The 72,089-nt window shown below is 44.5% G+C and overlaps 1 protein-coding gene and 1 long non-coding RNA gene across 3 annotated transcripts in view; one reads left to right on the top strand and one right to left on the bottom strand.

Moving 5' to 3' along the window:
• The first annotated feature begins 14,070 nt into the window (after positions 1-14,070).
• On the top strand, positions 14,071-42,599 carry LOC143927199 (uncharacterized). The gene is made up of 2 exons (XR_013262252.1): positions 14,071-14,261; positions 41,303-42,599. It is a non-coding gene; the product is annotated as an uncharacterized LOC143927199 (long non-coding RNA).
• Positions 42,600-47,743: 5,144 nt separating this feature from the next.
• LOC143927198 (uncharacterized) overlaps positions 47,744-72,089 on the bottom strand; it is an 81,717-nt gene continuing 57,371 nt past the window's right edge. For both annotated transcript variants that reach the window (XM_077451175.1, XM_077451176.1), the window contains exons 5-7: positions 66,167-66,354; positions 56,834-57,004; positions 47,744-48,084 (exon numbers count right to left, since the gene is read on the bottom strand). In XM_077451175.1, the coding sequence (XP_077307301.1) occupies positions 47,963-48,084; positions 56,834-57,004; positions 66,167-66,354 (481 nt within the window). In that variant the 3' untranslated portion in view covers positions 47,744-47,962. The remainder of the gene's footprint in view (positions 48,085-56,833; positions 57,005-66,166; positions 66,355-72,089) is intronic.

The raw sequence follows: 72,089 nt of genomic DNA, 5'->3' as shown, positions 1-72,089 counted from the left end.
TCAAATGCAGCCACTGTGCCCATCAATTGCCGCCACTATGCCCATCAATTCTCGCTGCTGTGCCCATCAATTGCCACTGCTGTGCCTATCAATTGCTCCCATTGTGCCCCATCAAACGCAGCCACTGTGCCATATCAATTGCTGCCAGTGTGCTCCATAAAATGCAGCCACCGTGCCCATCAATTGCCGCCACTGTGCCGATCAAACGCAGCCACTGTGCCCATCAATTGCCGCTACTGTGCCTATCGATTGCTCCCACTGTGCCCATCAGTTGCCGCCATTGTGCCCATCAATTGCTCCCACTGTGCCCATCAAACGCACCCACTGTGCCATCAAATGCAGCCAGTGTGCCCCATAAAATGCAGCCACTGTGCCCATCAATTGCCGCCACTGTGCCATAAAAATGCAGCCACTATGCCCATCAAATGCAGCCACTGTGTCCATCAATTGCTCCCACTGTGCCCCATCAAACGAAGCCACTGTGCCAAATCAAACTCTGCCAGTGTGCGCCTCGCCGGCCCACCGCCTGCACTTACCTGTCTTGGCGGGACAGTTCCTCAATGTTTTCTTCTGTCCTCTCTTCCCATCCTCTGCTATGATTGGATGCCTGGCATCCAATCACAGTGCCTGTCGTTTCAGCCAATCAGGTGACGGGTAACAGATCCAAGCACCTGAGTGGTGGAGAGGGGGTTTAGTGTTAGGATCTATCTATCTATTGGTGATAGAGGAGGTGGCGGCGCCTGTGCGCCCTTAATGCAGGGACTGCCACTGCTGTAATCATTGGAGCAACTGTTGATTTCTTTGGGCTGTTCTAGATCTCAGGGGTTGCAGGTTTGGTTGCTTCCCCTTGCATTCTGGAGGCTTCCAAAGCATAGAGGGCTGAGAGAGTCAAAAGGGAATATTTACTGTGCTAGAGCCAGTCCCCAGGGAGCTGTGCCCAGTAGGTGGCTGGGGGGGACATAAATAGCCTGGGGTCTGGAGTAGACATGTGCAGAAGGGAAAAATTAGTTTTGTTTTGTTTCGGATAGATTGTTTAGGTTAGTAATTAGACATGGGCCAAACGCTCTCCCCCCCCCCCCCCCCCTGTTCGGATCAGATTGGCAGCAGAACTCCCGAACAGGGGAAATGTTCTAACCTGAATGATTAACCCCATTGAAGTCTATGAGAGCCTAACAGGACAAATCTAAAGTGCCCATTTTGAAGGCTTTTATACAAGTAACTGGCCATACAAGGGGGTATAGGGGCCTAGGCACTGCCCTGGGGGACATGTATCAATAAAACATTTCATTTAAAATAAAAAACATCCTGGGATCCCCCCCCCCCCCCCCCAGTCCATACCAGGCCGAATGGATTTTAGGGGGACCACGCCAAAAAAAAAAAAAATGGTGTGGTCCCCCCCAAAAATCCATACCCGACCCTTATCCAAGCATGCAACCTGGCAGGTCAGGAAAGGGAGCGCCCCCATGGGGGGGGAGGGGCTGTAGATGTTGCAGCAAATGCAGATGAAGAAACTTGTGGAGTGGGGGAAGAATCTGCGATGACCCACAGAATCTGCGATGACAAATTATGTGACCCCCCCCCCCCCCAGGCATGTGGTACCTAAATTACTGGAAGATCTACCTTGCTTGATAACTGCAGACTTCTAAGTTATATGGAAACATCTGTTTCCCGGTCCATCCTGTAAATAATGAACCTGGAAGTGACGTGTCACTCCCTGGCTACTATAGCTCAAGGTGCAGCTAATCAAGCACAATTTGTGCTTGATTAGCTCCAGTGGAGGACAGGAGAGACATTGGGAGTCTAAAAGACTCATGGTATGCTATTACCTAGGGGGCTAGGGTATTATTTTGGGGTTCACAGCAGTCACTTCCAGGCTATTGTAGCTCGGGATGCAGCTAACCAAGCACACACTATGCTTGATTAGCTGCAGTGGAGAGCAGGGGAGATATTGGGAGTCTAATAGACTCTTGATGTTTCAATACAGAGCACCTCTCACCTGCCCATTGCTATCACCTAGTGGGCAAGGGTACCAATTCCGGGTTCACAGCAGTAATTCCTCGACAACTGTAGCGCAGGGTGCAGCTAACCAAGCACAATCTGTGCTTGATTAGCTGCAGTGGAGGGCAGGGGAAACATTGGGAGTTTAATAGACTTTTGATGTCTCCATAAAGAGGACCTCTTGCCTGCTCAAAGCTATTAACTAGGGGGCAAGGGTATTATTTCGGGGGTTCACAGCAGTCACTTCCAGGCTACTGTAGCTCAGGATGCATATAACCAAGGGGGCAAGGGTACCAATTTCGGGTTCACAGCAGTAATTCCTCGACAACTGTAGCGCAGGGTGCAGCTAACCAAGCACAATCTGTGCTTGATTAGCTGCAGTTGAGGACAGGGGAGATATTGGGCGTCTAATAGACTCTTGATGTCTCCATAAAGAGGACCTCTCACCTGCCCAATGCTATCACCTAGGGAGCAAGAGTACCACTTCCGGGTTCACAGAAGTATTTCCTTGACAACTGTAGCTCAGGATGCAGCTAACCAAGCATGAACTGTGCCTGATTAGCTGCAGGGGAGACATTGGGAGTCTAAAAGACTCCTGATGTCTCTATAAAGAGGACCTCTCACCTGCCCAATGCTATCACCTAGAGGGCAAGGCTACCACATCCGGGTTCACAGAAGTAATTCCTTGACAACTGTAGCTCAGGATGCAGCTAACCAAGCACAATCTGTGCTTGATTAGCTGCAGTGGAGGGCAGGGGAAACATTGGGAGTTTAATGGACTTTTGATGTCTCCATAAAGAGGACCTCTTGCCTGCCCTATGCTATTACCTAGGGGACTAGGGTATTATTTTGGGGTTCACAACAGTCATTTCCAGGCTACTGTAGCTTGGGATGCATCTAACCAAGCACACGCTGTGCTTGATTAGCTGCGGTGGTGGACAGGGGAGATATTGGGAGTCTAATAGACTCTTGATGTCTCCATAAAGAGGACCTCTCACCTGCCCAATGCTATCACCTAGGGGTCAAGGGTACCACTTCCGGGTTCACAGAAACCATTCCCGACAAATTGCAGCTCAGGATGCAGCTAACCAAGCACAATTTGTGCTTGATTAGCTGCAGTGGAGGGCTGGGGAGACATTTTGACATTTTTTGAAGTCTCCATAAAGAGGACCCATCACCTGCCCAATGCTGTCACCTGGGGGGGGGGGGGGGGGAGGTTAATTAATTATTAAATAATTATAAATAAATAAACATTTTGTAACAGTTACTTTTTTTTCCCCATCATTGGTGTTTCACATTGTATTGTATTGTATTCTTTTGTATATTATCTCGCTTCATATGACAGGTCATGCAGGATAACCCCGCTCACCATGGCGTCTGAGAACACGTCTAGCTGCACCAATGGAAGGCCAGCAAGAACGCTCTCCTACGTCACACACTTCCTGGTGTTTTTAGCACGCCGAGGTGTGCGCACACAGATCAGTTTGCAAGGGGAACTGTCCATAGACAATGCATAGGAGCTGCAGGACTTTGCCTCATGCTGGTGCGTGCGCAGACATGTTGGAGAATGAACGTAGCCACCCTCCAACAGAAAGTCAAATCACAGCAGCAAAAAAAAAAAAAAAAAAAAGAAGGAATTTGTAGATTCGGAAGAGGCTGAGGGAAATAGAAGGGGCGTTTCTGAGTTATGGACATGCATGTGCATAGAATTTGTCTTTTTTTTAAACCAACGTTTAGCGTTGCTTTATGTGAATTACACCGATCGAGCTCTAGCAAGCTTGTTGAATCCGGGTAATGGAGCGCCATCTGCTGGATCAAAAGAAGAATGCAGCAGATTTGGACGTTATACCTGTATACCAGTGGTCAGTGCCGGGACAAGGCCATCCAGAGTCCTGGGCAAACACGCCAAACTGTGTATGAGCATTATGTGTCATCAAAATTCCCCCCCCCCCCCCCAAAAAAAAAAAAAAAAAAAAAAAAAACTGAACACTAATCTTTTTCACCCCCCTCAGTATAAATTCCCCCTCCTTCCAGTGCAAATCTGTTCCCCTGCTGAAATCCCCCCTCCCAGCACAAATCTTACCCCCCCCCCCAAAAAAAATCACTCCTCCTAGCACATATTATCTACCCCTAAAATTGCCCCTCCCAATAACCCCACTGCAAATCCCTCCTTCCAGCACAAAGCGCCCCAATCATCCCTCCTAGCACAAATCATCTCCCCCCCATTCCTCCCCATAAATTTTAGCATACCCCCCAAATTTCCCCTCCTAGAACAATACTTACTCCCTGTTGCCCCCCAAATCCCCCTTTCCAACACAAATCCCCCCCCCACCTCACATGATACCACAGTGCTCAGGGCAGCTGACCCTCCTGCCCACCCCTTGACCCAGCCCTGCCAGTGGTCATCAACCCCTGTCCTCAGGGCCCACTAACAGGCCAGGTTTGCAAGATAACTGAAATACATCACAGGTGATATAATTTGCTGCTCAGTGATTGCAGCATTCTAATCTGCATCTCCCCCAAGGTAATACATAAAACCCGGCCTGTTAGTGGGCCCCCGAGGACAGGGGTTGATGACCAATGCTGTATACATATACTGTACAGGGCCATCTTTAAGGCAGGGCAAAAGGGGTAGCTGACCTGGGCCCTGTCATTGTGGTGGGGCCCAAAGCAGCTGCCTCATACTTGCCAACTATCCCAGTTTAAATTCCCTCATCCCTTGAAGTTTTAGTCCTGTGCTGTGTCCTGATATCTCAGTGTGAAGTGCTGCTACTAATGCTGCCCAGCTCTGCCTTATTGTTGTGTACAGATGACTCACCTGCAGACCCTGTGTTTACATGTAAATACTGGCATTCATATGTAAATAGCGGTGGCCGGTGGCATTGATATGTAAATAAAGGTGGCATTTATATGTATATCATGCCCCCCTGCAGTGAAAAGATGATGTGCTGTAACCTCCAGCAACCAATCAGTGAGCAGTAATACTGTACAGTAATCTTTAGCAACCAATGAACAAGCAGAAACCATTTGCTGTAACCTCTAGCAACTAATCAGTGAGCCGTAATGTGTGCTGTAACTTTAAGCAACCAGTCAGTGAGCGGTAATGATATGCTGTAACCTCTGGCAACCAATCGCAATTGCTGCCTCATCTGATACAGTAAACTGATTTTAAGTCTAGCTGCTATTTATTGTATGTCTCAGAGCAGGTGGAGAGTGAAAATTGCATGGGGGGGGCCCAAGAAAATTTTTGCCCGGGGTCCAATCAACATTAAAGACGGCCCTGATACTGTACACCAGTGGTTCTCAACCTCAGTCCTCAAGTACCCCCAACAGCCCATGTTTTCGGGTTTTCCTTTATCTTGAACAGGTGCTTTAGAGTCAATGGCTTGGTATTTTGGACAGCTATTTTCATCTAAGGGAAATTCCGAAAACATGGCCTGTTGGGGGTACTTGAGGACCGAGGTTGAGAACCACAGCTGTACGGTGCATTCGGAATGTATTCACAACAGCGCTTCACTTTTCCCACATTTTGATATGTTACAGCCTTATTCCAAAATGGATTAAATGTATTATTTTCCTAAAAACGACAATCCCCCCCATAATGACAACGTGAAAGAAGCTCGTTTGAAACTTTTCAACTTTATTACAAATAAAAAAAAGGAATAAATCTCCTGTACAGAAGTATCACAGCCTTTGCTCGATACTTTGGTGGAGCACCTTTGGCACCAATTACAGCCTCAAGTCTTGTTGAGTATTATGTATGATGAGTATGATGTATGATGAGTATGATGTTCTCTTCTTTTTCTTTGTTTCTATATGTATATTACACTTTGGGTATATATTAGAACTGCTGCATCACACATTTTCGTTAAGTACACACTGTAGCGCAGATTTCCTCTCCTTTTTTTCTCTGTCCTTTTCCAATTAATAATCTTGCGGCTTCAGTAGATAGGTTCAGTCCTACACTATGGATATCTTTGAATTTAGAAATAAGAGGGTGATAGACACGGCTGGGGTATTTGACTCCACACCCATATCTGCTGGTTCAGATATTAAAGGTGTATTCACCAGACTAAAAAATCTCACTACCTCTGAATTACATGCCCAGTGGGACATTGCTTTCTTTGAGACATACCTCAGAGAGGGCATGGTCCCCAGGAGTCTCAGGTGGGAGCTGAGCCCACACAGGGATGAGTCCGACATGGAAGGGTGGCAAAAGTTTTTTAATGATTCTGGGTTTTGTCTTTTACGTTTTCTAGCTCAAAAAAAGAGCAAGAAATTAGCCCGCCTTGATGAAGAAATCAAACTAATCAAGGAATCACTAGTCCCTCTGAACACCACTGAAGAGTATAAGGAGTGTTCTAAGAACCTCCTCAAAACTCTTGAGAAAGAGGAGAAAGAGCAAAAGCTCAAAAAGAAAAAGAAATTCATTAGGGACAAGGAGGACTACCAATCTGGGGTTATCTTTCTATGGCAGAAGAAATTAGCCATGGAAAGGGAACAGATGGATACTCTTCCTCCCAATGCTCCTAATAATACTCAGAGGGGTCCTCCCGAGGCAGTCCCAAGGGACAACATAGTACATTATCCCACAGAATGGGTACAGGGTGTTAGAGTCACACCGAGTAATCAGGCCCATCTGGGCACAGGTCCATGGCAGACACGAGGTAATACCTCTTTGTCTCTGGCATCCCCAAGACCACAGTGGGCTTCCCCGGGGAGGGGACCCGTAAATGGGAGATACAATAATAAAAACAAGAAAAAGAACAATAAGGGCCCTTATCAGGGTGGCCACCAGAGACCTACCCTAACTCAAGGACCTGGCAGTTACCCAGTATGGGACTCCATCCAAGGGTTTGACCAAGAGAGGTCGGTTTACTCCAATAGGAGAAATCAACCTTGGGAGGCTCCGACTCAAAACCGTTTCTTCCCGCTGGCAGACTTTGAAGCCCCATACATGGGGAGCCAGAGAGAGGATAATCTCCAGCAAGCACCATACCCGATTAGATCACGGGGGGTAGATCAAAGTGCTGTGTTTAGGCCCTCCCAACCCAGTCATGACTCCATCAATAACCACGGGTGGGATTTTCCCAGGGACCACAGAGGCCTGAAAAGGCCTATAGAACCAAGAGGGGAGTCAGAGGGGGGAAGGCGGATACAAGCAGCTAAAATGAAAAAGGCACTAGGGGAGGGTATTTTTAACCTTAGCACCCAGGCACTTTCTGACTCCGAAAAACGGCTTTTGGATAAGGGTCTGAAATTTGCTCCACCAAGATGTCTGAGCAAATTTCAGACCTACATGGACATACACAAATTTGTACGCAGATTAAATATCAAGCGGTATATGTTGGGTAACCCCATTCAGGAGAATAATAGGTCGAGTCTGGTCTTTCAACATTCCGGCCTTGCCAATGCATCCCTTTTCAATCCCCCAGGGACACTGGCTCCTAGTATCAAAGTCTTTAGGGATCTAGTACTTAAGGATTTGGATGGGATGAAAATAAAAAAATGTAAACTTCGGGGTGACCTGCAGAAGGGTTTGGATTCCCTCTGCAACAATAAGTCCCTTGTCATCAGACCTGCAGATAAAGGGGGTGGCATTGCTATCCTGGACAGGTGCGACTATCTCAAAGAGTTGCATCGCATTACTGATGACAGGGAGACTTACTCCCTGCTTAGCAGGGATCCAGTGACGAAATACAAAAAGGAATTAACAGGGATTGTAGATGAGGGTTTCCGTAGAGGGATCCTTACGGACAAGGAAAAATCTTTCCTTGTACCTATGGCCCCCAGAACCCCAGTTATCTATTATCTCCCGAAGCTACATAAGAGTACTACCTGCCCCCCTGGTCGACCTATTGTCAGTGGCATAGATTCAGTGACGTCCAGGGTGGGCAGGTATATAGACTTTTTTCTTCAGCCGCTTGTGAAGAAAATCCCATCATACGTGAGGGATACCAAGCAAATCCTGAACATGTTAAACACCTACAAACCAACCCCAGGCTTATGGCTCGTGACAGCCGACGTCACATCTCTTTACACCATTATTCCCCATGAACTGGGATTTGAAGCCGCCAGGGTTTATTTGGAGCGAGACTCTGGTCTAACACAGATCCAGATTGATTTCATTTTGGCCCTTTTAGATTTTGCAGCCAAGCACAATTACTTCTGGTTCGATAACCAGTTTTATCATCAAGACAAAGGGGTTGCCATGGGGGCCAAATATGACCCCAGTTTGGCTAACTTATTTATGGCCAAATGGGAGGAGGATGTCATTGATTCTCCCAGACGACCGGAGATAGTGCTGTGGGCACGTTATATTGATGACGTCCTCCTCCTTTGGGATGGTGACGAACACGAACTCCATGCCTTTATGGAAGGGCTAAATAACAACACGAGAGGCATCAAATTTAGCTATGAAGCCAGCCAGGAAGGTGTCAACTTTCTAGATCTAAACATCAAGGTTAACAGTGAGAGTTTTGTCACCTCCACCTTCTTTAAGTCTACAGATAGGAATTCCTATATTCCTATGGGCAGCTGTCACTTGGACTCCTGGTTAAGGTCGGTCCCTTTGGGACAGTACCTACGTATCAGGAGAAACTGTTCTGATACCAACAAGTTTGATGAGCAAGCTAAGTTACTATCCCAGCGGTTTGCAGAGAAAGGCTACGCAGCGGACTTGTTGACCGAGGCTTATACAAAAGCACGGGAGAGAGACAGATCTGCCTTGCTGGCAGACAGGGAGCGTGAGATTGATGCGAATCAGTCCTTACTACCCTTCGTCACTACCTTCTCGATGCAACACCAGAAGGTTAAACAGCTTATCCGCAGACACTGGCATATTTTGACCAGTGACCAAACTCTTGGTACTATCCTACCGGAAGTCCCCAGAGTGATCTTTAAAGGAGTCTCTTCACTAGGTAATATGATTGCCCCTAGCGTACAGAACCCCCCTGTTAAAGACAGATGTTTCTTTCAGAACCTTAAAGGGTACTATAGATGTAGGAATTGTCAGGTGTGTTCCTATAATAAGAACAAAAATTCTAAAATCCTTGAGTTCGTCTCCACCAGTACCCAGAGAAGGTACACAGTGGAGCCGTTCATTACATGCTCGTCAGAAGCAGTGGTTTATCTCATCCAATGTCCTTGTGGGCTTCAGTACGTGGGGAGAACTAAGAGAGCCCTCAAGGTCAGATTGAATGAGCATATCGCCAACATTAAATGGGGTTTTGACAAACATCCCCTTTCTAGACACTATGACGAGAAACATGGAAGGGATCCGTCTAACACCTTGTACATGGGGATTGATAAGTACAAACCCCACTGGAGGGGGGGAGCTCTGGTCAGAGAGATCTCACGGTTGGAGATGTCTTGGATCCATAGACTAAAAACTTACACCCCTTACGGTATGAATACAGATACAGACGTTAATGCATTTATTAATAATGCTTAGCGTGTTGTTTCTGTCAGTGTTCTAGGTATAGACGCTAAACAGATATGACTTTTCCATCAGACATCGTGGGATCTGGATATCTGTGGATTTCCCTACCTTAATTTAGCGTCTGATGGTGGTTCTTGCAAGCTCCCATTTTTCTATTCTAAGAGAGAAATATCTTATATCTCTTAATACATTGAGTTCCATAATATACAGTTGTGTATGTCCCTTTCACTTTTTGTTGTGGGTGAACTTTGTAGCTGATTCAATACCGCTATTTTATTATTACGAAGTGTTTAACCACATAATGAGTCAGATATGCATTATAAAGTGCCTTGCATGTTTTATCCATTTTGACTATTAATTGTCCGGTAATAAAATTTTTAATTTTGTGGTTGGACCAGCCCCCTCCTCACCTGTCTTAATTTAGTTCTATTTGAGGTATATACATCTTCCTCCTATATATATCTTCCTCCTTTGGGATAAGTAGGAAGATTTATTTGCTATGGAGGCCCGGAGCTATTACTACGCTTTATTGAAAGTGAGACGTGGCACCAGAGGAAGCGCACACACTTCCATGTAAGGGGTGATGTGCGCCGCTCATTCGCCTGCTACGTACGGCGCGGTGTCATCCGCTCGTTACGCCCATCACATTGAAAGCGAGACATGGTATCAGATGGAGCGCACACACTTCCTTGTAGTGGGTGGTGTGCGCCGCCCATCCGCTCGCTACGCACGTCGTGTTGTCATCCGATCGTGATCCACGACGTGACGTCATCCGCTCGTTACGTACGGCGTGTTGTCACGCCGTCGTAAGGAGCGCCTTTTTCAGACGTAAACAGAGAGGGGCGGGTGATTGCATGGATCACTTCCGCCGCCCTGGCCCCCTGATCTTGCATGTTATTGGACATGGGAGCATCACTTCCGCCGTCTTGGCCCTTTGACCTCGCATTCTATTGGATATGGGAGTGAGGCTTGGCCCTTTGACCCCGGAAGTGAAAGAGGCTCTCAGACAGCGGAGGAGGTGGCTTGTTCCAACATTCACTATTTAATGGAGGCAATATGGCGTGTCACCCATACCCCAGACGACGTGAATTTTTCACGAAACGCGTTGGGTGGCGTGACACGCTTACTTGCCTCATGTGAACCGGTACTAGAAGGGATATTGATTGGTGTTCGCGATCGGCCGACGCTTGCCCAGTTTGATGATATGCCCGATGTTCTTTCATGTTTGTAAGTGCATCTCTTGTTTTTTACATTCGTTTTAATAAATGATTTTACACTATTTGGAGCGCTTTTTTTCCTCCCTATGGTGAACCCTCCTTGACTCTACAATGCCATACATCTGAGTCCCGCTTCAAACAGCGTCTTCCCATGCTGGACGGTTTATGACTGGTGTATCTCCTAACCTGCCTTACGGTAGTGTTCCATTTGGAGGGCTCAAGTTTGATCCATCTGCAGACCCATTTTGTGATTAAGCGCTCCCTACCGGGACATCTGGTAAGGGGCTATTATTACTTGTCTGGTGGAGGTGCACCTGGTTTTTCTTCACGCTGATTGAAAAGCTTTAGGATTGAATAGATCCTTTCCACACAGGGTGTCTCTCCATTTGGACTGTTTATGGACTTTATGTTATCACATATAGTTTTAGAACCGTTTGAGTTTACTTTATATGCCTTTTTTTCTTTGAATTGCACATGTTTTTTCCTTTTTGGTTCATAGCCTATGAGGGAACATATATGTTCACTGTATACAATTATAAGTAATGTCTTATGGTTTATTCAGTCATAAGTTTGGTGTGTTAGAGTTATAGATCACAAGATACACCTGTTTAAGGTAGATTGGTTTAAATCCTAATAGAAATTTTGGGGATTGCGCAGTTCTCTTCTTTTTCTTTGTTTCTATATGTATATTACACTTTGGGTATATATTAGAACTGCTGCATCACACATTTTCGTTAAGTACACACTGTAGCGCAGATTTCCTCTCCTTTTTTTCTATGATGTATGATGAGTATGATGTATGATGAGTATGATGTATGATGAGTATGATGCTACAAGCTTGGCACACCTATTTTTGGGCAGTTTCTCCCATTCTTCTTTGCAGGACCTCCATCAGGTTGGATGGGGAGCGTCGGTGCACAGACATTTTCAACTCTCTCCAGAGATGTTCAATCTGGTTCAAGTCCGGGCTCTGGCTGGGCCACTCAAGAACATTCACAGAGTTGTCCCGTAGCCACTCCGTTATTATCTTGGCTGTGTGTTTAGGGTCGCTGTCCTCTGGGAGGAAGAACCTTCGCCCCAATCTGAGGTCCAGAGCGCTCTGGAGCAGGTTTTCATCAAGGATGTGTCTGTACATTTCTGCATTCATCTTTCCCTCAATCCTGACTAGTCTCCTAGTTGCTGCTGCTGAAATATATCCCCACAGCATGATGCTGCCACCACCATACGTCACTGTAGGGATGATATTGGCCAGGTGATGAGCGGTGCCTGGTTTCCTCCAGACATGGATCCTGCCATTCAGCCCAAAGAATTCAATCTTTGTATCATCAGACCAGAGAATTTTGTTTCTCATGGTCTGAGAGTCCTTCAGGTGTCTTTTGGCAAACTCAAAGTTGGTTGTCATGTGCCTTCTACTGAGGAGCTCTGGCCACTCTACCATACAGGCCTGATTGGTGGACAGCTGCAGAGATGGTTTTTCTTCTGGAAGCTTCACCTCTCTCCAAAAAGAAAAGTTGGAGCTCTGTCAGAGTGACCATCGGGATCTTGATGACCTCCCTGACTAAGACCCTTCTCACCCGATTGCTCAGTTTGACCGGGTGGCCTACTCTAGGAAGAGTCCTGGTGGTTCCAAACTTCTTCCATATAGGGATGATGGAGGCCACTGTGCTCATTGGGACCTTCAATGGTTCAGAAATGTTTCTGTGCCCTTCCCCAGATCTGTGCCTCCATACAATCTTGTCTTGGAGGTCTACAGACAATTCCTTGGATTTCATGGCTTGGTTTGTGCTCTGACACGCACTGTTACCTGTGGGACCTTATACAGCATCTCACAAAAGTGAGTACACCCCTCACATTTTTGTAAATCTTTTCTTCTATCTTTTCATGTGACAACACTGAAGAAATGACACTTGTCTACAATGTAAAGTAGTGAGTGTACAGCTTGTATAACAGTGTCAATTTGCTGTCCCCTCAAAATAACTCAACACACAGCCATTAATGTCTAAACTGCTGGCAGCAAAAGTGAGTACACCCCTAAGTCACTGCATTGGATGGTGAGGAGTCACTGCTGAGGAGGTGGGGGAGAATGAGAAGTCATTGCTCTGACTTACGGGTGTAAATTTCTGCTTGGGCTACTGAGCTCTGTTAACTTCATTATCTTTTTTTTTCCTACAGAAAAGTGGCCAGGAATGGGCAGATTTAATCTGTTGCCCAGTGATCTGCCAATCTTTTCACTGAGTGATCTGGTAGTGATAGGGTTGATCTGTTGCTCAGCTGAATGGGGTTAATGTTTTGTTTACTAATCTGGCAGTGATGGGGTTAATCCTGTTGTTTAGTGATCCGGCAGTGATGAGGTTACTCCATTGCTCAGTGATCTGGCAGTGACGGGGTTAATCCATTGCTCGGTGATCCGGCAGTGATGGGGTTAATCTGTTGCTCAGGGATCCGGCATTGATGGGGTTAATCTGTTGCTCAGGGATCCGGCAGTGATGGGGTTAATCTGTTGCTCAGGGATCCGGCAGTGATGGGGTTAATCTGTTGCTCAGGGATCCGGCATTGATGGGGTTAATCTGTTGCTCAGGGATCCGGCATTGATGGGGTTAATCTGTTGCTCAGGGATCCGGCAGTGATGGGGTTAATCTGTTGCTCAGGGATCCGGCAGTGATGGGGTTAATCCGTTTCTCAGGGATCCAGCAGTGATGGGGTTAATTTGTTGCTCAGTGATCCGGCAGTGACGAGGGCAATCTGTTGCTCAGTTTACGGCAGTGACGGTGTTAATCCGTTGCTCAGGGATCCGGCAGTGACGGTATTAATCCATTGCTCAGTGATCTGGCAGTGACGGTGTTAATCCGTTGCTCAGGGATCCGGCAGTGACGGTGTTAATCCGTTGCTCAGTGATCCGGCAGTGATGGGGTTAATCCGTTGCTCAGGGATCCGGCAGTGACGGTGTTAATCCGTTGCTCAGTGATCCGGCAGTGATGGGGTTAATCCGTTGCTCAGGGATCCAGCAGTGACGGTATTAATCCATTGCTCAGTGATCTGGCAGTGACGGTGTTAATCCGTTGCTCAGTGATCCGGCAGTGATGGGGTTAATCCGTTGCTCAGGGATCCGGCAGTGACGGTGTTAATCCGTTGCTCAGTGATCCGGCAGTGATGGGGTTAATCCGTTGCTCAGGGATCCGGCAGTGACGGTGTTAATCCGTTGCTCAGTGATCCGGCAGTGATGGGGTTAATCCGTTGCTCAGGGATCCAGCAGTGACGGTATTAATCCATTGCTCAGTGATCTGGCAGTGACGGTGTTAATCCGTTGCTCAGTGATCCGGCAGTGATGGGGTTAATCCGTTGCTCAGGGATCCGGCAGTGACGGTGTTAATCCATTGCTCAGTGATCCGGCAGTGATGGGGTTAATCCGTTGCTCAGGGATCCGGCAGTGACGGTGTTAATCGGTGATCCGGCATCATGCTGTCATGAAGATGCCAAACCCGGATCTCCCAGCTCTATATAAGAGTCTTCTCCTCCGGGATCGGGGACAGTGGTAGAGAAGATGTGTGGGTCTGCGCTCCCGCTCCTCCTCCTCCTCCTCCTGTGCTCTGCGGGGGTCCCGGCAGGTGAGTCTGATGACAGGATATGGTATACGTGTCATAGAGATGTAATACGGGGGCCCCATTATCAGTGCGGAGGGCCCCTCGCCCTATACATGGTGGGTGAGGACGAGTCTGCAATTCTCAGCCAACGAAACCAGAATCTCAGAGAAACCTGAAAAACTGCCCCAACCAGTGCGGGGAGAGCGCTGATCCGCCCCGCGTTATTTCCTGGAACTTTGGGACGCGCCGCTTGTGCTGGTGGGAATTGGTAACCTCTAATTTAACCACCTCAATACCGGGCGCTTTCACCCCCTTCGTGCCCAGGCCAATTTTCAGCTTTCATCGCTGTCACACTTTGAATGACAATTACTCAGTCACTGGCACCCATATGATTTTTTTTTCACACACATAGAACTTTATTTTGGTGGTATTTAATCACCACTGGGGGGGTTTTCTTTTTTTGCTAAAGAAAAAAAAAAAAAAATAATAATAATAATTTGGAAAAAATAAAAAGTGAATCATTTTTCTCCTTCACTAATGTAAACTGATGAAGAGGTACTGGTGAGGAGGCACCAATGGGCACTGGTATGTGGCACTAATAGGTAGCACTAATAGGCACTGATAGGCGACACTAATGGGCACTGATAGGCAGCACTAATAGGCACTGATAGGCGACACTAATGGGCACTGATAGGCAGCACTAATGGGCACTGATAGGCGACACTAATGGGCACTGATAGGCGACACTAATGGGCACTGATAGGCGACACTAATGGGCACTGATAGGCGACACTAATGGGCACTGATAGGCGACACTAATGGGCACTGATAGGCGACACTAATGGGTACTGATAGGCAGCACTAATGGGCACTGATAGGCGACACTAATGGGCCCTGATAGGCAGCACTAATGGGCACTGATAGGCAGCACTAATGGGCACTGATAGGCGACACTAATGGGCACTGATAGGCGACACTAATGGGCACTGATAGGCGACACTAATGGGCACTGATAGGCAGCACTAGTGGGCACTGATAGGCAGCACTAATGGACACTGATAGGCGACACTAATGGGCACTGATAGGTGACACTAATGGGCACTGATAGGCAGCACTAATGGGCACTGATAGGCGACACTAATGGGCCCTGATAGGCAGCACTAATGGGCACTGATAGGCAGCACTAATGGGCACTGATAGGCGACACTAATGGGCACTGATAGGCGACACTAATGGGCACTGATAGGCGACACTAATGGGCACTGATAGGCAGCACTAGTGGGCACTGATAGGCGACACTAATGGGCACTGATAGGCGACACTAATAGGCAGCACTAGTGGGCACTGATAGGCAGCACTAGTGGGCACTGATAGGCGACACTAGTGGGCACTGATAGGCGACACTAATGGGCACTGATAGGCGACACTAATGGGCACTGATAGACAGCACTAATGGGCACTGATAGGCGACACTAATGGGCACTGATAGGCAGCACTAATGGGCACTGATAGGCGACACTAATGGGCACTGTTAGGCGACACTAATGGGCACTGATAGGCAGCACTAGTGGGCACTGATAGGCGACACTAATGGGCACTGATAGGCGGCACTAATGGGCACTGATAGGCGACACTAATGGGCACTGATAGGCGACACTAATAGGCAGCACTAGTGGGCACTGATAGGCAGCACTAGTGGGCACTGATAGGCAGCACTAGTGGGCACTGATAGGCGACACTAGTGGGCACTGATAGGTGACACTAATGGGCACTGATAGGCGACACTAATGGGCACTGATAGGCAGCACTAGTGGGCACTGATAGGCGACACTAGTGGGCACTGATAGGCGACACTAATGGGCACTGATAGGCGACACTAATAGGCACTGATAGACAGCACTAATGGGCACTGATAGGCGACACTAATGGGCCCTGATAGGCAGCACTAATGGGCACTGATAGGTGACACTAATGGGCACTGTTAGGCGACACTAATGGGCACTGATAGGCAGCACTAGTGGGCACTGATAGGCGACACTAATGGGCACTGATAGGCGGCACTAATGGGCACTGATAGGCGACACTAATGGGCACTGATAGGCGACACTAATGGGCACTGATAGGCGACACTAATGGGCACTGATAGGCGGCACTAATGGGCACTGATAGGCGACATTAATGGGCACTGATAGGCAGCACTAATGGGCACTGATAGGCGACACTAATGGGCACTGATAGGCGACACTAATGGGCACTTATAGGCTACACTAATGGGCACTGATAGGCGACACTAATGGGCACTGATAGGCGACACTAATGGGCACTGATAGGCGACACTAATGGGCACTGATAGGCAGCACTAATGGGCACTGATAGGCGACACTAATGGGCACTGATAGGCGACACTAATGGGCACTGATAGGCAGCACTAGTGGGCACTGATAGGCAGCACTAGTGGGCATTGATAGGCAGCACTAGTGGGCACTGATAGGCGACACTAGTGGGCACTGATAGGCGACACTAATGGGCACTGATAGGCAGCACTAATGTGCACTGATAGGCAGCACTAATGGGCACTGATAGGCAGCACTAGTGGGCACTGATAGGCGACACTAATGTGCACTGATAGGCAGCACTAATGTGCACTGATAGGCAGCACTAATGTGCACTGATGAAACGGCACTGATATACAGCATTGATGGGCACTGATAGGCAACACTGATGGGCAGTGTTGGGGCTGCATCCATAATCAGGAAGGACATCTATGGACACCCTCCCGGAACGAGAGAGAGCTGCACTGTAGCTGTCTTTCGGCTATAGCACGGTAATGAAGTGGTTAAAGTAGGCAAAACTTTTCGGGAAAGTTATATCCCGTCTGGGTGTTTTTTTTTTTTGTTTTTTTTCTGCCACTTGGCTCCCCATTGGGGGGATTTCCCTTCACTTCCTTTCTCATAGCCACAACAGGAAGTGAGGGGAGATCCCTCCAAAGTGAAGGAATTTCTGGTTATCACCAGAACTAGTGTTCCTATTGGAAGATCTCCCCTGTATTCCTGTTCTGGTGACAACAACCTAAAATTTGGGATTTTCTTTCACTCTCGGTAAAAAACGGTAACACAGTACGTAGATAGAGAGTAAATCTCCCTAACGGGGGGGGGGGGGGGGTCACAGAGAGCAACAATTACCTGAAAGAAGGGGTTCCAATCCCACTCCAATCTGTCCAAAAAAAAAAAGATTTTGCCTCTAGTTATGCCCCCGTTCACACGGTCGGATTTTACGATGGAAAATGTTCGATGAGAGCTTTTTGTCCGTGTGTAGGGAGTCCAATCCGGTGGTGCCGCCGGGTTTTCATAGAGCTGACAGAGAGTCTCTGTGGTCTAGGAGACTGGAAGGCATTACGTCACTTCCGGGTTGTGGCGGGTGTAAAAACTGACATTTTTTTTTTTTTGATCACGTGATTTCCAGGGTAGAGCAGAGATCTGGGGTCTTATAAAGAGGACCTGTCATGCCTTATTTGTATTACAGGGGATGTTTACATTTCTTGTGATAGGAATAAAATTGAAAATCAAAAATAAATTCATTAATTTAAGGAACAATGTAAGAAATAAAAAAAAAAAAGCAAATTTAATAAAATAAATAATAATCAAAAATCAATTCATTAATTTAAGGAGCAATGTAAGAAATAAAAAAAGCAAATTTAATAAAATAAATAATAATCAAAAATAAATTCATTAATTTAAGGAACATTGTAAGAAATAAAAAAAAAAAGCTAATTTAATCAAATAAATAATAATCAAAAATCAATTCATTAATTTAAGGAACAATGTAAGAAATAAAAAAAAAAGCTAATTTAATAAAATAAATAATAATCAAAAATAAATTCATTAATTTAAGGAACAATGTAAAAAAAAAAAAAAAAAAAAAAGCTAATTTAATAAAATAAAGAATAATCAAAAATAAATTCATTAATTTAAGGAACAATGTAAGAAATAAAAAAAAAAAGCAAATTTAATAAAATAAATAATAATCAAAAATAAATTCATTAATTTAAGGAACAATGTAAGAAATAAAAAAAAAAGCAAATTTAATAAAATAAATAATAATCAAAAATAAATTCATTAATTTAAGGAACAATGTAAGAAATAAAAAAAAAAAGCTAATTTAATAAAATAAATAATAATCAAAAATAAATTCATTAATTTAAGGAACAATGTAAGAAATAAAAAAAAGCAAATTTAATAAAATAAATAATAATCAAAAATAAATTCATTAATTTAAGAAACAATGTAAGAAATAAAAAAAAAGCAAATTTAATAAAAAAAATAATATTTAAAAATAAATTCATTAATTTAAGGAACAATGTAAGAAATAAAAAAAGCAAAATTAATAAAATAAATAATAATCGAAAATAAATTCATTAATTTAAGGAACAATGTAAGAAATAAAAAAAGCAAATTTAATAAAATAAATAATAATCAAAAATAAATTCATTAATTTAAGGAACAATGTAAGAAATAAAAAAAAGCTAATTTAATAAAATAAATAATAATCAAAAATCAATTCATTAATTTAAGGAACAATGTAAGAAATAAAAAAAGCTAATTTAATAAAATAAATAATAATCAAAAATCAATTCATTAATTTAAGGAACAATGTAAGAAATAAAAAAAAAGCTAATTTAATAAAATAAATAATAATCAAAAATCAATTCATTAATTTAAGGAACAATGTAAGAAATAAAATAAAAAAGCAAATTTAATAAAATAAATAATAATCAAAAATAAATTCATTAATTTAAGGAACAATGTAAGAAATAAAAAAAAAGCTAATTTAATAAAATAAATAATAATCAAAAATAAATTCATTAATTTAAGGAACAATGTAAGAAATAAAAAAAGCTAATTTAATAAAATAAATAATAATCAAAAATAAATTCATTAATTTAAGGAACAATGTAAGAAATAAAAAAAAAAAAGCACATTTAATAAAATAAATAATAATCAAAAATAAATTCATTAATTTAAGGAACAATGTAAGAAATAAAAAAAAAGCTAATTTAATAAAATAAATAATAATCAAAAATAAAGTCATTAATTTAAGGAACAATGTAAGAAATAAAAAAAAAGCTAATTTAATAAAATAAATAATAATCAAAAATCAATTCATTAATTTAAGGAACAATGTAAGAAATAAAAAAAAAGCAAATTTAATAAAATAAATAATAATCAAAAATAAATTCATTAATTTAAGGAACAATGTAAGAAATAAAAAAAAAAAGCAAATTTAATAAAATAAATAATAATCAAAAATAAATTCATTAATTTAAGGAACAATGTAAGAAAAAAAAAAAAAGCTAATTTAATAAAATAAATAATAATCAAAAATAAATTCATTAATTTAAGGAACAATGTAAGAAATAAAAAAAAAGCTAATTTAATAAAATAAATAATAATCAAAAATAAATTCATAAATTTAAGGAATAATGTAAGAAATAAATAAAAAAGGTAATTTAATAAAATAAATAATAATCAAAAATCAATTCATTAATTTAAGGAACAATGTAAGAAATAAAAAAAAAGCTAATTTAATAAAATAAATAATAATCAAAAATAAATTCATTAATTTAAGGAACAATGTAAGAAATAAAAAAAGCTAATTTACTAAAATAAATAATAATCAAAAATAAATTCATTAATTTAAGGAACAATGTAAGAAATAAAAAAAGCTAATTTACTAAAATAAATAATAATCAAAAATAAATTCATTAATTTAAGGAACAATGTAAGAAATAAAAAAAAAGCAAATTTAATAAAATAAATAATAATCAAAAAATAAATTCATTAATTTAAGGAACAATGTAAGAAATAAAAAAAAAGCAAATTTAATAAAATAAATAATAATTAAAAATAAATTCATTAATTTAAGGAACAATGTAAGAAATAAAAAAAAAAGCAAATTTAATAAAATAAATAATAATCAAAAATAAATTCATTAATTTAAGGAACAATGTAAGAAATAAAAAAAGCAAATTTAATAAAATAAATAATAATCAAAAATCAATTCATTAATTTAAGGAACAATGTAAGAAATAAAAAAAAGCTAATTTAATAAAATAAATAATAATCAAAAATAAATTCATTAATTTAAGGAGCAATGTAAGAAATAAAAAAAGCAAATTTAATAAAATAAATAATAATCAAAAATAAATTCATTAATTTAAGGAACAATGTAAGAAATAAAAAAAGCTAATTTAATAAAGTAAATAATAATAAAAAATTTAAATTAAAAAAAAATTTAATTTTTTTTTTTTTTTAATTTAATGCCCCCAGTAGTTTGCCTCTACATATGTACACGGTGTTCGCACCACACAAGAGGTATCACTGTGAATGTTCTAGTGAGAGCCATAATTCTCGTGCTAGACCTCCTTGTGCCCCATACACACGGTCGGAAATTCCAACAGAAAAAGTCCGATCGGATTATGTTGTCGGAAAATCCGATCGCGTGTGGGCTCTATCGGTCATTTTCTGTCGGAATTACCAACGGAAAAAGTTTGAGAGCTGGATCTAAAATTTTCCAAAACAAAATCCGATCTGACTTTTTCCAATCGCGTGTAGAGAATTCCGACGCACACAAGTGGCACGCACGCTCAGAAAAAAATTGGAGACGAAAGCCATTGGCTACTGGGCCTCTAGGTAGTCCCGTTGTATGTTTTGTACGTCACTTTGTTTCGAACGATCGGATTTTCTGACAACTTTGTGCGACCGTGTGTATGCAAGACAAGTTTTCGGCCAATATCCGTCTGAAAAAATCCGACGGATTTTGTGGTCGAAATGTCCAACCGTGTGTGTATGGGGCATAACTCTAAACTGGTAACCTGTAAAAAAAAATTGAAAGCATCGCCTATCAAGATTTTTAAGTATCGTAGTTTGTGGCCATTCCACGAGTGTGCGCAATTTTAAAGCGTGACATGTTGGGTATCTATTTATTCGACGTAACATCATCTTTAATATTGTAACAAAAAAATTGGGTTATGTATTGTGCTTTTTTGCAATTACATTATTAAAGTGCATTTTTTCCCCCAAAAAATTGTGTTTAAAAAAACGTTGCGCAAATACCATGTGACATAAAAAAATTGCAATGATCGCTGTTTGTGTGTGTGTGTGTGTGTGTATGTGTATATATATATATATATATGAACCAAAAAAAAAGGTATATTTTAAAGCCGGCCTATCATATACCTCTCTGTGCCAAACTGGGACCTTCACACACTCCCTAAATTTATATATATATGTATATGTACCAACCTGTATGGCGCACCCACATATATAGAGAAAAGGATTTTTTCATATGCAGATGCCTGCAAAAATTATAAAACCACAGCAAACTAAATAATAACTGCTAAGTGTATTAAAACCTAGCAATACGGACAAAAAATAGCAGCCGTTAAAAAGTTATCGTACAAATACATTAAAAAAGTAATACAAACAATTCATCAAGGTAAATCTGAGAATGTCCGCATTAAAACAGCGCTTTGTAGAAAGTCCTTTATAGAAGTAGCAATGTACGAGCAATCACTAAAAAGTTCTTAATGTGCAGATAAGGTGTCTATAGTGATCTAATCAGAGTTGCAAGGTGATCAAAGTGCTGTCAACTTTTCTTCCACCATAAATCGGGAGTGCTTCCCCACATGCGATGCGTACCCCCTAGGGGGTTAAACTCACCAGACACTGCTGAAAACACAAGCCTTAAGGAGTAGTCACTTCCTTGAGTATGGTAATATATCACCTTAGCGTTGCAGTTCCAAACAGTCCTCCCAGTTTGTCATAAAAATAAAACAAAGTGTGCACATAGCATAATACTGTTTAATTTTTAAAAAGGTTCGCACAAAACAATAGAATCACCCATTAACATATCTGCGTACATTGTCTAAAACATCATCAGCATTTCAAAGATGTGTACTTCACCAATTATTCAGATCTCAGAGCCATCCACAAGTGTTCCACTGTGTACAATGTGCTTCACTTCCTGGTCTGTGGTCAGCGGTGGAGCGCACACCTCACTTCCGGTAGCGTCGTGTAGGCCACGCCCTGACGCGTTTCGTCACTTCCGACTTCAACAGAGGGCGTGGCTACACGACGCCGACGGCCAATATATATTCATCAGTCTCACACCCTGTCAGCCAATCACGCAGCACTGCAATATCCGGCCTACATGACGCTGCACATCGTCATGGTAACCGGACGCAGCCAGCTCGGTTCTCAATACAGGGGAGAGATGATTAGATAAACACAAACGATCGCCGAACTACTGGCGACCTCCTCAGCAAAACAAGCAAAATGAACATAACACTAAAAACAATACATGAAAGATAGAAATATAGACCTACAAATTAAAATTAGCCTCAATATACAAATACATAAAAATACAAATATAAAATTAGATTATATATAGTCTAGATATAAATTAGACTCTATATTAGACAGTAAAGGAAGATAGTGACCTAAACATTAGATCCTCACATGGTCCATGTATGTTTGTGTAATATGCGAGCAAGGACCTATATATACATACAAGGTCCATAAGCTGTCTCTCTAAAAGATGCATCCTATTTAGAAAAAACTAGTGTGTATGTCATGTGCGTCATCCAAAATATACATATACTTATACATGTATATATCTCTAATGCCTACACTAGCTGCACCCCATATATCACTGGAATTATCGTTGCAGTGAGCAAAGAGTGGTAAATATGTAATATATATCCACCACCTCCAAGATTTTTATCTTTATGAGGTGTCATTTAAGTTGAAGGGACCTTCTTACTGACTAATTAATAAAATCACAGGCGGGAACAAACGCATAAACCTAAAAATACTTAAAATATTCCAAATAAAAAATATTCAAAAATACCGTAAATATTATGAGTCAACACAAATTTGAACATGATCATTCTATAATAGCCATAGTAATCATATTAGTCACCTCATGTCAAAAATTTAGTAATTCATTGTATATCAGCCATAGAATAGTTGTAGTTACCAAAACTCTATATGCCCATGGTATTTATATATAAAATTGGTATAGATATGTAATGGTACAAACGTAAAAGACCGTACCGTGAATGTCTTCATTAATCCATACACTATATATCCTACCCAAGCATCTAGCTGGATACTGCTTAAAGGATTACTACTTAAAAAATTAAAATGTTAAAATATTTAAATATTAAGAGGAAGGGAACGTAAACCAGAAAATTTAATAATCACTGATGAAGCAATTAATATCTAGGTCCACATTTAACCCTTTTGGTGTTAAAGTGTCAATCAAATATATCCATTCCGTTTCGCGTTTGGATAACTCTCGTACCATATTTGACCCTCTCCAGGAGGGTTTCATATGTTCTACACCCCAAAATCTGATCTGGTCTGGAACAAGATCTTCCCTCACTGATTTCCTTGCCGAATTGAATAATAATACTAGTCACATTAAACTGACTAGTGAAATAAGCACTGAAAGCATCAATTTTTTGGATGTTAACATCTACAGACATGGAGAAAGACTCGGTACCAAGGCTTATTTCAAACCTACAGACGCAAATAGTTATCTACCGATACAGAGTGGGCATCACCCGGTCTGGTTAAAGAATATTCCTAAAGGTCAAGTGACCAGGATTAGAAGAAGAAACTGTTCCAATGATAATGATTTCTTCTCCCAGGCGAATAGGATTAAAGAAAAATTCCTGGAAAAGGGCTATTGTGATAAACAACTGGACAAAGTGATTGAAGGAGTAGCATCCACATCAAGAGATAATCTCTTGAGTAACAATAAGGACAATCACACTTCCAATAGTCACGAATGGAATTTTATATCAGGGTACCATTCACAATATAGGGAGGTGGAGAATATATTTTTATCACACTGGCACATCCTTTTGATGGATAAAACATTACAACCAGTGCTGCCTGCAAAACCCGGGTTTATATATAGAAGAGCTCCCAACTATGCCGATAAGATAGTTAAAAAAGTGATTGACCCGCCTAAACATCCTCCCACTTTTTGGGAAAAAGATGGGTTTTTTGCTTGTAGACGTTGCAGGGCTTGTAAAGAAGTAAACACACCAATAAGAGCAATGGAACGCTTTTTAGCAGCAGGGAATAATAAAGAATTTACAATCAAAGGGTTTATTACCTGTAATACATCGTATGTTGTGTATGCTTTACAATGCCCATGTGGGTTGATCTATATAGGCCGGACCAAAAGACTTCTAAGGATAAGAATAGCGGAACATGTGGCTAATATTAAACTTGGTTTTAAGGACCATAATGTATCCCTACACTTTAAGCTTTATCATAATCAGGATCCATCTGGACTCAGATTTTGGGGTGTAGAACATATGAAACCCTCCTGGAGAGGGTCAAATATGGTACGAGAGTTATCCAAACGCGAAACGGAATGGATATATTTGATTGACACTTTAACACCAAAAGGGTTAAATGTGGACCTAGATATTAATTGTTTCATCAGTGATTATTAAATTTTCTGGTTTACGTTCCCTTCCTCTTAATATTTAAATATTTTAACATTTTAATTTTTTAAGTAGTAATCCTTTAAGCAGTATCCAGCTAGATGCTTGGGTAGGATATATAGTGTATGGATTAATGAAGACATTCACGGTACGGTCTTTTACGTTTGTACCATTACATATCTATACCAATTTTATATATAAATACCATGGGCATATAGAGTTTTGGTAACTACAACTATTCTATGGCTGATATACAATGAATTACTAAATTTTTGACATGAGGTGACTAATATGATTACTATGGCTATTATAGAATGATCATGTTCAAATTTGTGTTGACTCATAATATTTACGGTATTTTTGAATATTTTTTATTTGGAATATTTTAAGTATTTTTAGGTTTATGCGTTTGTTCCCGCCTGTGATTTTATTAATTAGTCAGTAAGAAGGTCCCTTCAACTTAAATGACACCTCATAAAGATAAAAATCTTGGAGGTGGTGGATATATATTACATATTTACCACTCTTTGCTCACTGCAACGATAATTCCAGTGATATATGGGGTGCAGCTAGTGTAGGCATTAAAGATATATACATGTATAAGTATATGTATATTTTGGATGACGCACATGACATACACACTAGTTTTTTCTAAATAGGATGCATCTTTTAGAGAGACAGCTTATGGACCTTGTATGTATATATAGGTCCTTGCTCGCATATTACACAAACATACATGGACCATGTGAGGATCTAATGTTTAGGTCACTATCTTCCTTTACTATCTAATATAGAGTCTAATTTATATCTAGACTATATATAATCTAATTTTATATTTGTATTTTTATGTATTTGTATATTGAGGCTAATTTTAATTTGTAGGTCTATATTTCTATCTTTCATGTATTTTGTTTTTAGTGTTATGTTCATTTTGCTTGTTTTGCTGAGGAGGTCGCCAGTAGTTCGGCGATCGTTTGTGTTTATCTAATCATCTCTCCCCTGTATTGAGAACCGAGCTGGCTGCGTCCGGTTACCATGACGATGTGCAGCGTCATGTAGGCCGGATATTGCAGTGCTGCGTGATTGGCTGACAGGGTGTGAGACTGATGAATATATATTGGCCGTCGGCGTCGTGTAGCCACGCCCTCTGTTGAAGTCGGAAGTGACGAAACGCGTCAGGGCGTGGCCTACACGACGCTACCGGAAGTGAGGTGTGCGCTCCACCGCTGACCACAGACCAGGAAGTGAAGCACATTGTACACAGTGGAACACTTGTGGATGGCTCTGAGATCTGAATAATTGGTGAAGTACACATCTTTGAAATGCTGATGATGTTTTAGACAATGTACGCAGATATGTTAATGGGTGATTCTATTGTTTTGTGCGAACCTTTTTAAAAATTAAACAGTATAATGCTATGTGCACACTTTGTTTTATTTTTATGACAAACTGGGAGGACTGTTTGGAACTGCAACGCTAAGGTGATATATTACCATACTCAAGGAAGTGACTACTCCTTAAGGCTTGTGTTTTCAGCAGTGTCTGGTGAGTTTAACCCCCTAGGGGGTACGCATCGCATGTGGGGAAGCACTCCCGATTTATGGTGGAAGAAAAGTTGACAGCACTTTGATCACCTTGCAACTCTGATTAGATCACTATAGACACCTTATCTGCACATTAAGAACTTTTTAGTGATTGCTCGTACATTGCTACTTCTATAAAGGACTTTCTACAAAGTGCTGTTTTAATGCGGACATTCTCAGATTTACCTTGATGAATTGTTTGTATTACTTTTTTAATATATATATATGTGTGTATATGTGTGTGTATGTGTGTATATATATATATATATATATAAAGTTTTTCTTTATAGGCTTTGGGGGTCCCCATTAAATTCATGTGTTTGTTTACTCCGAAGTCTTTTTTTTTTTTTTTTGCATGGGTGTCCCTCTTAAATCCATCCCAAAGATAAAGGTCCAATATGATTTTGGGGGGGGGGCCCAAATTTTATTTTTAGTTTTGCATAGGACCCCAGTTAAATCCATACCACTCATCGAAGATAAAGGTCCGATGTGAATTTGCAGGATGGGGGGGCACAAAGTTTTCTATTTATGCATGGGGTTCCCCCTTAAATCCATACCACCCATCAAAGATAAAGGCCTGGTATGGATTTTGGGGGGAAGCCCGTGGGGTTCCTCCTTAACTCTATACCACCCATCAAAGATAAAGGCCTGGTATGGATTTTTGGGGGAAGCCCATGGGGTTCCTCCTTAACTCTATACCACCCATCAAAGATAAAGGCCTGGTATGGATTTTGGGGGGAAGCCCATGGGGTTCCCCCTTAACTCTATATCACTCATCAAAGATAAAGGTCCGATGTGAATTTGCAGGAGGGGGGGGGCACAAAGTTTTCTATTTATGCATGGGGTTCCCCCTTAAATCCATACCACCCATCAAAGATAAAGGCCTGGTATGGATTTTGGGGGGAAGCCCATGGGGTTCCTCCTTAACTCTATACCGCCCATCAAAGATAAAGGCCTGGTATGGATTTTTGGGGGAAGCCCATGGGGTTCCTCCTTAACTCTATATCACTCGTCAAAGATAAAGGCCTGGTATGGATTTTTGGGGGAAGCCCATGGTGTTCCTCCTTAACTCTATACCACCCATCAAAGATAAAGGCCTGGTATGGATTTTGGGGGGAAGCCCATGGGTTTCCCCTTAACTCTATATCACTCATCAAAGATAAAGGCCTGGTATGGATTTTTGGGGGAAGCCCATGGGGTTCCTCCTTAACTCTATACCACCCATCAAAGATAAAGGCCTGGTATGGATTTTTGGGGGAAGCCCATGGGGTTCCTCCTTAACTCTATACCACTCATCAAAGATAAAGGCCTGGTATGGATTTGGGGGGAAGCCCATGGGGTTCCCCCTTAACTCTATACCACCCATCAAAGATAAAGGCCTGGTATGGATTTTGCAGGGAAGCCCATGGGGTTCCCCCTTAACTCTATATCACTCATCAAAGATAAAGGTCCGATGTGAATTTGCAGGAGGGGGGGGCACAAAGTTTTCTATTTATGCATGGGGTTCCCCCTTAAATCCATACCACCCATCAAAGATAAAGGCCTGGTATGGATTTTGGGGGGAAGCCCGTGGGGTTCCTCCTTAACTCTATACCACCCATCAAAGATAAAGGCCTGGTATGGATTTTGGGGGGAAGCCCATGGGGTTCCTCCTTAACTCTATACCGCCCATCAAAGATAAAGGCCTGGTATGGATTTTTGGGGGAAGCCCATGGGGTTCCTCCTTAACTCTATATCACTCGTCAAAGATAAAGGCCTGGTATGGATTTTTGGGGGAAGCCCATGGTGTTCCTCCTTAACTCTATACCACCCATCAAAGATAAAGGCCTGGTATGGATTTTGGGGGGAAGCCCATGGGTTTCCCCTTAACTCTATATCACTCATCAAAGATAAAGGCCTGGTATGGATTTTTGGGGGAAGCCCATGGGGTTCCTCCTTAACTCTATACCACCCATCAAAGATAAAGGCCTGGTATGGATTTTGGGGGGAAGCCCATGGGGTTCCCCCTTAACTCTATATCACTCATCAAAGATAAAGGTCCGATGTGAATTTGCAGGAGGGGGGGGCACAAAGTTTTCTATTTATGCATGGGGTTCCCCCTTAAATCCATACCACCCATCAAAGATAAAGGCCTGGTATGGATTTTGGGGGGAAGCCCATGGGGTTCCTCCTTAACTCTATACCACCCATCAAAGATAAAGGCCTGGTATGGATTTTGGGGGGGAAGCCCATGGGGTTCCTCCTTAACTCTATATCACTCATCAAAGATAAAGGCCTGGTATGGATTTTGGGGGAAGCCCATGGGGTTCCTCCTTAACTCTATACCACCCATCAAAGATAAAGGCCTGGTATGGATTTTTGGGGGAAGCCCATGGGGTTCCTCCTTAACTCTATACCACTCATCAAAGATAAAGGCCTGGTATGGATTTGGGGGGAAGCCCATGGGGTTCCTCCTTAACTCTATACCACCCATCAAAGATAAAGGCCTGGTATGGATTTTGCAGGGAAGCCCATTTGGTTCCCCCTTAACTCTATATCACTCATCACAGATAAAGGTCCGATGTGAATTTGCAGGAGGGGGGGCACAAAGTTTTCTATTTATGCATGGGGTTCCCCCTTAAATCCATACCACCCATCAAAGATAAAGGCCTGGTATGGATTTTGGGGGGGAAGCCCATGGGGTTCCTCCTTAACTCTATATCACTCATCAAAGATAAAGGCCTGGTATGGATTTTTGGGGGAAGCCCATGGGGTTCCTCCTTAACTCTATACCACCCATCAAAGATAAGGGGGGGGGCACAAAGTTTTCTATTTATGCATGGTGATCCCCCTTAAATCCATACCACTCTTTAAAGATAAAGGTCTGGTATGGATTTTGGGGAGAAGCCCATTAAGTTGTTTTTTGTTTCTTATGCATGGGGTTACTCCTTAACTCCATACCACTCATCAAAGATAAAGGTCTGGTATGGATTTTGGGGGGAACCCCAGAAGGATTTAATTTTTTTTGGTTCTTTATGCATGGGGATCCTCCTTAACTCCATACTACTCATCAAAGATAAAGGCCTGGTATGGATTTTGGGGGGAAGCCCATGGGGCTCCTCCTTAACTCTATACCACTCATCAAAGATAAAAGTCTGGTATGGATTTTGGGGGGAACCCCAGAAAGTCTTTATTTTTTTAAGGTCCCCCTTAAATCCATACCACTCATCGAAGATAAAGGTCCGATGTGAATTTACAGGGGGGGGGGCACACAAAGTTTTCTATTTATGCATGGGGTTCCCCCTTAAATCCATACCACCCATCAAAGATAAAGGTCTGGTATGGATTTTGAGGAGGACCCCATGAAGTTGTTTTTTTATGCATGGAGTTCCTCCTTAACACCATACCACTCATCAAAGATAAAGGTCTGGTATGGATTTTGGGGGGAACCCTGTGAAGTTGTTTGTTTGTTTTTTATGCATGGGGTTCCTCCTTAACTTCATACCACTCATCAAAGATAAAGGTCTGGTGTGGATTTTGGGCAGAATCCCAGAAAGTTTTTTTTTTTTTTCTTTATTCTTTTTGTATGGGGTTCACTTCATAACCACTCATCAAAGATAAAGGTCTGGTATGGATTTTGGGCAGAATCTCAGAAAGTTGTTTCTTTCTTTTATTCTTTTTGCATGGGGTTCCCCCTTAACTCCATTCCACTCATCACAGATAAAGGTCTGGTAAGGATTTTGGGGAGAACCCCATGAAGTTGTGTTTGTTTTTTTATGAATGGGGTTCCTCCTTAACTCCATACCACTCATCAAAGATAAAGGTCTGGTATGGATATTGGGGGGAACCCAGAAAGTTTTTTTGTTCTCTTTGCATGGGTTGCCCCCTTAAATCCATACCACTCATCAAAGATAAAGGTCTGGTATGGATTTTGGGGGAACCCCGTAAAGTTTTTTTTTTTTTTTTTATGCATGGGGTTCCTCCTTAACTCCATGCCACCCATCAAAGATAAAGGTCTGGTATGGATATTGGGGGGAACCCAGAAAGTTTTTTTTGTTCTCTTTGCATGGGTTGCCCCTTTAAATCCATACAACTCATCAAAGATAAATGTTTGGTATGGATTTTGGAGGGACCCCCAGAAAGTTTTAAAATTTTTTTTTTTTGTTCTTTTTGCCTTAAAACCATGTCAGACTCTCATCAAAGATAAGGTTCTAGTAGGGGTTTTAGGGAGGGGGGCATCCAAAAAGTTTTTTTTTATTTTTTTCATGGGGGTCCCTCTTAAAGTGATTGTAATGCCGAGTACACACGAGCGGAATGTCCGACAGAAAAAGTCAGACAGAAGCTTTTCATCGTATATTCCGATCATGTGTGGGCCCCATCAGACTTTTTTTTAGAAAATTCTGACGGACCTAGAAATAGAACGTGTTCTAAATATTTCTGACGGAACCAATTCCTATCGGGAAAACCGATCGTCTGTCTGCTGTTCCGATGGACCAAAAACAACGCATGCTCTGAAGCAAGTATGAGACGGAAGCTATTGGCTACTGAACTTCCTTTTTCTAGTCCCATCGTACGTGTTGTATGTCACCGCGTTCTTGACGATCAGACTTTGGTGTAATCGTGTGTACGCACGACAGTTTCAGTGGAATTCTGTGGGAAAAACCTTCAGAGTTTATTCCGACGGGAAAACCGGTCGTTTGTACAGGGCATAAGGGTTTGTTTTTATTTCTTTTTTAAACAACAAACATATCACACTTACCTCCCACTGTGCAGCTCGTTTTGCACAGAGTGGCCCCGAACCTCGTCTTCTGGGGTCCCCCAGGAGCTCTTGGGGGTTCTTAGCCACATCAGATCTCTCCTGGGGGGGGGGGGGGTTACCGTGCGGGCACTCTCCCGAGTCCAGTATTTGGTGTCCATGTATGGCCCAGCCCCACCCCCTGATAACGGCGCCTGCGTCATTGGATTTGATTGACAGCAGCGGGAGCCAATGGCTGCACTACTATCAATCTACACAATCAAGAGCAGAGAACCCGGGCAGAGAGACAGCGCATCCCCGCCGGGTCTAGTTCCAGGGCTCAGGTAAGTAAAACGGGGGGCTGGAGAGGGGGGGGGGGGCGGTCACTGCCAGGTATTTTTTCACCTTAAAGGGATTGTAAAGTAAAAAAAAAAAAAAATAATAATAAAAAAAAAATAACAAACATGTTATACTTGCCTTCACTGTGCAGCTCGTTTTGCACAGAGTGGCCCCGAACCTCCTCTTCTGGGGTCCCTCGGCGGCTGTCTCTGCTTCCTCCCGCAGGTGCTTCTCACGTTCATCTGAGCTCCCTCTCATGGTGAGAAGCACCTGCGGGCGCGCTCCCATGATACAGCCGGTGGCTATAGCCGCATCACACGGCCCTGCCCCCTGGCGCGCCACATCATTGGATGCGATTGACAGCAGCGCGAGCCAATGGCTGTGCTGCTTTCAATCCATCAACTCCAGCCAATCAGCGGCCATGCTGAGCGGCGAAGAGGACGGCGGGGGCGAGCGCCGGACTTTAGAGGGGTCAGGTAAGTAAAACTGGGGGACTGGGGGGTGCCCGCGGTGTGAGATTTTTTTTTTCACCTTAAAGCGGAGGTCCACCCTAAAGTGGATCTTCCGCTCATCGGAACCCTCCCCCCCCTCCGGCGCCACAATTGGCACCTTTCAGGGGGGAGGGGGGTGCAGGTACCTGTACAGTACAGGTATCTGCACCCACTTCTGGGATAGCTCTCTGCGGAAAGGGGCGTAGATTACGCCCCTTTCCGAAAGTCCCCCGCTGCCTGCTGGGAAACACACAGATCCCAGAGGCAGCGGGGTCCATCCTTATTGCGCAGCGCGACTCGCGCATGCGCAGTAGGGAACCGGGAAATGAAGCCGAAAGGCTCCACTTCCTGATTCCCATACCCAAGATGGCGGCGGCAGCACCCGAGAGACGATCGAGAGATCGGCTTCGGGTGCCGACATCGCGGGCGCGCTGGACAGGTAAGTGTCACTATTTTAAAAGTCAGCAGCTGCAGTATTTGTAGCTGCTGGCTTTTAAAAAAAAAAAAAAAAACGCGGAGTCCCGCTTTAATGCATAGACTGCATTAAGGTGAAAAAACATTTTCCTTTACAACCCCTTTAATGCATAGGATGCATTAAGGTGAAAAAACATGTAGGTTTACAACCCTTTTAAATCCATAGCTCGGTCTCTGTGCAGGCAGTGCACAGTGAGAACGCTCTCAACAAAGAAACATCAGCCGCCTAGTGACCTATATGTGCGGCATGGGGGTATTAAGACCCCTTTCACACTGGGGTGTTTTTCAGGCGTTTTTCAGGCGCTTTAGAGTTAAAAAAAAGCGCCTGTGAAGCGCTTGAAAGAAGCCTCATCTGCAGTCCCAATGTGAAAGCTCGAGTGCTTTAAGGGCCCTTTCACAATGTCAGCGCCCGAAAAAACGATCGTAAAGCGCCGCTTAAACTAGCAGCGCTTTACCAGCGTTTTTCGAGCGTTATTGGGGCGATTTTAACCCCTGCTAGTGGCCAAATAAAGGGTTAAAAGCGCCCACAAAACGCTGCTGCGTTTTTCAGGTGCTTTTCAGGCGTTTTACAGGCGCTTCCCATTGATTTAAATGGGAAGGGGCGCTTTAGTAACGTTGTATTCACCGCTCCAAAAGCGCTGCAAAGAAGCTGCTTGCAGGACTTTTTTTGACGCCCCCTGCCAGCGCAGCGCCTCGGTGTGAAAGCACTCGGGCGTTTACATTGGGATTGCAGTTGCAGCTTCTTTCAGGTGCTTTTTTTTTTTAACGCTAAAGCGCCTGAAAAACGCCTGAAAAACGCCCCAGTGTGAAAGGGGTCTTAGGCCTGCCCTTTTGCTGCCATACATATGTTTTACATGGATCGCAACAGGTTAAAAGAGTATAAAACGATCTGCATTTTGTTGTCTTTTCTTTTTTTTTTTTCTCTCTCTTGAACCCACCGTTAAATAATGTACCTATTCCTAGGGGTCTGCCAGATCGAGAAGTGTATGGATGCTCATTGGTTATTGGAGAATTCAGTAGTATGGCCAGTGTTGGTGCACGTTGAAGGCCGGGCTGTGAAGGGTTAGGAAGGGAGCCTAGGTGATATCTGAGCCGGGAAGGGTGACGCCGTAGGGACTCTGCGTCCTCTTCTCTCTTTCACAGCTGCCGCTATATCATATATCATCACTGGCCAGACTGGAAACAGAACATGGTTAGTTAACCTTATCAGGACCATAATCTATATTTATTCTATAGTTAACGGGAAAAAAATAAAAAATAAAAATGGGCAGACTCGATGGACTATTCTGTCTTTTTCTGCCGTCACTTTTCTATGTTTATATCTAATGGGGGCCCCATAGCAAAACCATTAAGGGCCCCATGCCTCTGCTCCTGTATGGGCAAACCACAGGTGTCGGAAAACTATAGGTCGATGAGCCTGACCCCCACATTGTGTGTACAATAGAGCTGCACGATTCTGGGAAAAATGAGAATCACGATTCTTTTGCTTAGAATGAAGATCACGATTCTCAAAAAACTGTTTTATTTGAAAAATTTACAGGCAGGGTATCGCCTAGAGTATTGGCAGGGTATCGCCTAGAGTATTGGCAGGGTATCGCCTAGAGTATTGGCAGGGTATCGCCTAGAGTATTGGCTGGGTATCGCCTAGAGTATTGGCTGGGTATTGCCTAGAGTATTGGCTGGGTATTGCCTAGAGTATTGGCAGGGTATTGCCTAGAGTATTGGCTGGGTATTGCCTAGAGTATTGGCTGGGTATTGCCTAGAGTATTGGCAGGGTATTGCCTAGAGTATTGGCAGGGTATTGCCTAGAGTATTGGCTGGGTATTGCCTAGAGTATTGGCTGGGTATTGCCTAGAGTATTGGCAGGGTATTGCCTAGAGTATTGGCAGGGTATTGCCTAGAGTATTGGCAGGGTATTGCCTAGAGTATTGGCAGGGTATTGCCTAGAGTATTGGCAGGGTATTGCCTAGAGTATTGGCAGGGTATTGCCTAGAGTATTGGCAGGGTATTGCCTAGAGTATTGGCAGGGTATTGCCTAGAGTATTGGCAGGGTATTGCCTAGAGTATTGGCAGGGTATTGCCTAGAGTATTGGCAGGGTATTGCCTAGAGTATTGGCAGGGTATTGCCTAGAGTATTGGCAGGGTATTGCCTAGAGTATTGCCTAGAGTATTGCCTAGAGTAAGGCAGGATGGCTGCTTCCATCTCTGTATCTCTCCCCTCCACTGTACAGATTATTACAGAGGGGGAGAGAGGAACCGGCATCATGACATGATGCCGGTTTGTTTACAAGTGATCGCTCAGTCTGAGCGATCACAGTGTAAACAGCGTGCTGTTTCCCGGCCGCTGTACCCGCCCACAATCAGGCAGCGGCACTCCACATCACACGCTCCAATGACTGACGTCAGTTCCGATATCCGCCATTTGCGTTCCGCGCTGGTTACGTGGAACCGGTGGAAAAAATCGAAAATCGCAGGTCACCCAGAACTTAGATCGCGTGGGGGGGGGGGGTGTGAATCGAGATCGCGATCGTTTCGCGATTAATCGTGCACCTCTAGTGTACAATATTTGAAGATCATCGAAGGACACTCAGATAATCTAGCCAATACTCTAGGTATTGCCTAGAGTATTGGCTGGGTATTGCCTAGAGTATTGGCAGGGTATTGCCTAGAAGTATTGGCTGGGTATTGCCTAGAAGTATTGGCTGGGTATTGCCTAGAAGTATTGGCTGGGTATTGCCTAGAGTATTGACTGGGTATTGCCTAGAGTATTGGCTGGGTATTGCCTAGAGTATTGGCTGGGTATTGCCTAGAGTATTGGCTGGGTATTGCCTAGAGTATTGGCTGGGTATTGCCTAGAGTATTGGCTGGGTATTGCCTAGAGTATTGGCTGGGTATTGCCTAGAGTATTGGCAGGGTATTGCCTAGAGCAGTGATGGCGAACCTTGGCACCCCAGATGTTTTGGAACTACATTTCCCATGATGCTCATGCACTCTGCAGTGTAGTTGAGCATCATGGGAAATGTAGTTCCAAAACATCTGGAGTGCCAAGGTTTGCCATCACTGGCCTAGAGTATTGCTTAGAGTATTGCCTAGAGTAAGGAAGGATGGCTGCTTCCATCTCTGTATCTCTCCCCTCCACTGTACAGATTATTACAGAGGGGGAGAGAGGAACCGGCATCATGACATGACGCCGGTTTGTTTACAAGTGATCGCTCAGTCTGAGCGTTCACAGTGTAAACAGCGTGCTGTTTCCCGGCCGCTGTACCCGCCCACAACCAGGCAGCGGCACTCCACATCGCACGCTCCAATGACTGACGTCAGTTCCGATATCCGCCATTTGCGTTCCGCGCTGGTTACGTGGAACCGGCGGCAAAAAATCGCAGGTCACCCAGAACTTAGATCGCGTGGGGGGTGAATCAAGATCGCGATCGTTTCGCGATTAATCGCTCACCTCTAGTGTACAATATTTGAAGATCATCGAAGGACACTCAGATAATGTAATGAGAGAGAGTCAGTATGAGCTTATGACGGTTAGGCCCCTTTCACACGGGGCGGATCAGTAAAGATCCGCCCCGTGATGATCCGCTCGCTCAGCGGGGATCGCTCCGTTGTCCCCGCTGAGCCAGCTGTGGACAGGGCGGTCTCCGCACACTGTGCGGGGACCGCCCTGTCAGCTCTCCGCTCTCCTCTATGGGGATCGGACGAGCATGGACCGTGTGTCCGTGTTCATCCGATCCGCTCTGCAGACGGACAGAAAAATAGGATTTTCCTCCGTCTGCAGAATCGGACATTTGCGGAGGCGGACAATAGCGGGTGTCTGCGGATGCTCATCCGCAGACACCCGCTATCCCATAGGGATGAATGTATGGCCCGTATTTCATCCGCAAACGGATGGATGAAATACGGACATATCATCCGCATGTGTGAAAGGGGCCTAACCACCTCAATACTGGGCACTTACACCCCCTTAGTGCCCAGGCCATTTTTCAGCTTTCGGCGCACTATGAATGACTATTGAGCGGTCATGCTACTCTGTAACCATGTGACATTTTTATCATTTTCTTTACGCAAATAGAACTTTCTTTTGGTGGTATTTAATCACTCCTGGGTTTATTTTTTCCTAAAAAAAAAAAAAAATGTGGAAAAAACAAACAAACTTTTCTTATGCCGCGTAACACACGACCGGATTTTACAGCAGACTAGGTCTGACGGACATTCCTCAGAGTTCCAATGGACTTTCCAAAGGAACGGCCACACACAATCACACCGAAGTCCCAACGGATTTGAACGTGACGACGTACGACCGGACTAGAATTAGCCCTTGTACACACGGTCGGAGATTCCGACAACCAAATCCGTCGGACCCGTTGCATACACACGGTCGGACGAATTTGTCGGAAAATCCGATCGTTCAGAACGTGATGACGTTATTTCGTTACGATGGGACTACGTTCAGGCTAGTAGCCAATAGCTTTGATGTAGGAATTTGATCTGAGCATGCGTGGCACTTTGTCCGATCGGAATTCTCTACACATGATCGGAGTATGTCCGATCGGAGCATTTTGTCGGAAAATATTTCCGGTGTGTTGGAAAATTTTGGTCCGACGGATACTCCGACGGAAACAGTCCGATGGAGACCACACACAGTCGGAATATCCGACAAAACGCTCCGATCAGACACATTCCGTCGGAATCTCCGATCGTGTGTACAAGGGTTAAGGAAGTTCATAGCCAGTAGCCAATAGCTGCCCTAGCGTCCGTTTTCCTCCGTCGGACTAGCATACAGACAAGCGGATTTCTCCATAGGAACCGGGTCCGGCGGGAAAAATTTGAAACATGTTCTATTTCTAAAGTCCGTCAGGTTTTTGGACAGCAGAGGAGCCCACACACGATCGAATTGTCCGACGGATTCGTTCCGCCGGACCTTTGCTGTCAGTGGGCGCTGATGAGGCGGCACTTATGGGCACTGATTAGGTGGCTCTGATGAGGAGGCACGAATATGCTGCACTTATGGGCACTGATATGTGGCACTGATGAGCACTCATAGGTGGCTCTGATGGGCGGCACTGATGGGCATTGACGGGTGGCATTGGGCATCAGTGATGAGCATTGTTGGGCAGTACTGATGGCCACTGATTTCTGTCATTTCTGCCACTTAATTGTAATCAGGGCATTGGTGATTAGTGCCCTGATTACATCCCTAGATGTCCTCTGTGAGGAGATGCCACTGACCGGCTCTCCTCTCCTCACACTCTATCAGTGTGAGGCAAGGAGCGCCGATTACCGCCATCTCCGTGTTTACATGTGACCAGCTGTGATTGGACACAGCCGATCACATGGCTGCGGCTTTTTACATCGATCGGGGTTGCTCTGTGTCCTAGTGTTGGGTCACCTCGCTGCACGCACCCGGGGGGTGCGTGAGAGTGGTCATTCTGGAGGGCCGTCATATGAAGTCCACCCAGAACGAGAACCAGACAGTGGAGGGGAGGGATGGGCAGAGCTGCTGCTGTGTGGGAAAGCAGCTCATCTCCTGTCAGAGCATCGAGAGTGTAGCAATAGCTGTACTCCCAGTGCTTAGTAAAACTGTAAATTATTGACAAAAGAGCTAAGTCCACAAGGTGGCATGCACCTCATTGGGCTTATCCCATAGTAAGCCAGCACATCTTAGGAAGTGATTGATTTCTTGGAGTACAGCTTTATTGTAACACAAGTGGCACCAAGCCATGTCATACAATGCCATTTGCGCAGGCGCCAACTGCCATTGTTTGTGGATGTAGCCCACCAGACCTACAACCTGAATAATGGTTACCATATGAGTCTCATATTCTCTCTGGGGCAATGAGGTAAACAAATAATAAGTCCAATCCTTTATTTTATTTTTTTGGGGGGGTGGAAGAGTGAAGATTTAGTAAAAGGGGGTTCCCCTCTGGGGCAGTCACCATCGGAAAAGGTGACCCAACAGGAGGATTTCCTCTTTTCCTGTATTGGTGACAACTAAAATGTTGCATTTCCTGTCACTTCCTGTCTAGGTAAGGGCCGGTTCACACTGCGGGCGCGGCGAGGCGTCTCCGACTTGCCTCGCCGCGACCTGCGGCGACCTCAGTGGCGACTTGCAGATGACTGCTGTATAGAAGTCAATGCAAGTCGCCCCCGAAGTCGCCCAGAAGTAGTACAGGAACCTTTTTTCTGAGTCGGAGTGACTCGAGTCGCTCCTCTCAGAACGGTTCCATTGTACAGAACGGGGGTGACTTGCGGGAGCGAGGCGAGGCGAGTCGTGTCGCCTCGCATCGCCCGCTGTGTGAACCGGCCCTAACACTGGTCACCAGGATAAATAGGGAGGAAAACAAAAACAAAATGGCTTTAGATACACTTTAAATATTTTTCTGATTGGTGCCGCAGATCTCATCCATGCTCTGTGCACAGCACCCACCAGTGCGGGGATCGGCAACCTACACCATGCCGGCACTAAATGTCCGGCCCGTCAGTGCACATGATATAGTCACGTGTACCCGGCCCGCGGACATTTTAGCCACTTTCCGTCATTCTGCTATAGCGTGGGCATCCAGTGGCGGAGGACATCAATAGATGTCCTCCCGTGATCGCTCTGCCCTGATCGAGGGCCGGTGCGCACTGTGATCCTTTGGACTCGGCTGATCACAGAACAGGGTAAAGGGCCAATCACAGCGGGCCCTTTACCACGTGATCATCTGTCAGCCAATGACAGCTAATCAGGAAGTAAACCAAAGGCAGTTATCTGCTTTTTTTTATCCTTACGATTAGCGGGAGAAGAAGAGAATACAGCCGGTAACCGGCTTCTGTTACAGGGACATCGGTCCCGATCTGTGCCACCTATCAATGCCCACAAGTGCTGTTAATCAGTGCCCACGAGTGCCACCTTTCAGTGCTGCCAATCAGTCCCCTTCAGTGTCACCTATCAGTACTGCCAATCAGCACCCATCAGTGCCTAATCATCAGTGTCACCTACCAGTGCCCATCAGTGTAGTTTATCAGTGCCCATCAGTGCCGCCAAGCAGTGCTCATCAGTGCCGCCTAAGAGTGTGCCCTTCAGTGCCACCTATTGGTGCCCATCAGTGCCGCCTCATCAGTGCAGTCTCATCATTGCCATCTCATTTGTGCCCATCAAAGGAGCCCCATCAGCGCACATCAGTGTTACCGGTTTGCAAAATTTTATAGCAAACTATTAAAAAAAAACATTATTTTTTTTTTACAAATTTTTTTATTTTTGTTTCTTTAGCAAAAAATAAAAACCCCAGTAGTGATTAAATACCACCAAAAGAAAGCTCTATTTGTGTGAAAAAAATGATAAAAACGTCATATGGGTGCAGTGTTGCATGACCGCGCAATTGTCATTCAAAGTGCAACAGCGCTGAAAGCTGAAAATTAGGCCTGGGCAGGAAGAGGGTATAAGTGACCAGTAGGCAAGTGGTTAAGTAAGTAATGTGTAATGTAAAAGGAACCAGAGGTGCGGGGCTTTGTATTGTAAATTATTACTATGTTAGGATTATTATCTTCATTTATCAGCAGGGGAATGCGGCCCTCCATGCATTCACATACACTGAATCCGGCCCTTCAGTGGAAAAAGGTTGCTGACCCCTGAACTAGTGGTTGCAGCACAGGTTGACTTCTATAGGGAACAATGGGGTGCCAGATAATATCTAATGTTGTATGACAGGTACAGTATCTCACATAAGTGAGTACACCCCTCACTTTTCTGTAAATATTTTCTTCTATCTTTTCATGTGACAACACTGAAGAAATGACACTTGTCTACAATGTAAAGTAGCGAGTGTACAGCTTGTATAACAGTGTAAATTTCCTGTCCCCTCAAAATAACTCAACACACAGCCATTAATGTCTAAACCGCTGGCAACAAAAGTGAGTACACCCCTAAGTGAAAATGTCCATATTGGGCCCAAAGTCTCAATATTTTGTGTGGCCGCCATTATTTTCCAGCACTGCCTTAACCCTCTTGGGCATGGAGGTCACCAGAGCTTCACAGGTCGCCAATGGAGTCCTCTTCCCCTCCCCCATGATGACATCACAGAGCTGGTGGATGTTGGAGACCTTGCACTCCTCCTCCTTCCATTTGAGGATGTCCCATAAAAGCTCAATAGGGTTTAGGTCTGGAGACATGCTTGGCCAGTCCATCACCTTTACCCTCAGCTTCTTTAGCAAGGCAGTGGTCGTCTTGGAGGTGTTTGGGGTGGTTATCATGTTGGAATACTGCCCTGCGGCCCAGTCTCTGAAGGGAGGGGATCATGCTCTACTTCAGTATGTCACAGTACATGTTGGCATTCATGGTCCCCTCAATGATCTGTAGCCCCCCCAGTGCCGGCAGCACTCATGCAGCCCCAGACCATGACACTCCCACCACCATGCTTGACTGTATACAAGACACACTTGTCTTTGTCCTCCTCACCTGGTTGCCGCCACACATGCTTTACCATATCTGTCAGGTTCTTTTAATTGCTGTTTGTCTCCCCACATGGGGAGATTTAATCTCACTTCCTGCCCTAGTGCTAGGGAAGCGCTAAATTCTCCTAATTATCAGGATGGGCACAGCATCAAAGGCACATTTATTGCATTGCTTTGGGGAGAGGATAGAAGATCTGACAGATTTTTCTTGCTCTGTGTCTACCTGTCTTATTGACACCTGCCCCCCCCCCCCCCCATTCTATGGGTGTCACAGGACAGGAAGTGAGGGGTAATCTCTCCAATGATGACCCAGGCAGAGCTTGAAAAATGTTGCCTACTCTTTTAAAAACTTTGCTACTGTAGCAACTGTTGGCTTCAATGAGGTTTCGTATTTTTTAAATGGACACTTTTTTTGGTAGAATTTTATTTTGATTGCTGATAATTTTTTTTATTTTTTGCAGACTGGTGTTCTTTTTATTTAACTAGATGCTTTTTTTTATTTCTAGATGATGCTGGTGAGGAGCTGGACAACCACTGCAGGAGGACAGGAGGGACGTGCCAGGCAACCTGCTCCTCCCCATTCCTCCCAGGTGGGAAATGTGCCAATGGACTATGCTGTAGAATCCTAATGTATTAAAGCCCCAGAATGTCACCAACCTTATCAGATGTGGAACCTCTAATGGGACCTACCAAACCCTTCTAATCCATCATCGCAACACTGGGGACCTCTAATGGGACCTACCAAACCCTTCTAAACCATCATCGTAACACTGGGGACCTCTAATGGGACCTACCCAACCCTTCTAAACCATCATCGTAACACTGGGGACCTCTAATGGGACCTACCAAACCCTTCTAAACCATCATCGTAACACTGGGGACCTCTAATGGGACCTACCAAACCCTTCTAAACCATCATCGTAACACTGGGGACCTCTAATGGGACCTACCAAACCCTTCTAAACCATCATCGTAACACTGGGGACCTCTAATGGGACCTACCAAACCCTTCTAATCCATCACCGTAACACTGGGGACCTCTAATGGGACCTACCAAACCCTTCTAAACCATCATCGTAACACTGGGGACCTCTAATGGGACCTACCAAACCCTTCTAATCCATCATCGTAACACTGGGGACCTCTAATGGGACCTACCAAACCCTTCTAATCCATCATCATAACACTGGGGACCTCTAATGGGACCTACCAAACCATTCTAATCCATCATCATAACACTGGGGACCTCTAATGGGACCTACCAAACCCTTCTAAACCATCACCGTAACACTGGGGACCTCTAATGGGACCTACCAAACCCTTCTAATCCATCATCGTAACACTGGGGACCTCTAATGGTACCTACCAAACCCTTCTAAATCATCATCGTAACACTGGGGACCTCTAATGGGACCTACCAAACCCTTCTAATCCATCATCGTAACACTGGGGACCTCTAATGGTACCTACCAAACCCTTCTAAATCATCATCGTAACACTGGGGACCTCTAATGGGACCTACCAAACCCTTCTAATCCATCTTTGTAACACTGGGGACCTCTAATGGGACCTACCAAACCCTTCTAATCCATCATCGTAACACTGGGGACCTCTAATGGGACCTACCAAACCCTTCTAATCCATCATCGTAACACGAGGCACATCTTGTTGTATCTATGACTTCAATCAATCTTGATTTCAAACTTCTTATGTGTTTGGATGTCATTTATTGCACAATTTAGTGCATAGAACCCAAAAAATTGCATTTTAAATTTTTATATTAAAATAGTTTTACATCCCAAACCTTGTGTGGCCATTTCGTTGTTTTTTTTTTTTTTTTGAGCCAAAGAAGCCATGATAGATCCCTCAGGGTGCAATGGAACATTCCCTTAGGCAGCCAGTAAAACATTGGATATGTGTCCAAGGGTAAATTCAACCATGAAACCACAACTATCTCTTCTGTTCCCATAGAAATAATGTAATAAATAATATACAGTATCTACAAGTGGTACTTTATCTACAGGTCTGCTGAACAGTGGAAAGAAAGCCCTTATACTGGAGGTCAGTGGGAAGAATGTTCCTTACATTGGTGATCAGTGGGAAGAATGTTCCTTACATTGGTGATCAGTGGGAAGAATGTTCCTTACATTGGTGATGAGTGGGAAGAATGCTCCTTACATTGGTGGTCAGTGAGAAGAATGTTCCTTACATTGGTGACCAGTGAGAAGAATGTCCCTTACATTGGTGATCAGTGGGAAGAATGCTCCTTACATTGGTGATCAGTGAGAAGAATGTCCCTTACATTGGTGATCAGTGGGAAGAATGTTCCTTACATTGGTGATCAGTGAGAAGAATGTTCCTTACATTGGTGGTCAGTGAGAAGAATGTTCCTTACATTGGTGATGAGTGGGAAGAATGCTCCTTACATTGGTGATCAGTGAGAAGAATGTTCCTTACATTGGTGATCAGTGAGAAGAATGTTCCTTACATTGGTGATCAGTGAGAAGAATGTTCCTTACATTGGTGATCAGTGAGAAGAATGTTCCTTACATTGGTGATCAGTGAGAAGAATGTTCCTTACATTGGTGGTCAGTGAGAAGAATGTTCCTAACATTGGTGATCAGTGGGAAGAATGTTCCTTACATTGATGATCAGTGAGAAGAATGTTCCTTACATTGGTGATCAGTGAGAAGAATGTTCCTTAGATTGGTGATCAGTGAGAAGAATGTTCCTTACATTGGTGATCAGTGAGAAGAATGTTCCTTACATTGGTGATCAGTGAGAAGAATGTTCCTTACATTGGTGATCAGTGAGAAGAATGTTCCTTACATTGGTGATCAGTGAGAAGAATGTTCCTTACATTGGTGATCAGTGGGAAGAATGTTCCTTACATTGATGATCAGTGAGAAGAATGTTCCTTACATTGGTGATCAGTGGGAAGAATGCTCCTTACATTGGTGATCAGTGGGAAGAATGTTCCTTACATTGGTGATCAGTGGGAAGAATGTTCCTTACATTGATGATCAGTGAGAAGAATGTTCCTTACATTGGTGATCAGTGGGAAGAATGTTCCTTACATTGGTGATCAGTGGGAAGAATGTTCCTTACATTGGGGGTCAGTGAGAAGAATGTTCCTTACATTGGTGATCAGTGAGAAGAATGCTCCTTACATTGGGGGTCAGTGAGAAGAATGTTCCTTACATTGGTGATCGGTGAGAAGAATGTTCCTTACATTGGTGATCAGTGAGAAGAATGTTCCTTACATTGGTGATCAGTGGGAAGAATGTCCCTTACATTGGTGATCAGTGGGAAGAATGTTCCTTACATTGGTGATCAGTGGGAAGAATGCTCCTTACATTGGGGGTCAGTGAGAAGAATGTTCCTTACATTGGTGATCAGTGGGAAGAATGTTCCTTACATTGGTGATCAGTGAGAAGAATGTTCCTTACATTGGTGATCAGTGAGAAGAATGTTCCTTACATTGGTGATCAGTGAGAAGAATGTTCCTTACATTGGTGATCAGTGGGAAGAATGTTCCTTACATTGGTGATCAGTGGGAAGAATGTTCCTTACATTGGTGATCAGTGAGAAGAATGTTCCTTACATTGGTGATCAGTGAGAAGAATGATCCTTACATTGGTGATCAGTGAGAAGAATGCTCCTTACATTGGTGATCAGTGGGAAGAATGCTCCTTACATTGGTGATCAGTGAGAAGAATGTTCCTTACATTGGTGATCAGTGGGAAGAATGTTCCTTACATTGGTGATCAGTGGGAAGAATGTTCCTTACATTGGTGATCAGTGAGAAGAATGTTCCTTACATTGGTGATCAGTGGGAAGAATGTTCCTTACATTAGTGATCAGTGGGAAGAATGTTCCTTACATTGGTGATCAGTGAGAAGAATGTTCCTTACATTGGTGATCAGTGAGAAGAATGCTCCTTACATTGGTGATCAGTGGGAAGAATGCTCCTTACATTGGTGATCAGTGAGAAGAATGTTCCTTACATTGGTGATCAGTGGGAAGAATGTTCCTTACATTGGTGATCAGTGGGAAGAATGCTCCTTACATTGGTGATCAGTGAGAAGAATGTTCCTTACATTGGTGATCAGTGGGAAGAATGTTCCTTACATTGGTGATCAGTGAGAAGAATGCTCCTTACATTGGTGATCAGTGAGAAGAATGCTCCTTACATTGGTGATCAGTGGGAAGAATGTTCCTTACATTGGTGATCAGTGAGAAGAATGTTCCTTACATTGGTGATCAGTGAGAAGAATGTCCCTTACATTGGTGATCAGTGAGAAGAATGTTCCTTACATTGGTGATCAGTGGGAAGAATGTTCCTTACATTGGTGATCAGTGAGAAGAATGTTCCTTACATTGGTGATCAGTGGGAAGAATGTTCCTTACATTGGTGATCAGTGAGAAGAATGTTCCTTACATTGGTGATCAGTGAGAAGAATGTTCCTTACATTGGTGATCAGTGAGAAGAATGTTCCTTACATTGGTGATCAGTGAGAAGAATGTTCCTTACATTGGTGATCAGTGAGAAGAATGTTCCTTACATTGGTGATCAGTGGGAAGAATGTTCCTTACATTGGTGATCAGTGGGAAGAATGTTCCTTACATTGGTGATCAGTGAGAAGAATGTTCCTTACATTGGTGATCAGTGGGAAGAATGTTCCTTACATTGGTGATCAGTGGGAAGAATGTTCCTTACATTGGTGATCAGTGAGAAGAATGTCCCTTACATTGGTGATCAGTGGGAAGAATGTTCCTTACATTGGTGATCAGTGGGAAGAATGTTCCTTACATTGGTGATCAGTGAGAAGAATGTTCCTTACATTGGTGATCAGTGAGAAGAATGTCCCTTACATTGGTGATCAGTGGGAAGAATGTTCCTTACATTGGTGATCAGTGGGAAGAATGTTCCTTACATTGGTGATCAGTGGGAAGAATGTTCCTTACATTGGTGATCAGTGGGAAGAATGTTCCTTACATTGGTGATCAGTGAGAAGAATGTTCCTTACATTGGTGATCAGTGAGAAGAATGTCCCTTACATTGGTGATCAGTGGGAAGAATGTTCCTTACATTGGTGATCAGTGGGAAGAATGTTCCTTACATTGGTGATCAGTGGGAAGAATGTTCCTTACATTGGTGATCAGTGGGAAGAATGTTCCTTACATTGGTGATCAGTGAGAAGAATGTTCCTTACATTGGTGATCAGTGAGAAGAATGTTCCTTACATTGGTGATCAGTGAGAAGAATGTTCCTTACATTGGTGATCAGTGGGAAGAATGTCCCTTACATTGGTGATCAGTGAGGAGAATGTTCCTTACATTGGTGATCAGTGAGAAGAATGTTCCTTACATTGGTGATCAGTGAGAAGAATGTTCCTTACATTGGTGATCAGTGAGAAGAATGCTCCTTACATTGGTGATCAGTGAGAAGAATGTCCCTTACATTGGTGATCAGTGAGAAGAATGTTCCTTACATTGGTGATCAGTGGGAAGAATGTCCCTTACATTGGTGATCAGTGGGAAGAATGTTCCTTACATTGGTGATCAGTGAGGAGAATGTTCCTTACATTGGTGATCAGTGAGAAGAATGTTCCTTACATTGGTGATCAGTGAGAAGAATGTTCCTTACATTGGTGATCAGTGAGAAGAATGTCCCTTACATTGGTGATCAGTGAGGAGAATGTTCCTTACATTGATGATCAGTGAGAAGAATGTTCCTTACATTGGTGATCAGTGGGAAGAATGTCCCTTACATTGGTGATCAGTGAGAAGAATGTTCCTTACATTGGTGATCAGTGAGAAGAATGTTCCTTACATTGGTGATCAGTGGGAAGAATGTTCCTTACATTGGTGATCAGTGAGAAGAATGTTCCTTACATTGGTGATCAGTGAGAAGAATGTTCCTTACATTGGTGATCAGTGAGAAGAATGTTCCTTACATTGGTGATCAGTGAGAAGAATGTTCCTTACATTGGTGATCAGTGAGAAGAATGTTCCTTACATTGGTGATCAGTGAGAAGAATGTCCCTTACATTGGTGATCAGTGAGGAGAATGTTCCTTACATTGATGATCAGTGAGAAGAATGTTCCTTACATTGGTGATCAGTGGGAAGAATGTCCCTTACATTGGTGATCAGTGGGAAGAATGTTCCTTACATTGGTGATCAGTGAGAAGAATGTTCCTTACATTGGTGATCAGTGAGAAGAATGTCCCTTACATTGGTGATCAGTGAGAAGAATGTTCCTTACATTGGTGATCAGTGAGAAGAATGTTCCTTACATTGGTGATCAGTGAGAAGAATGTTCCTTACATTGGTGATCAGTGAGAAGAATGTTCCTTACATTGGTGATCAGTGAGAAGAATGTTCCTTACATTGGTGATCAGTGAGAAGAATGTTCCTTACATTGGTGATCAGTGGGAAGAATGTTCCTTACATTGGTGATCAGTGGGAAGAATGTTCCTTACATTGGTGATCAGTGAGAAGAATGCTCCTTACATTGGTGATCAGTGAGAAGAATGTTCCTTACATTGGTGGCTAGAGGGATCAATGCCCTTTACATATAGATAAAAAGATGATTGGCGTCAGTGGTTACTTGCTCAAGGAACTCCAAGTAACCCTCGGAAGATCCCCAGGGTTCTATGACAACTTACTTGTGAAAGGCTTTGGGGGTTAAGCTGAGTACTGAAGTGGTTAAACAATAGTTATTGAGTGGGGCGCTGCAAGGCGCATTCTAGACATCTTTCAGGCTTAATCCTCTCTGCTGGCTATGGCTGGAGGAGCCTTCTTGACCTGATCTGGGCCACAGATACGCGATTACCACACTCCTTTACTGTGCACTGAGTAATTTTGGTACAATGGTGCCAGACTGAAGATAAGGCTGGGCTCAGCTTTAAAGAATGTAATTACAGAACGATGACCACAAAATGCTGCTAAACTTTTATTAAATAAAACAAAAAACAGTACAAAACACGTATGAACAACTGGAAGACGTGTGCCGAGTTTAGACACAAGGCACTATATAGTAAAACTTTGTCCCTTTATTGTTGAAGGGAGGGTTCATGGATTCCACAGTGGGCACTGGCATACTATGCAGGACATATAACACCTACATCCAAAGGAAGATGCCCAGGGGACCCAGGAGGCTCAACAGGAAAACATGTGATCCACAGTTTCAATATCCCTCAAGACATCAAGGATACAATCCTGCAGCCGCTGGAGATTCTGCAATATACCATCGAGAGTGGGACCCGGAATGCGCCGCATACCTGGTGGAGAGCAGAGCCAAGTGTTACTTGCACAGACACAAAACACACAGCCAGGTAATGAAAAACATTTTATTCAGTTTCTACGCAAATAGCGATGTGCAAGTGAGAGGAGGATCATTGGACCAACCATTCTAAACCAGAGTTCCATGGAACTCTAGGGTTCCTCCAGAGGTTGCCTGGAGTTCCTGGAGCCGTGGCTGACTTCCCAACTGGTGGTGCCTTAAAGAGGAAGTAAACCCTGATGGGGTTTCCCTGCAAAGGTAAAGCATAATGGGCTACTATGCATCTCATCGTAGCCCATTATGTGTCACTTACCTGAAACCGAAGCCTGTGATGTCCCTGATTTCCTCACTGGCAGGAAGCGTTCATTCTTCACCCCTCTTCCTTCCGGGGGGCCCTCGAACTCCGGCTCTGTGACTGGGCTGAAGTCACGTGATGTCACTCCTCCCATGCATGTGCGCAGGAGCCGCCAGTCACGGCATTGACCTCAGCTTGAAACGGCACACCGTGCCTTTTTTTAACAGTGCGCAAGCGCCGAATGCAATGGCGCATGCGCAGAAGACGGCATAGTTCGAGGACATAGTAAATATCTCCTAAACCTTGTAGGTTTAAGAGATATTTCAAGCACCTACAGGTAAACCTAGATCAGGGCTTGACAAATTTGCTTGGAATCTAGGAGCCAGATCCGTAACGGCAATCCGGACCTGTTCCTGGACTGACATGGAGATGAGTGAGGGGAAGATAGCGCCCCCCCCCCCAAGTCATTGCCCATAGCTCTTAAGCCCCATACACACTATCAGATTTTCTGCTGAGTTTTTCCTTCAGATTTACCAAAACCATGTAGTAGAAGGGCCTGCCTGATTGCATACACATTGAAACTCCTAAGGTTTGACCTCCTACTATATGGTTTTGGTAAATCTGAATGAAAAACTCAGCAGAAAATCTGATAGTGTGTATGGGGCTTTAGAGGGACATTTTATTTGTTTAATTTTTTTTCAAATGACAATCATTTTATTTTTATTTTTTATTGCCAAGTGACATGCTGGGTATCAATTTACTCGGCGTAACATTATTTTTCACAATATAAAAAAAATTGGGCTAACTTTACTGTTGTCTTTTATTTTTTTAATTAAATAAATAATTTTTCCCCAAAAAAGTGCGCTTGTAAGTCCGCTGCACAAATACGGTGTGACAGACAGTATTGCAACGACCACCATTTTATTCTCTAGGTCAGGAATCTGCAATTAGCGGACCTCCAGCTGTTGCAAAACTACAAGTCCCATCATGCCTCTGGGTGTCATGCTTGTGGCTGTCAGAGTCTTGCTATGCCTCATGGGAATTGTAGTTCTGCAACAGCTGGAGGTCCGCTAATTGCATATCCCTGTTCTAGGTTGTTAGAATAAAAAATATATATAATGTTTAGGAGTTCTAAGTAAAGGGGAGGAGATGGGCGGGCAGTGAAAGCACCATTACCATTGCTGGCTTTCATACCAACAGCCACCACTAGAGGGCGCCAGATTCCAGAAGGAAACATAGGACCGCAGAAGGCCTCAAAGCCGCGGCCTCAATTACCGGCCGGTGGCGGCGCGGTCCGACGCGATCACGCCGGGGGGGGGGGGGGGGGTGTGCACGGAGAAAGGATACCCCCAGCTGTGCTGCCCCAGGTCGCTAATTCTAGTTGCAAATGCGACCTGGCACCCAGGGGTTTGTCGAGCCCTGACCTAGATTAAGGCGAAAGTGGTCTGTAAGGGTTTACAACCACTTTAATAGTTTGGGGGCTCGTTGCCACTTGGCATGCCTGCAGCTAAAACGGTCAGTAAGGTCTTGTTTTAAAACTGCCCTTTCTCAATCTTTTTTCAACATGGAGAAACCCTTGAAATCACTTTCTGATCTCAGCAAATCCCTACGTATAATTGCTCTATCTACGGCTCACGGTACATTAGCATAATGGTCACTGAAAGGAATGCTTCTCACGTTTGTAGTCAGCGGCAAGAAAACCCTCCCTTTAGATGGCTAAAAATATTATTGTCAAGGGGGCACACTTTCTCAAAGTGGGGCTATTTCTATAAGTGGGGGCACTTCTCACTCTTTACTTTACCTTGTTTACCCCTTCACCTCCTCCAAGTGATGTATATCACCCCTCACTTCTATCCTCTCCTTATTACTGCGCTCACCAACTCCTACTAATTCTAAATCCACACTCGCAAAAAAAAACCTCCAGGACACTGGGGCATGTCCCTTCATATAAATTGCACTCCCACATTACCTCCCTCACCCTTCTGCTTCTCTTAACCTCTGGAGATATACAGTAAACCCCCCCTCCATCGCGGGGGGTTACGTTTCCCGGACCCACCCGTGAAAAGTGAAAAACCGCAAAATAGAAAGACCCTATTTAAATACACCCTAGGCATGTTACCGCTCCCCTCTAACGTTACCACGCTCGGTGCGGTCCACGAGCGAGCCATGCGTTCCACCGCAGCCTCGCTCTGATTTACTGCTACATAACCGCAAAATGACGGGAATATTACCGCGATATCAGAATAACAGGTCCTAATTAAAATAGCGCGATATAACGGGACCGCAAAAACTGAAGCGCGATAGAGCGGGGGTTTACTGTATCTCCAATCCCTGGGACTTCATTTAACTGTACTCAACACACCCATTACCTCAGGGCTCGACAAAACCCCGGCGCCAGGTCGCATTTGCGACTAGATTTAGCGACCTGGCGCCCGGGGCAGCACAGCTGGGGGTATCCTGTCTTCGTGGACCCCCCCGGCCTGAAAGCGTCGGGCCGCGCCGCCGGTAATTGAGCCCCCGGCTTTGAGGCCTTCTGCGATCCTATGGTTCCTTCTGGAATCTGGCGCCCTCTTGTTGTGGCCGTTGGAATGACAACCAGCAATGCTAATGGAGCTTCCCCTGCCTGCCAGCCTATCTCCTTCCTTTTACTTAGAACTTATGATATATATTTTTTATTCTAACACACTAGAGAATAAAATGGTGGTCGTTGCAATATTGTCTGTCACACCGTATTTGCACAGCGGACTTACAAGCGCACTTTTTTTGGGGAAAAATAATTTATTTAATAAAAAAAATAAGACAACAGTAAAGTTAGCCCAATTTTTTTTTTATATTGTGAAAGATAATGTTACGCTGAGTAAATCGAAACCCAACATGTCATGCTTCAAAATTGCACCCGCTCGTGGAATGGCGACAAATTTTTACCCTTTAAAATCTCCATAGGCAACGTTTAAAAAATTCTACAGGTTGAACGTTTTAAGTTACAGAGGAGGTCTGGGGCTCTCACTCTTCCGATCGCAGTGATACCTCACATGTGTGGTTTGAACACCGCTTTCCTATGCGTTCGCTTCTGCACGCAAGCTTGGCGGGACAGGGCACGTTTAACATTTTTTTTTTTTTTCACTGTTCTTTTAAAAAAAAAAATGTGTGTCACTTTTATTCCTATTACAAGGAATGTAAAAACCCCTTGTATTAGAAAAAAGCATGACAGGTCCTCTTATATATGAGATCTGGGAGGTCAGAGAGACCTCACATCTCATATTTACACTAAAATGCAATTTAAAAAAAAATTCGTCATTTGAAAAAAATAAAAAGGTCCCTCTAAGAGCTATGGGCAATGACTTGGAGACAGGTGGGGGGCTGGGGGCGCTATCTTCCCCTCACTCGTCTCCATGTCAGGCCAGGGACAGGTCCAGATTGCCATCACGGACCTGGCTCCTAACTTTTTTATCTGGCTCCTAGATTCCAAGCAAATTTGTCAACCCCTTGCATTACCTCACACCCTCTGGCTGAAGCTGCAATATACACAACTTAGTTCCCATTTCTCTTCTTCCCAAGACCACACTCCCTTTATCATGCACCCTTAGAATGCCCGCTCTGTTTGTAACAAACTCACCTCTCTACATGACCTCTTTATTGCTAACTCATTTAAAGCAGAGTTCCACCCATTTTTTTTTTTTCATTTATTAAGCAGCAGCTACAAAAAGTGTAGCTGCTGACTTTTAATAAATAGACACTTACCTGTCCCCACGGTTCAGCAATGCGGGTGCCCGGAGCCTTGCTCCTCTGCCCCCTCCTCTCCGCGGTGCCATCATAGCAACTGTGGGCACCCGGCCATGACAGCTTACGGCTTCATGGCCAGGAGTGCACTTCGCATGCGCGAGTCGCGCTGTGCTCTGCTATTGGACAGGCAATCTTCTGGGACCTGAGACGTGTCCCAGAAGATCGCTGGCAGGGAGGGGCCACCAAGGGGCGAGAGGAGCCGCCTATGTGGCCAAGAAGAGGAAGGAGGAAGTGGGACAGGAAGTCCCACTAAAAAAAAAGGTACACACTCCCCCCCCCCCCAAAAAAAATGACAAGACAATTGCGGCATGTCAGGGGGCGAGGAGTGCTTAAAGCGGAAGTTCCACTTTTGGGTGAAACTCCGCTTTAATATACTCTCCATTACCAAAACCTGGCTTCATGAATCCGGCACTGCATCTTCTGCTGGCCTATCCCATGGTGGTCTTCTCTGGACTCACTCCCCCAGATACAGTGGACATAAGGGAGGGGGTGTCAGAATCCTTCTAGCCCCACATAGCACCTTTCAGGTACTTCACCCACCTCCCTCTCTGTCACTCTCCTCATTTTGAGGCACACTGCATTTGTCTTCAGTTTCTCTAATGTCGCGTACACACGACCGGACTTTTTAACATCAAAGGTCCGACGGAACAATTCCGGCAGACCATTCGATCGTGTGTGGGCTGCAGCGGACTTTTGATTTGCAAAAATCAGACAGACTTTAGAAATGGAACATGTTTCAAATTTTTCCGCTGGAACTCCGCCGGACCCAGTTCCTACCGAGAAATCCGCTCGTGTGTATGCTGGTCCGACGGACAAAAACCGACGCGAGGGCAGCTATTGGCTACTGGCTATGAACTTCCTTATTCTAGTCCGGTCGTACGCCATCACGTTCAAATCCGTCGGACTTTGGTGTGATTGTGTGTGGCCAAGTCCGTTCATTCGGAATGTCCGTCAGAACTCTGTCGAAAGTCTGTCGGACCTAGTCCCTTGAAAAGTCTGGTCGTGTGTACACGGCATTAGGATAGCTGTGATCTACCGGCCCCCTGGACTGGTATCAACCTTTGTCGAGGACTTCTCTGCCTGGCTGCCCTACTTTCTCTCTTCTGAAATCCCCACAATCATTCTCGGTGACTTCAACATTACTATTAATACTAACACTCCTGCTAATTCCAAATTTTTCAGTCTAACCTCCTTCTTTGACGTGATGCAATGGATACATGCTTCTCCTCAATCTGAAGGCAATACCCTTGACCTTGTTTTCTCTCACATATGCACTCTGTGCAACCTCTGCAACTATCCATTCCCGATCTCTCATCACTACCTTATTAGTTTCACTCTTTCACTCACCTCTACCTCCTCTCCCTCCAACCGCCTAACAGTTACCCGTAGAAACCTACGACATCTCAAGCCTTCTATTCTCTACTCTTCTCTACATGACAATATTTCACCCCTATCCTGCACCGACCTAGCCACTTCTGTCTACAATGCTTCACTTCTGGCCTCACTGGACACACTGGCCTCCCTCACTACACACAGAATCAGGCCCCGGTCCCCTACAACTTTGGCAAACAGATGACACTAGAAATCTGAAATCACATAGCTGTGCTCTCGAGCACCTGTGGCGTAAGACTAAGTCTCGGAGAGATTTCAACAAATACAAATCTGCCCTCCAAACATACAATTCCAGCCTCCTCTCTGCCAAGCAGACCTAGTTTATCACTCTCATTAACAACCTATCATCCCGTCCCTTTCAACTCTTCTCTACCTTTCACTCTCTACTCCGTCCTCCACTGCCTCCACCCACTAACTCGCACACTTCCCAGGAGATCGCCAATCACTTCAAACAAAAGATCGATACAATTCGCTAGGAGATCTCTGCTGTTCAGATACACTCTACGCTTCATGTTCACAGGTACTATCAATACTTCCCTATTTCAACCCCACCACTATAGACAAGGTTGCTAAACTACTTGCTAACGTCTAGCTAACCATCTGCCCACTTGATTATGTTCCCTCGCAAATGCTACATTCACACTCTGACTCTATTCTACACTCTTTAACCCACATTTTCAATCTCTCCCTCTCTTCTGGCATCTTCCTCAACTCTCACTGGACCCATCCAATCTTAACAAAATACGCCCCATCTTCTTGCTTATCCAAACTCCTTGAACGTCTGGTCTACAACCGACTGAGCGACCAACTTGCTTGATCCTCTTCAGTCTGGAACACTCCACAGAAGCCACTCTTCTAAAACCAACGGACACTATTCTGTACTCCTACTCCTGGACCTTTCTGCTGCCTTTCATACGGTTGACCACCTCCTTCTCCACAAGAAACTCCACGCCTTTGGTCTCTCTAAGCTTCACTGTATCTCTTCCTACTTATCCAACCGCACCTTTAGCATTACTTACAATTCGACTTCCTCCTCTTATCTACCTTTCTCTGTTGGGGTCCCCCAAGGTTCTGTTGTTGGACCTCTCCTATTTTCGATCTGCACCTCCTCCCTGGGTCAGCTGATAGCCTCTCATGGCTTCAAATACCATCTCTACAACCCCTCAGCTCACTCCCTCTGTCTCCTCACGTATCACTAATTTACTATCAGATATATCAGTCTGGATGTCACACCACTTCCTCAAACTCAATCTATCCAAAACCGAACTTAGAATTTTTCCTCCCCCATATGCCCCTTCTCCTGATCTCACTGTCAAAATTGATGGCACAACCATAAGCCCATCCTCACATGCCAAGGTTCTAGGTGTAGTCATGGACTCTGACCTCTCCTTCAAGCAACACATCCAATCACTGTCCAAATCCTGCCACCTCAACCTCCGCAACATCTCCAAAATATTCCCATTTCTAACCAATGACACAACAAAGCTCTTAATTCATTCCCTGGTCATCTCTCGCCTCAACTACTGCAACTTCCTCCTCACTGGCTCACCTCTACATAGTCTATCCCCCCCTTCAATATATCATGAGTGCTGCTGCCAGACTCATCCACCTTACCAATCGCTCGGTGTCTGCTGCTCCTGTCTGCCAATCCCTCCACTGGCTTCCGCTCACCCAACAAATTCAAAATACTGACAACTACTTACAAAGCCATCCACAGCTCAGCGACCAGCTACATCACTAACCTAGTCTCAAAATACCAACCTAATCATTCACTTTGTTCCTCTCAAGACCTCCTGCTCTCTAGCTCCCTTGTCGCCTCTTCCCATGCTCGCTTCCAGGACTTTTCCAGAGCCTCTTCAATTCTATGGAACTCCCTACCCCAACCTGTCTGATTTTCTCCTACTCTATTAGCTTTTATGCTCCGTATACACAATCGGAAATTCCACCACCACCAAAAGTCCGATGTGAGCTTTTGGTCGTAAATTCCAACTGTGTGTACGCTCCATCGGACTTTTGCTGGCAGAATTCCCGCTAGCAAAAGACTGAGAGCAGGTTTTCAATTTTTCGGTCGGAAAAAGTTCCGATCGGAAATTCTGATCGTTTGTACCAGTTCCAACGCACAAAATTCCTACGCATGCTCGGAAACAATTTGACGCATGCTCTGAAACGTTGAACTTAATTTTCTCGGCTCGTCGTAGTGGTGTACATCACCGTGTTCTTCACGGTTGAAAGTTCAGAGAACTTTTGTGTGACAGTGTGTATGCAAGACACTTTGAGCGGAATTCCGTTGGAAAAACCATCCAAGTTTTTCCCGACAGAAAATCCACTCGTGTGTACGGGACGGGGCATTAGACAATCCCTGAAAACCCTCCTCTTCAGAGAAGCCTATCCTACCCACACCTAACAACTGTATTTTCATTTTCTCCATCAGTTCATCCCCCACAGTTATTACCTTTTGTTTCACTTGACTCTCCCTTCTAGGTTGTAAGCTTTAACAATCAGGGCGCTGTGAATCCTCCTGTATTGAATTGTATGGTAACTGTACTGTCTGCCCTCATGTTGCAAAGCGCTGCGCAAACTGTTGGCGCTATATAAATCCCGTATAATAATAATTGTTTCAGTGGCTACTTACCTGAGAGTCAGAAATTGTTCAAATAACCCAAAGCAACCTCCGGAGGAAGCAGGAGCAAGAGATTCATTTGAAGTACAGATTAACTTTGTAGGTCTGTTTTTCATAAAGTCATTCCACTAGGAGTCATTATGTAAAAGCCCGCTACAGGGTTTAGTTACTGGACTACCAATATGAATGGTACAGACACTGAAGTGGACCAGCACTATGTACACAGCGCATGGAGCAGAGATCATGTTTGAAGTTACCACACGTGGCTGGTGAGAGAGAATTTATGGGCCAAAGCTTTGGTTACAGAAAAAAAAAAAAAGATATCAACTGGGATACAGCCGCTGCACAGACTCAGCCGCTGATCCCAGTTTTACAGCTGTGTGAATGTAGGTGTGCGTCCCCTAACTCACACTGCATTCGGGGACATGTACCCGTACTCACGGGGATGTCAAACTGGGAGCAGCGGCTGTGTCTGTGCAGCTTCTGCGATCGAACTGACATGAAAGGGACTGCCTGCATAGGGATGCACAGGTGTTCTGAGCATGCGGGCGAACACAGGTGCATACTTTAGAATGCCCATGTGAATGTGGTCATACAATGAAGGAAAGTGATTAGATGTTATAGACAACAGTTGCTTCCACAAAATATGACCCGCACCTCTTGCAGGAGCCTCCCCATGGACATGGGGCCCAACATCATTCTGCACTACTTCCACCTCCTCTTCCACATCGGACTCTTCATCATTCTGCATTCCTTCCATCTCTTCCTCCCTGTGGTTTGTCGATATACCTGGGTCCTCTGAAGCCTGCATGGGAGAAGCCTCCAGCCCTGCAATATGAAGGAGATCACAGGTATGAGGGTAATGGCGGAGACATAGAGGGGTTTGTAAACTGCAGTCAGAAGGAGGCACCACTCTAGGCTTACAATGTTGAGTTTAATGGCCACCAGGGCGCAATCTGCATGTGGGTTAGGTGAAGCATTGATCAGCGGCCAGTAAACACACGGAGTCCAAGTTCAGCAGTAACAGACTACTGAAGATCAGTTTGGCAAATGAAACAGGCTCAGCGGGGAGCACACCCAACCAGAGCCACCTACAACTGAGGCAGCTTAGGACCCACGAGATGCAATCTGGAAGATGCCGTCAGAGTGTGCCACTGAGGAGAGGAATGTGGCCTGGCTGGTCCACAACAAAAGGGAAGGCTTCCTGATAGGTAGACAGTCTCTGAGCTGTGCCTACTCCCCTGGAACCTTTCCCTGTCTCTAGTACTGTCCCTGATAGACGGGGTTCCTTTCCCTATGCTAGCCACTTGCAAAAAGCGCAGCAAGCCCAGGAGTCAGCGTCTTAAATAGACTCTGCCTGACCCAATATGGCTACCAGAGTTACATTGTGCGCCGGCGTCCTGTCGAGAAAAGGTCCCTCATCAGATAGTGTCCGCCATGCGTCTCCTTTGTCCTATCCGACGGGGGACCTTTCTCGGCAGAACACCGGCATCCAATCTGATAGCTGTCTTCCTGTTACCCAGGAAATCATAGAGGAACCAAGTTCCAGGGCCAGCGTCTTGAACAGACTCTGCCTGACCCAAGATGGCCACCAGAGTCACATGGGGCACCGGCATCCAATCTAGCTGCCTCCCTGTGAGTAAGGAAATCACAGAGGAACAAAGTTCCTCTAAGCTTCCTCCCCCACCTGCATTGCCAAGGAGCTGGCACCCGCTGGCACCTTTTACAACCGGTGAGTAGCTGGTTGTTAAGGAGCTGGCACGTGCTGGCGTCCTTAACAACCAGTTTGGGGAAGGGGGGTCTGGAGCATGGCCACGTGGGGTTAAGTGTGTCCTAGAGGCCTGTTTCTAACTGTGGGGGGCGTGGCTACTGGAGACATGTCAATGATCTCTTCTCCCTATCACAGAGAGCAGAGATCAGTGACACTGTCACTAGGCAGAACGGGGAGATGCTTGTTTACATTAGCCTTAATGTGCGTTCTTCCTCTCTGTGAGGCGATCGCGGGTATCCCCGCAGCAACTGAGTTTGTGAGACCCGCGACCCGACTCACGGAGCTTGCCTGCTGGCCGCCTCCATACAGGTACGCGATTCTGCCTGTACGAGCCCTTCTGCCGACGTATATCAGCGTGAGGCGGTCGGCAAGCAGTTAATATCTTTTAATTAAAGTGGAGGTAAACTCCCCTATCGTTTTCAGCCATCTTTGCCTCTGTTTAATCTTCAACTGCTATGGTGCTGCACATGTGATTCGTTATGACACCAGCCATTGGATAGTTTGATAGTTTGGCTGAGAGCACAGCCAATGTGCAGTTAGCATTCCCGGCATGCCTTTTTTTTTTTTTTTTACTGTTTAAATCCATGGGTTTACTTCCACTTTAAATCACACAATCTGTTTTCATGATTAAACGCGGTATGCCCAGGTCTATGTGAGTACAACAAAAAGCTGATTGTTCTTTTGCCTATTATACTCGTTACTGACTATACTGTTCATGTCTGAAATGTCTGTACAATGTTAATTGTAAACTTGTTTGTGTAACCAAATAAAACTTTTGGAAAAAAATAAAAAAAATATTCCAATAAGCATATATTGATTAGTGTGCACCAAAGTTATAGTATCGAGTGGCGTGGCTTGCCTACACCTCTGATGGCTGCCTAATTCCTCAGCTCTGCACAACCCACGGCTAATAGCGGCTCCACAGCGTAGTAATCGGGATATAAATCATCCGTTCACCTTCACATCAGACCGAGGAAAGAAGCGGCACGATGTTGAAAAAGGAGGAAACAGATCCCCATGCCTCAAAAGCTGACAGATTTTTACTCCCTGGCCGGAACGAGCCGGCCACAAGATGGCGCCGGTACCTCACATGAATCTGCATCACAGCTCAACCTTCATGCTGGCAGCGGCGGACCACAGCGCCCAGGCTTCCCTAATCTGGCAGACTCTGAGTATTCTCCACCCAAATCACCCTCCTCGGCTTCCCCAGTTAAGCCCAGAAGGGAGGGTGACACTCTAGCACTCCATTTATTCTACCTCCTCCCAATATACAGCATCCCTCAGCAATTGATAATTTCCCTGCCTCAGATCAGCCTATCTCTGAGCAAACAATGAAAAATATGTTAATATCCCTCAAACAGACACTGTACACTGATCTTTCAGCTGCAGTATCCTCGCTAGCTAATGTAGTGCAGCACCAGGACCGCCGTCTTCAACACGTTGAAAACAAAATGTCTGCTCTCTTCACTGCTCATAATGATACAGTGGATGTATGCACAGTACGTGAAGAAGAGATGCAGGCGATTAACCTTGAATTAGCAGATCTCGAAGACCGTTCGCGCAGAAACAATATCAAATTCCGCAATATACCTGAATCAGTAAAACAACCCGATCTGGTGCGATTCCTGCAATTCCTAATGTGAATGCTGGTACCTGAGCTAACCGACTGAGATCTGGAAATTGATAGAGCCCATAGTCTATTAAAACCATCTCACCTTCCGCCAGAGAAATCATGGGATATATTAGCGTGCATACACTTCTACACCGTGAAAGAGAAGGTGATGTCTGCCACCAAGAGAACCCCTACTCTTCCTGACCCGTTCACTGCAATTGTGCTATATACAGATCTCTCTAAGACGACAATGGAAAATCGTCAACAATTAAGCACAATCACAAAGGCACTCCAAAACCACCATATTCAATATAAATGTGCATTCCCCACCAAGCTGCTGATCAGGTTCCAGGGTAAAACTCATGCAGTACGCACACTTCAGGGTGGCCTCCAACTACTGAGGCAATGGCGCATAATCCCTAAGGAAAACCCACGACCTCCTCCTTCACGAATGGAAGCTGACTGGTCACTTCAAGATGCCTGAAAGGATCCCGTCTGCATACTAGACCCCATTATATCTACAGCCGGGGTGAAGTGGAGGACTACCCTTTGCAAGCCTCTCTTTCACTCCATTGGCTCCAAGTTCCGGGACGCCATTAGAGGAAATCCCCCCGTTTGATATTGTCTGTGTCAGGTCACCTTGAGGCAAGGTGACAGATGCCCACCGTAGGGATCAGGAGTGCACCGCAAGGTTGTGGACCCTACGGCTGCGGACAGGAGACAGGTCCCACCGGGGTTAGAGCGTAAGATTCCCTGGGGCGCGGAGTCTAAGAGCCAGCAGGTGTTCACCAGAGCCTCGAGTGGTGAGGATGGACTTGGCTGCAACTGGCTCCAGGTCGCGACCCCCAGGGTCCCCCAGCTCACACCCATAGTAGGCAACAGGAGGATAGGGATGGTGAGGGACAAAGCCAAGGTCGGGGCCACAAGCAGACAGAATAGTCAGGGACACGCCAAAAGGTCAGGATCACAGGCAAACAGGGATAGTCAAAGACACGCCAAAGTCGGTAACGGAACAACAGAAGAGCACATGGCAGGTAACAGGAAGCCAAACACACAAAGGAATACACAATGGTTGATCAGCACTGATGGCCTGCAGTGCACAGGTTAATATAGGGCTCCCTGATAGGGCCTGGGGTGGAGCCATGCTTAGAGGAGAGGTTATAAAAACCACCAGGTGGAAGTGGCTGACCTCTTAGTCTGAACACATGAGGGGAGGTAAGCAAACACAGGAAGATCACTGCATAACCATGACAATCTGCAGTTACTCTGCACATTGAACCCGTATTGTTAACGGGTTCTCCCTTTTTACTTCCCTCTCTTTTCCACACCAGCCACTGACTGATCCCTGACTTTACACCTCTGACTCGCATTTCTGCGAATTGGACTGCTCTGATCTCCCAAGACCGCACTCATCTGCCTATAACCGCCCCTGTTAAAGGCTTTCCTACACCCACCATTTTAGACTTGCCCTAAAAGAGCAATAGTCCATTGCCATATAATGCCTCTAAAACTGACCTCCCTAAATGTAAAGGGCCTCAACAGCCCGCATAAATGGACCAATTTTCAAAAAGAAATGACCAAACAAAATGCAGATATTGCATTTATCCAGGAGATGCACTTTGCGGAATCTAAGACCACAAGGTTTAGACTCAAGGGATTTGACAATATCTACTTCGCCTCGGGCCCGATGAAGAAGAATGGCGTGATGACAGCTATTCGAGACACCCTACAGTTCCAACATCTCCACACACATGCTGATCCACAGGGTCGATTCCTTACACTTATCTGCACTGTTGCACAAACATTTATGGCCCAAACTCAAGACAGCTCCGCTTTTCCCGACGCCTATACAAAAAAGTTAACAGCTTGCTTCAGGGCAATCTAATATTAGGAGGCAACCTTAATATAATTGGCGACCCCTCCATGGACACCTCCACTAACAAAGGCCAACGCCGGCCGGCCTTGAACCCTCTTCTCCATGACCTAGATCTCTTTGATGTATGGAGAGCACAACATGGCTCAGAACGTGACTACACGTACTTTTCTCACACTCAACTATCGTACTCACAAATCGCTTCCTTCCTCGTGGACAAATGGACCCTACAAAATGTCATGCAATCTGACATTGGCCTCATATCATGGTTGGACCATTCCCCTATTTCCATAACCCTGGGCGACCAAAGACATGGACCACCAAGACTATGGAGACTGGACCCTTCCATATTAGAGGACCCAAAAAACCAACAAGAAATCGAAACCGAACACCAATCTTTCTTTGAAATTAATGAACTGCCTGCAACCAACAAATTTACGCTCTGGTCTGCTTAGAAAGCCTACCTCCGTGGGATTGTCATAAAGCTTAGTAAAAGAACGAGACGCCTGAGGACGCAGCAGAATGACGAGGTTATGTCGCAAATAGCCCACATAGAAACAATTAACAAATCCTCTCCCTCTCACAAACAAGCCATCCAGCTCCTGGAGCTAAGACAAAAGCGACGTACCCTCCTGTTCCACAAATTTGAACACAACTTTAAATTCTCCAAGGCCAACTTCTATGCATTAGACAATAGAGCTGGGTCACTACTAGCAAAACAAGTTAAGACCCAACGTACAAAAGCCAAAATTCTCTCTCTCCGTCACCCTACTTCGAATCAACTCTTAACCAACCCTCAAGAAATTGCCAACACATTTAGTGAATACTACGCATCCTAATATAACATTAACCAAGACCCTTCTACCCCACAGCCAACGGGAGAACAAATACATAGCTTTCTCACCCCGATAAATCTGCCAAACATCTCGGAGTCACAATTCAATGATATTTCCAAATCATTCACCTCAGAGGAAATCCATCAAGCGATTAAGGCTCTTCCTCTAAATAAATCTCCAGGAGAGGGTGGCTTCACCAATAATTTTTACAAAAAAATTGCCGACATACTAGTCCCCAGACTGATAGACCTCTTCAATGCTGCTGGGTCCTCGGGCTCCCTTCCAACTGATATGCTATGGTCAATAATCACCACCATCCCAAAGCCTGGGAAAGATGCCTCCGTTGCCTCTAACTACAGACCAATCTCTCTATTAAAAACTGACGTCAAGCTACTCGTTAAAGTTATTGCCAATAGGCTGATGATGTTTCTCCCTGAGCTGGTACACCCGGACCAAGTTGGGTTTTCCCAGGTAGGCAAGCCCCAGACGCAACTAGAAGGGTCCTCAACCTCATCCACCATGCCACCCATACTCAAACGCCTTCTCTGCTATTGTGCCTTGATGCAGAGAAGGCATTTCATAGTCCACTGGACATTTCTTCAAGCAGTACTAACTACATTTCGTATAACAGGATGGTTCCAAGATGCAATCTTATCCCTATATTCCAACCCTTCGGCCAAAGTCCTCACTGGTGGAACCCTATCCACACCTTTCGAGATATCTAATCTAATTGTACGTGCCAGGGTTGCCCTCTCTCCCCACTTATTTTTGCCCTACTGATGGAACCTTTGGCCTCTAAAATCAGATCTGACATGCAAATAACCGGTATTTCCTGCAAGGGCTCAGACCACAAAATTAGTTTGTTTGCCGATGATGTGATCCTAATGATCACAAACCCCCTCCAGTCCCTACCAACAATCCAAAATACCCTTCACCAATTTAGCTTAGTATCCATTATAAACTCAATACTACCAAATCAGTAATCCTTCCTATACATCTCCCACCACAAATGGTTGCCCAGCTGAAACCCAACTCACCCTACACATGGGTGAGCACTGCTATCCCATACCTGGGGATTCAGCTTGCTCTGAACTCGAAACGGCTGATTGACCTGAACTATTTATCCTTCTCTAAAAATCTACCCACACTACTGAAATCACTACGCAGCACAGGCCTCTTGACTCTAGGGCGTATAGCAGCCTTTAAAATTATTATACTGCCCAAGCTTCTCTACCTATTCTGAACACTCATTTTGCCTCTTCCCCGCACACTCTTATCCTCCATCCAGAGCCAACTGACTAAATACATTTGGAACTCCAAAACTCCTAGGTGTGCTGACTACATACTCACTAGGCCCCATAACATAGGAGGAGTTGGCTTACCCAACATTGGCAATTATAATTATGCCTCAATTTTAGACCAACTTTACTTCTGGTGGCATCCCACGCCCAAGAAATGATGGTCTACCATAGAATTTGCCTACCCACATACAACTACACTATCAGACTACCTCCAACCCTTCGGGAAAATAACCCTATGATATCTGCTACATTGTTGGCCTGGGAAAAACGTAAGCATACATCCCAAAACCACCCCTAGCAGATCAATACCAATACCATCAAGAGCCATATCCTCCTGCATTCCTGATTTGAACCTCTCCCGCTGGCATTCCGCTGGTATACTGACTAATGGACCATGGTTCGCTGCATACTTTTGCATCCCTCCAAAACAAATTCAAACTCCCCACCTCAGAAGCTTTCGCCTATCTGCGAATATCCCACTTCCTATGCATAACCAAAATACCCCCAACGGCCTATATACCCATACCAATCTATCAATATTACTCCACCGTCCCGTGCCCCAACAGGGGTATCTCCCAGATATACTCGTGCCTTAGGGACGCCTGACCTTGCTCCCAAATACATTCCTTGAACAAATGGATGGAGGAATTGAATGTCCCCCTCACTCAATACCAGTGCCAACGAGCGTTTACAGAAACCTTTAAAGCTTCCCACTGCTCCAACCACTGGGATTCCTACCAGAAGACCGTCCACAGAAGGAATTTAACCCCCTACCAACTTTGCAAAATATATCCAGGCCACCCACCATCCTGCTGGAGAAACTACGGCAGTACAGGCTCCATTGCACACATACTGTGGTTCTGCAAATCCCTGAGCTCCTTTTGGCAGCAAGTATTTGCTGTGATATCCTCCATCAATGGGACATCGTGGTCCCCAACCCCTGAACTGGCCCTCTTGCATGTTGGAACTGACAAATTCTCACCTCAATCTCGATGTGTTGGCCTTCACTTAGTACATGCTGCCAAATTAAACATTACCCGACTATGGAAAACTACTACAGTTCCCTCCATCGCATGCACTGTCGCTGATCTCAATTTTCAGTGTGAAATGGAAAGGATTGTAGCTAGGGAAAATATAAAGAAATGTATGGCCTTGTGGTCACTCTGGTTACAGCATCCAAAATGTACTGTTCAATTGTGATTATACTGATCTTTGAACATCTCCGACCTGCTGGTGCCCTCTTTCCTCCCCCAAAAAGCAGGGGTCGTCTTATACGCTGGGTCAGCCCCTCAGATGCCTGCTGAGTGTTGGGTAATACTGTATGTAGCTTCGGCTACATACAGTATATACCACTGAGCCAATCCCAGTGAGCCTGCTCGGATTGGCTTTGAGAGTCAGAGAGGCGCGGGCTGATGATGTTACAGCCTCTGCCAATCCAAGCAGGCTTTGTATTCATTAATAGAATACATCGCTCGCCGTGATTGGCTCCAGCAAAAGCAGGAAGAAGGATATGGCGCCAGCTCCAGCAAGAAGGAAGAAATATCAAGCGTCTGAAGCCTCGGAAGGGGGGTTGTCTTATACGGTAAGTACAGGAAAAAAAACGCTTAAACTGTAAGATTAGGGGGTCGTCTTATATGCCCGGTCGCCTTATACACCAGCATATACAGTAGTAATGGCAGCGATCAGCGACTTATAGTGAGATTGCAACATTGCGGCGGACAAATTGGGCACCAAGTGAAACCTCTTTTGTCACCAGTGACACCAATACAGTGATCCGTGCTAAAAATAAGCCCTTTCACAGTACCAATGACACTGGCAATCACAGCGGGAGTGGGTAGCCGGTGGCATGCTTCCCGGACCCAGAAGTGCAGAATCACATACAGATTCTGCTCAGGGAAGCTGAATTGCCGCTGTAAATGTACAGTGTACGGTCGGCAGGCAGTTAAGGAGAAAACAAATGCAAAATGCACGGCAAAACCTACTTGAAAACTGCATCAACTGCGACCGCATAGATGTGAACCTAGCATTAAGGATGATGGACAGATTTCCTGAACTCTGCTTTCAGGACAGCAAGCTTCTGTTCCTCCTCAGTAATACGGCGAAGTCTATTCACCACTCTGTCCTGGAAGGCTGGTAAGGACTCCCCTTGCAAAGGGACAGGCCCAGGATCCATTGCAGCTTGAGCACATGGAGTATGCCTCACTGCCTCTGGAGAGCCTCCACCTTCATCTCCCCCCACCCACTGCATGGCGATTGGGGGAGAAGCCTGCAGGACAGACCCAGGGTTGATGTTTCCCCCAACTGAGACCAAAGCAGAGTGAGCCAACAGCACATTTGCGAAACAGCACCACCTGGTGGAGAAGCTCCTCTGGTGCAGAGACTGATGTGACTGGCTCAATGTTCTCTGTACAACACGGCGGTATATGTCAGAGCTATATAAATGTATAAATGATGTGACTGTCTCAGTGTTCTCTGTACAACACGGTGGTATATGTCAGAGCTGTATAAATGATGTGACTGGCTCAATGTTTGCTGTACAAAGCTATATAACTTATAATCTGTATAATTGTTCATTACACTGTAAGCTCCTCACTCACCACTGCTGTCGGCCTCCCTCTTGCGGACTCTGGCCGGTTTTTGTGAAATTAGTATTTGCTCCAGCTCCTCATAGAATGGGAAATCCGAAGTAAGTGCAGAAGCTTGGCCCAGACCCTCATCCACCATCCACTTCCGTTTCCAGAATTCCTCCTTCAGAAGCTGCCACTGTGCCTCCACCTGATGCTTGCTGAGGGGACAGAGAACAGCGATGCATTATTTCATACTGTGAGCACATGGCACAGATCAGCTCCATGTTTCTATTGCAGTCAAGATACCATCAACTTTACACTCCAGTGCTGTTCCTAATAAGCTGTTCAATACTAACTCACCTGCACATAGGTACATACAGTGCCTTCAAAAAGTATTCATACCCCTTGATATTTTCCACATTTTCTCATGTTACAACCAAAAACCTAAATGTATTTTATTGGGATTTTATGTGATACACCAACGCAAAGTGGAACATAATTGTGAAGTGGAAGGACAATTATAAATGGTTTTTAATTTTTTTTTTGTTGCAAATAAATATTTTAAAAATGTGTGGGGGTGCATTTGTATTCAGTCCCCCTTTACTCTGATACCCCTAACTAAAATCTAGTGGAACCAATTGCATTCAGATGTCACCTAATTAGTAAGTAGAGTCCACCTGTGTGTAATTTAATCTCAGTATAAATACAGCTGTTCTGTGAAGCCCTTAGAGGCTTGTTAGAGAACCTTAGTGAACAAACAGTATCATGAAGGCCAAGGAACACACCAGACAGGTCAGGGATAAAGTTGTGGAGAAGTATAAAGCAGGGTTAAGTTATAAGAAAATATCCCAAGCTTTGAACATCTTACGGAGCTCTGTTCAATCCATCATCTGAAAATGGAAAGAGTATGGCACAACTGCACACCTACCAAGACATGGCCGTCCACCTAAACTGACAAGCAGGGCATCAGAGAAGCAGCCAAGAGGTCTATGGTAACTCTGGAGGAGCTGCAGAGATCCACAGCTCAGGGGGGAGAATCTGTCCACAGGACAACTATTAGTGGAGCTCTCCACAAATCTGCCCTTTATGGAAGAGAGACAAGATGAAAGAAATTGTTAAAAGAAACTCATAAGAAGTCCTGTGTGTAGTTTGTGAGAAGCCATGTGGGGGACACAACAAACATGTGGAAGAAGGTGCTCCGGTCAGATGAGACCAAAATTGAACTTTTTTCCCTAAAAGCAAAATGCTATGTGTGGCGGAAAACTAACACCGCAGATCACCATGAGTACACCATCCCCACCGTGAAACATGGTGGTGGCAGAAACATGTTGTGGGGATGCTTTTCTTCAGCAGGGACAGGGAAGCTGGTCAGTTGATGGGAAGATGGATGGAGCCAAATACAGGGCAATCTTAGCCCTTGTACACACGGTCGGAGATTCCGACGGAATGTGTTCTATCGGACCGTTTTGTCGGATATTCCGACTGTGTGTGGTCTGCATCGGACTGTTTCCGTCGGAATATCCGACGGACCAACTTTTCCAACTTGCCGGTAAAATTTTCCGACAAAATGCTCCGATCGGACATACGCCGATCATGTGTAGCCTACTCCGACGAACAAAGTGCCACGCATGCTCAGATCAAATTCCTAGACCAAAGCTATTGGCTACTAGCCTGAACGTAGTCCCGTCGTAACGAAATAACGTCATTACGTTATGTACAATCGGATTTTCCGACAACTTAGTCCGACCGTGTGTATGCAACATCACTTCCGGACCTCTTCCGGAATTAATCCGTCGGAATTACTCTGACGGATTTAGTTGTCGGAATCTCCGACCGTGTGTACAAGGGCTTAGAAGAAAACCTGTTACGCCGCGTACACACGACTGTTTTTTCCGTCAGAATAAACTCTCACGATTTTTCCGACTGAGTTTCGCTGAAACGGACTTGCCTACTACACGATTACACCAAAGTCCGATCGTTTAGAACGCGATGACGTACAACACATATGACAGGACTAAAAAAAGGAAGTTCAATAGCCAGTAGCCAATAGCTGCCCTTGCATCGTTTTTGGTCCGTCGGAACAGCACACAGACGAACGGTTTTCCCGATAGAAATTGATTCCGTCAGACAGATTTAAAACATGTTCTATTTCTAGGTCTGTCAGAATTAAAAAAAAAAAAAAGTCAGCTGAAGCCCACACACGATCGGAATATCCGATGAAATGATTTCGTTGGAATTTTTCTACCGGGGAGTCTAACTGTGTGTACGTGGCATTAGAGTCTGCAAAAGACTTGAGACCGGGGCGGAGGTTCACCTTCCAGCAGGACAACAACACTAAACATCCAGCCAGAGCCACAATGGAATGGTTTACATCAAAGCATATTCATGTGTTAGAATGGCCCAGTCACAGTCCAGACCTAAATCCAACTGAGAATCTGTGGCAAGACTTCAAAATTGCTGTTCACAGACGCTCTCCATCCAATCTGACAGAGCTTGAGATATATTTTAAAAAAGAAGAAGAATGGGCAAAAATGTCCCTCTCTAGATGTGCAAAGCTGGTAGAGACATCCCCAAAAAGACTTGCAGCTGTAATTGCAGTAAAAGGTGGTTCTAAAAAATAATGTATTGACTCAGGGGGGCGCCATACAAATGTCACCCCCACACTTTTCACATATTTATTTGTAAGAAATGTTGAAAACCATTTATCATTTTCCTTTCACTTCACAATCACTTTGTGTTGGTCTATCACATAAAATCCCAATAAAATACATTTATGTTTTTTGGTAGTAACGTGAGAAAATGTGGAAAATGTCAAGGGGTACGAATACTTTTTCAAGGCACTGTAAACCCGCCACGCTCCAGTGGGCAGCATTCCTTCTCCATTCTGCCATGCTTGTTTAGAGGCGGGGTTTACATTCGCACCATTGATGGGAGGGGCTAACAGCTATCCAGAAATGGAGGTGAGAATTGCTTCGTATTTTGGAAGTTATTTCAGAAGCTTGACTATATTCGTTTTAAGGCGTTCAGTCGTTATTTTTCAGGAGATTACTTTTGCAAACCGTTTGGGTTGGATGGGGGTGGAGCCAGCAGAATCTTTGAATCATAACATAAGGAATGGAACAAAATTATGGATTCATTTTTTTATGTCATGGTTCTGAGATTCTGATCGATCCACCACCTCCATTCAACCCGAACACAATAAGGGCCCTTTCACTCTGGTCAGGTTTTTCAGTTAACAACTTCCAGACCCGCCAAAGTACCTTTACCCCCCTTTCATGACCAGGACATTATTTGCTATTCAGCACTGCGCTACTTTAACTGACAATTGCACAGTCATGTAGCGCTGTACACAAACAAAATGTATATCATTTTTTGTCACACAAATAGAGCTTTCTTTTAGCGGTATTTGATCAGCACTGGGGTTTTTCTTTTTTATTTATATAAACGAAAAAAAGACCAAAATTTTGAAAAAATAAAAGTAAAAAATAAAAAAAAATTTACTTTCTGCTATATCCAATAAAAAATGGCAAAAATCTAATTTCTTCATAAATCTAGGCCAATTTAGGTCTTCCTTTGGTAATAAATAATTCTAATAAGGCCGCGTACACACGGGCGGACTGTTCGCCCAACTTTGTCCGCTGAACAGTGTTTGTGCGGACAGTCCGCTCGTGTGTGGGGCTTCAGCGGACAGTTTCAGCGGACAGTTTCAGCGGACAGTTGGACGAACAAGGTTTTTCGGAAATTCTGAAAAACTGTCCGCTGAAACCTTGTTTGAGCGAACAGTCCGCTCGTGTGTAGGCTTGTTCGACAAACTAAGTTCCGCGCATGCTCAGAAAGGATTTACACGTCGGAAAGTTGCATTGAAGTGTATTGTACGTCGTATTTTTCGTCCCGTCGTACGTGTCGAAACGTCATCGCGCACGGTTTCAGCAAACTGTTCGTTCGTCGTGTGTGGGCATGTCCGCCCATGCTAAGTTTGAGCGGACTGTCCGCCGAAACTGTTGGACAGACAAAGTTGGGCGAACAGTCCGCCCGTGTGTACGCGGCCTTAGTGTATATTGATTGGTTTGTGTGAAAGTTATAGTATCTACATGGACCTCTCTGCTGCCTTTGATACGGTTGACCACCGCCTCCTCCTCCTCAAAAAACTCCACACCTTTGGTCTCCGTGACTGTACTCTTCACTGGTTCTCATCCTACTTATCCAACCGCAGAAACTGCTCTTCTAAAACGAACAAACGATCTACTATTGCCAAAACCAATGGACATTTTTCGGTACTCCTACTCCTGGACCTTTCTGCTGCCTTTGATATGGTTGACCACCTCCTTCTCCACAAAAAACTCCACGCCTTTGGTCTCTGTACTCTTAGCTGGCTCTCTTCTTACTTATCCAACCGCACCTTTAGTGTTACTTACAACTCTACTTCCTCCTCTCCTCTTCCTTTCTCTGTTGGGGTCCCCCAAGGTTCTGTTGTTGGACCTCTCCTATTTTCAATCTATACCTCCTCCCTGGGTCAGCTGATAGCCTCCCATGGCTTCCAATACCACCTCTATGCTGACAACACCCAAATCTATTTCTCTAGCCCTCAGCTCACTCCCTCTGTCTCCTCACGTATCACTAATTTACTATCAGATATATCAGTCTGGATGTCACACCACTTCCTCAAACTCAATCTATCCAAAACCGAACTTGTAAGTTTTCCTCCCCCCCATATGCCCCTTCCCCGGATCTCACTGTCAAAATTGATGGCACAACCATAAGATCATCCCCACATGCCAAGATTCTAGGAGTAGTCCTGGACTCTGACCTCTCCTTCAAGCAACACATCCAATCACTGTCCAAATCCTGCCGCCTCAACCTCCGCAACATCTCCAAAATACGCCCCTTTCTAACCAATGAGACAACACAGCTCTTAATTCACTCGCTGCTCATCTCTCACCTCGACTACTGCAACTCCCTTCTCATTGGCTTACCTCTACATAGTCTATCCCCCCCTTCAGTCCATCATGAATGCCGCTGCCAGACTCATCCACCTTACCAATCGCTCGGTGTCTGCTACTCCTCTCTGTCAATCCCTCCACTGGCTTCCGCTCGGCCAAAGAATTAAATTCAAAATACTGACAACTACATACAAAGCCATCCACAACTCTGCCCCCCCAGCTACATCACTAGCTTAGTCTCTAAATACCAACCTACTCTTCGTTCCTCTCAAGACCTCCTGCTCTCTAGCTCCCTCATCACCTCCTCCCATACTCGCCTCCAGGACTTTTCCAAAGCCTCCCCAATCCTATGGAATGCCCTACCCCAATCTGTCCGCCTGTCTCCTACTTTATTAGCTTTTAGGCGATCCCTGAAAACACTTATCTTCAGAGAAGCTTATACTACCCACACCTAACTGTATTTTCATGTTCTCCATCAGCTCATCCCCCCACAGTTATTACCTTTTGTTTCAACTTGACCCTCCCTTCTAGATTGTAAGTTTTAACAAGCAGGGCCCTCGAGTCCCTCCTGTATAGATTTTATATTGTATTGTAAGTGTACTGTCTGCCCTCATGTAGCAAAGCGCTGTGCAAACTGTTGGCGCTATATAAATCCTGTATAATAATAATACACACAATGGTAAATATACTGGAATGGATATATTTTTTTTATACTACTAATGACGGTGATCAGAGATTTATAGCGGGATTATCATGGTGTAGCGGGAAATCTGACACTAACTGGCGCTGGGGGGGGCACTGACTAACTGCCACCACCAGTGACATTAATACAGTGTGATCAGTGCTAATACTATTGTGACAGTGGGGTCACTTTGGACACAGGGTGAATAAAAGAAACCCCCGATATGGTCTGTGATAGCCATATTCAAGGCTGTATAATACATTGTGTATAAATTGGATGTATACTGTATGTGGGGGTTAAGTGTCATTGCTGTGAGGAAATTACGTTATTT

This window comes from Lithobates pipiens, unplaced genomic scaffold (genome assembly GCF_037356315.1).
Source record: "Lithobates pipiens isolate NorthernLeopardFrog02 unplaced genomic scaffold, aLitPip1_a1.2 Scaffold_23, whole genome shotgun sequence".
Classification (NCBI taxonomy): Eukaryota; Metazoa; Chordata; class Amphibia; order Anura; family Ranidae; genus Lithobates; species Lithobates pipiens.
Note: the sequence above shows the minus strand (reverse complement) of the source record. Positions and strands in the feature narration are given on the sequence as shown.